The sequence below is a fragment of the Pinus tabuliformis genome, chromosome 4_2, assembly GCF_031772625.1.
Source record: "Pinus tabuliformis cultivar Carrire ecotype Pingquan chromosome 4_2, CPIR1, whole genome shotgun sequence".
NCBI classification, from domain to species: Eukaryota; Viridiplantae; Streptophyta; class Pinopsida; order Pinales; family Pinaceae; genus Pinus; species Pinus tabuliformis.
The window spans coordinates 678,286,141-678,358,229 of NC_142304.1; positions in this window are offsets into that span (position 1 = coordinate 678,286,141).

Below are 72,089 nucleotides of genomic sequence, written 5' to 3' on the forward strand. Positions count from 1 at the left end.
TTTCCCATAGACCAGCTCATAGGGTGTGAATCCAGTGGTGGTCTTCCGAGTGGTATTATATGGCCAAGTGGCCTCAACTATTCTATTTGCCCAATCTTTCCTACTATGGCTAACCACTTTGGTCAAGATGCTCTCTAGTGCTCTGTTGGTCACCTCCACTTTCCCATTAGCTTGTGGGTGATAGGGAGGTGAGCTCCTATGCTTGATCTTGTGCTGGCTAAGCAAGTCTTCAATCATGTTGGTGGTGAACTGGCTGCCTTGATCAGTGACTAGTTCTCTAAGGTAACCAAATTTGTAAAATACATTCTCCCTTAAGAACCTAGCCACCTTCTCCTCTGTTGCTGCCTTAATGGTCTTGGTTTCAGCCCACTCAGTAAGATAGTTAGCACACATAATGATATACTAATTTTTCTTGGAAGGAGGGTCAATAGGTCTAATGAAGTCCATGCCCCGCTTCTAAAATTGCTCCAAAGTCACTTGAGGTTGCACAGGCATTTCATCTCTTGAATTGGGCTCTCTAATCCTTTGGCACCGATCACACTGACTAGTATATATTTTCACATCCTGATGAAGAGTGGGCTAATAATACCTAGCTTGTAACACTTCAAATGTTGTCCTCTTTGCTGCCAAGTGACCTCCACAAGGCCCATCATGATAGGTCAAAAGGATTTCAAAGACTTCTTCCGCCTTGACACATCTTCTCATAATTTTATCTAGGCCAAGTTTGAAGAGGTTGCCCCCAATCCAAGTGAACAAGGTGATCTTCCTAACAATATTGCTTTTCTCTTTGGAGGATAGATTCGGTGGGAACTGTGCTTATGTTAGCAAACCATGGAGAGAGAACTGAAATGGCGAATAAGTGATCATTTGGTAACTGATTATCAACTATTCCTGCTTCACCTATAGGAAAAGTTAATCTGGACAAAAAATTTGCAACAACATTTTCCTTGCCAAGTTTATCAACAATAGTTAGATCAAAATTTTGTAATAAAAGTAACTGTCTAATAATATGGGAATTCACATCACTTTTATTCATTAAATATTTGATTGCAACATGGTCAATATGTACAAATGTTTGATAATATGTAATATAATGCCTAAATTTGTTCAATGAATGCACAACAGATAGGAGCCTCTTTTTCGGTCACTATGTAGTTCAGTTCGGCCTTTAACAAATTCTTACTAATAAAGTAAATGGCATAAGGAAATTTCTCATCTATCTAGCCTAGCACTACTCCTATGGCTTTATGTGGGGCATCAACATGAATGTGAAAATGAAGGGCCCAATTTGGGCCTCAGAGAATTGGTGCACTAGTTAACTTGTCCTTCAGGGTGTCCAGGGCCTCTTGACATCTTTTTTACCAAACAAACACAGAATCTTTGGCCAATAACCCAAATAAAGGAGAAGCCAAGTTGTTGAAGTCTTTTATAAACCTTCGGTAGTATCCAGCTAACCCTAGGAAACTTCTGACATCTCTCTACTTTTGTGGAGGTGGGACCCTTTGGATGATAGCTATTTTGTTTGGGTCCACCTACGTTCTTTGCTAAGATATTGAATGACCTAGCATAGTCCCTGCAGTCATCAAGAATTCACATTTCTCGGGACTAAGAGGCAGGTTCATCTCAATGAATTTGTGCAAAAACTTACCTAAGTTGGACAAAGCCTCCTCGAAATCACCCCCATAAGGTGTGAAATCATCCATATAGATTTCTACCACATCATGGACTAACTCAGCAAAGATACTCAGGAATTCTCTATGAAAAGTGGTAGGAGCATTGCATAGGCCAAATGGAAGGACCCTATAGGCGAAAATACCCCAAGGAAAAGTGAAGGTGGTTTTATCCTAGTCTTCTCGGCTGATCTAGATTTGATTGTACCCACTAAATCCATCTACGAAAGAGAAAAACTTTTTCCCTGACAGACCATCTAGCATTTGGTCGATGTAACGTAGAGGGAAATGGTCCTTATTTGTGGCTTTGTTTAACTCCTTGTAATTGACACAAATCCTCCACTTACCATTTTTCTTTGGAACCAACGCCAAAGGAGAGACCCACTCACTATCTGAGATATGGTAAATGAATCCTACATCTAGCAGTTTTTGTAGTTCTTCTTTGACTATATCTTTAAGAGTTGGATTCATTCTCCTTTGGGGCTGCTGGAATAGATTGCAACCTTCCTTGATATAAATATGGTGGGTACACACCAAGGGGTACACTCCCTTCATTTCTCGGTAACTCCAAGTAAAGGCATCCAAGTGTTCCTTTAGCATGTTGCACAACGTTTCTTCTTGGAGAACCAAAACAGATGGATTGATTTTCAAAGTTCTCTCGGGACCGAATTCTATGGTTTTGAAATGGATAGGTTTGGAATCGGCTAAGCATAGATCCACTTTATGGTTGTTTTGGGTTTCCTTGTTGGGTAGCAGAGGGTTCACGTAACAGTTTTGGAGCTCAAAGCTCGCAATTTTGGGAAAGGTGTGGTAAAGACTTCGCGAAGTGTGTGGAGCGTGAATTGTAAATAAGTCGAGTCAAAGGGTTGTCTGCCCAAGAAATAATATAGAATAATAGGAAGTAAGTTGGCTTGCCCATGGTCTGTGGACCACAGGAATGTATAAATAGAGCAAGACTCTATGGGTAGAAGGTAGCTTTTTGGTATATACTTTTGGATCTAGAATGTAATGGGTTTTTTAGGAACAAATTCTTGAAGCATCTGTAAGTCCGAGTCAGGGTGTTGGTAGGTAGATAGAGGCTTTGAAGCTGTGTGCGCAGAGGCCTAATAGAGTCTACAGCTATGTGTGTGGACCCCTATAGCTAAATGCGCAGGGCGGATCTGGATGTATTGGTGAAGGATTTGAATAAAGATAAGTTGATTCTGAATTTCTTTGTTAAATCTAAATTATTGCAAATCTGGCTAATGTATGGTTGACATAATTGTTTGATCTATGCACATATGCTTATGTTATATGCAAATCCATATATTTTCTTGGTGTGCGAATTGGTTATTTCTATTAAATGTTTGCTTAAAGACCATAAAAAGTAGATCTAATCTATAACCACACATTAATAAGTATTAAGGATTTTCTGGGTCTGGATCTACGTGGAGCAGAGTGGTGCAAAGCCCCAAAATGGTGTGTGAACCTTCCAGACCACATCAAGACATCCCAAGGGTGCAGAAACCTGGTTCCAGCACCCTCCCCTGCTACCTCGGGTGAGACCTCAGTCCGCGCTCCGTGGGCTATTTCCGAAAGGGCCGGTAGCTACGGGATTTGTTTGGCTAAATAACTCTTCCGAACCTGGGTCAGGCCCATATAAGCCAACAAATGGTTTCGTTGCTAGGACCAGGATCTGCCTAAGGGATGTCTGATGTCATAACATTGGAACCCCACAAAGAAAGAGCTTGAAGGTTGGCTGGATCAAAAGCTTCACAAGTTTGTGGTTCAGGAAAACAGAAACCCACGGATATCGAAGGAGGGGTGGTTGGGTCATTACATGTACACAGATATCCATGAAATCTTCTTCGTAACCTTCCCGACAGAGTTGTACAAGTGGATCACGAGGTTAATCGACAGTGTGGGAAGGTGCAAAATAGATCAACCCATTGTGTGGAGTCTAGAATTGGTGCACAGGCTAGAAGCATCTGAAGATAAAATCACACGCGCAGTAGATCACTGGTTGGATCGGGTAATAGGAGGGTTTATCACTGAGTTCGCAATAGACACAACTGTGAGTTATAGTGAAGCATAAAGGTGCTTTCTCCAAGGACCACATGGTAAGTATATTAAATCATTGAATACTTGGATTAAGATGCTATTTTGTGAAAAATAGGTTATGCGCATTTATTTATGTCTAGTGTAACGTGGAGTGGAAGAGGCTAACAAGGAACCAAAGGATTAGAGAACAGTCCACTAATTTCTATGTCACAGGAAAGCGAGGAGGAGCTCGCGAGTTTCTCTCCAAGAAGCGTGGTCTAGTTTATTAAGCAGCACTTTCCATTGTTACCACCTCTGTATACACCATCACCTACTTCACTAATGTCAAATCCATCTTCACCCACTCCACCTCCACCTCCGCCACCACCGAACGTTGGGATGGCGAGCGGAGTTGCCGGTATTTAAAGGTGCAGGAAATGAGGAACCTGGTCAGTTTTGGTTTGTGGTAAGGGCTGTATGGGAAGCCCAAGCCATAATGGATGATAAGATAAAAAAAGGTTACCCTAGTGAGCGCGCTGCAGGACCGCGCGTTGACATGGTATATAAAGTACTCAAGGGAACATCCTAATGCAAGAATAACGGTGATCTAGGATGCCTTGGACAAAGGATTTGGCCGACCAAAATTAGAAACACAGATGGTCATTGGGTTCAAAGAGATAGCGATGCTACCAGGTGAAACCCCATGGGATCTGGATCAGAGATTAACGAGCGAAATCTGCAAGGCTAACATGACATTGACGGATGTGCAGCATTGCACATGGTTTGTGGCATCCTTGACACCACATCTAAGGATGGCGCTATCACAACAAAAGATCTCAACCCAAGCCGAAGCATTAGAAACTATGATGAGATTGCACGAAACCCCAATACAGGATCCAGGGTTGGGAGTTCAGCAAATCCACGCGCAACTACAAAACCTGAGCTTAGAAATGCAAAGCTTGAAGCAAGAAAGGGCGACCCGATTAGAGGCGCGTACAGAGGTAGGATGCATTAAATGAAAAAGTCAAGCACACGACAAAGACCATTGCCCCATCTTCGCGAACTATCTGGCGAGGGGGGGGGGATGCCACTAAAACAAGAGGTACAAGCAAGGTCAAGTGTGGCACCCGCACTCTGGTGCGTGATTTATCAAGTGGGAGGAAAGCATGCAACAGACAACTGCCACCTGTTGTAGAAGTATACCCAGACCCCACAACAGCTGTATTGCAACTTTTGTAGATCAGTGGGTCACGATGAGCAAACATGTCAGAGCTACGACTTAATGATGGAAAGGACCCCAGCTTATTGAGTGCAGACTAAAGTGTGAGGGTTCGACCCAGCTGTAGGGCCACGTAGGGGATTTCAAGGACATAGACGAGGAAGAGGAATGGGGCCTGGGCAAGGGCATGGATAGCGGATCTGTTATAACTATGGAGGGCCAGGACATTATGCTCATGATTGTACTAACCCGACGAGGATATCTTGCCCATACTGAGAGCAATTCAACCATGAAATGGTAGATTTCCCAATGTTAATTGCCCAGATGCGTGAAAAGGGAGTATTACAACCTACTCCAACCCAAAATGTCCAAATGATGAGGTCAGAACCACGCTAAGAAGACCCCAGCATAAATATGGTATTCAGGAGCGGTGCACCCACGGGAGGAGATGCACGGAACGAGTTTACCGAAGAGGTGAAGGGTCGTGATACCCCTGTAGGGGAACCCAAATTTGAAGTGGAACAAGGGACGAAGACGCCGAAGGAAGCTCCGAAGAGCTTCACGGAAGTCTCTACTCTAGGTAGGAGGGACCCAATTGAGCCGGGGATGGATCCCTCTATGCTTACTACCTTTTTAGAGACGTGTATGAAGCTGTTGCGCGACAGTACAACCGTTAAGGGACTATAAGAGCTTATCACTAAGTGCGCAAGGTCGGGCGAGCCACGCGTAGTCAGGAAACTGTGAAGACATGCTCTGCGTACTGGACGGGAGATGCATTTGACAGCGCAAATTGGTGAGGACCAGGTCATTATGGATTTAGGGTCGGATGCGAATGTGCTACCTAAGCAAAAATGGGAAAGCATGGGTAGGCCCGCACTGTAGTGGTCTCCTATTCAACTAAGGATGGCTAACTAGCAAAAGATCCTACCAATGGGCCGACTGAAAGGGGTGATAGTGGACATTGAAGGCATAAGTACGCAAACCAACTTCGAGGTAATAGAAATTGTGGATGACACTAATCCCTACCCTACATTGCTAGGAATTGATTAGGCCACAGACATGAATGGGATCATCAACTTGAAAAGACGGAAAATGACGTTCAAAAAAAAGTCACTGGGTGATGAGGACAATGACGATGAACTAGACTGCATATACCAGATAACAGCTAAGATCAGGGTTGGGTGAATCCATCAGCGGACAGAAGACTCTCATGGGAGCATGATAGTTCGTGCACATCAGATACAGATGAGGAGATGGAAAGATGGCAAAATAGATTGCAGGAAGTCACCACACTCAACTATTATATGATGAGTAGATCATTGCGGTGCGTAACCATTGAAGTAAGGCCATGGTCAGCAAACAACGGCGCAACCAGTGAGGGGTAGTGTGTCAACCCTAGCACCTTAATCATCACCCAAAAGCAGCATGGTGCATCGGACGAAGCGTCGCGCACGAGGGGAAGCTTAGAAGGAGAAGATGATTCCATGTACGGATTGGAGGATGTGCACACCGGAATAAGGCAGCCATCCATTTACAACAAAGGGCATGGCCATATGTTGTGTGACCATCACACCAACTGAATCTGCACATAGAAAGGGTCCACTGGGCCAATACAACCATACTCAGAGTAGTGTATGCTAAGGGAACTCTATCCACGGCCGAACGGGCCATTTTCCCCGCGGTCCGACCTACACCCGAAGACCTGCATGACAGAATTCAACAGTTATGGGAAGACGTTCAGTGCGGAAAAATGAGACTTCACGAGTTAGTGGAAACGGGGGCTAGACTATGAAAGAAAAGTGCGAAGCTAGATGAAGAAATTGATAAAATCAAATTAGAACTCATCCAAACGGATTGTTCATGAGAGCTATTAAAGGCACTAGACCTAGCCAACTCTCCTACACTATTAGGACAAGCCACAACCCTACTAGCATGGTTGTGCCTGCACCCTAGGGCACACGAAAACATAGACTGCGATACGCCATCAAACTCAAAGGAATGCGAATTGTGCTCACACCCTGGGCTAGTAAGGAAGCGGAAGGCTCGCACGATAGATGCGACCACCTGACTATGTGTAGAAGGCCCAATCTTAGCACTCCACATAGTTGGAAGAGGGCGTGGGAGTATAAAACAAGTTGCAGAAAAGCTGTGTAATGACGGTCAACTGCATAGGATGCACCCGTGTACCAGGGGCTACACTGCCGTGGGGAGGGGATGGAAGGTGACTGTTGCAGGTAATTTTCATGACAATATGTACCATTTAAGACACGGAGGAGCAGGCGGTAGGAAATTAAGGCATAAGGATAACTGCCAAATTCACATTAATGAGCCACGAGGGGGGTGAACGGCCGATTTTGAATTTGAAATCATATATATCAAGCAAGCAAAGGGGCATACCACAAAGTTTGATCTTGTGAAGAATTGGACACCCTGGGTTACGACCGAAAGGAGCAAGATGAATGACAAAATATTAAAGGAAAGCCCGTGGTTTCAGGCATTGCAAAAGGAATACCAAGAGTCATTCCTCAGGTCAATAAACCCTACCATAGAGAGTCCACAGAATCCCACACCGCAGGCAGCCAAACTCCCTAAATCACTGAGGATGCTGTGAACCAAAAAGGACCGCCAGATACCAGGACCAGTGAAGCAGTTTCCATAAAATCCGTGCTTTAGCAAGCTCACAATGGAAGAAAAGGGAAAAACTATTACCATTGAAAGTGACGAGGAGGATGAGGGATCCCTGAAATATGTCGAAGAAATAAACCCCGATGAGGAAACTATCCAGCCAATGCGTTGTCCCAAGTATGTTCCTCCAAATAAAGGGAAGGCTAAGGTCCCTACTAATCTAGATGACGTTGACAACATAATCACTACCCCATCTCTTTCGAAAGGGGTTTTGGTTGAAAGCACGGTGACTGGCTATATTACAACAATGAAATTTGAAGACTGGGACCTTGCAAATACAACAAAATTTCCCCATTTGGTGACTAGCGAATTGATGGAGCAGAGCACGGAAGGGACGGTTACGACACTTCAGCTAAAGGAATGGTTGTGAATGGTGGAAAACGCTAGGTTGCTCTGTCTCCTGTCCATTCCCCACTTTCTCCGCCCCCGTATTACAATCTTGGTCATCAGACAGTTGTTATATCTGGTGCATGATGGATACTTATGGCTTGGCAAACCCATCCAAATCACAGCTGAACTCATACATAGGATCTCACTGCTTCCCTGTGAAGGAAGAGGCCCGTAGGAAATTCTCGATAAGAGCGTCGATGTGACAATGATCAAAACCCTAAAAAAGAAATATATGTTGGAGAAAGGGCAGTGAGGGTACATTATTGATAGTATCTCGGATAGAGCAGTCTGCATTGCTACCCAGTTGCTCGCCGGGAAAGTGATGCAGAATGTCGTGGCACCGAGGTTCCAACAATCATCATTACGCTAGCTGAGGAATGTGGAGCTAGAGAATGGTTCAATTGGGCGCAGTTCCTTTGTGAATAATTCTTGACCAACTGTAGGGAGGTCCAAGAGGAGGGAAAGACCTTCCACTATGCGTGGTTGTTATTGTCCATTGCACTAGTTACCACTGACCTACCTGAATACAATTAGTTCCCCCCTTTGGACTAGGGTTGGCCAGAAGCCACCAAATTTGCGTCGCTCTGGTTGACCAAGGATGTTGAAAGAATCATGGGCATCAAGATTTTTTGGATATTGATGGAGGTATATTTTCAACGCTGGGTCACCCAGCAACCCCGGTTGTCCATAGAAATTTGGGCATGCAAGGACCCCGACCAAATGTGGACTACACTTCCTTTCCTTGCCATTAATGAAGCTATCGATGCAGTATTGGATACTTGGCCACCGGAATGGCGCAGACCCGATGCGGTGGGGCATGATGAGGCTGCCATCAAGAAACAAAAGGCTGAAGTGAAGCACGCTCCACAGAATAAGCGAAACGAATAGCACGTTGCAGAAGTTCGAGCGACCTGGGAAGCACAAACTTTGACAGCCAAACCACTAGTTGGAGCGGCTGCAATGGACGAAAGCCGTTAGAAGGTGCCCACAGAGACGACCATGGAGAGAGGGATGGAATGAACACCATCAACCACCACGGGTGAGCCCTTAAAACAGCTGGCACCAACAAAATGGATGAAGCCATGGAAGAAGGCCAAGGTGTCTAAATGGGATGGAGAACTAACCACCTTGACTGAGGGCGACCTAGGTGACATAGGGGACACTGTTCACAAAGCCACTCAGGATGCAATCGACGATGCCATGTTAGAGCAACAAATTGTGTTGGGGGAGCTCCACGCACAGCCGCAAGAACTTGGGACATGCGCAGCGCAGACAGGAACCACTGCTGCTCATGGGGTTATAGGTATGTTAGCCATTGAGAAGCTCCTGAAGGCCCAGCTGGCTCATACTATCGCGATTCTAGCAGGAGCATTGATAATAGAAAATGAGGAAGACAGAGCTGTGGTAGGATGGCTTATGGGGCTAGGACTCATTTTGGCTGCCCTCCCATGCGAAAGCTTGTATCAGCTCTAGGACAACGCCACAATAGAGCTCCGCGCCAAGGAGAGGCGCGCGGAACAGGTACTCAGCAAACAGAGAATTAATATAGAATAGTTGAGCCTCCAATAGGATGAAGCCATCACACAGAGTCAATAAGTGGAGCAACTAGTAGGGGAAGCATGTTCACATGCCCCTGAGCTGGAGATTGCGGTTGATTTACCTATTGGCATACGAATCCACAAGCTGGCTAGTGGGTTCTGTGAAGCAAAGGAGGAGGCTGCAAAGATTCAATTGGAGCTCAGTTTGCATATTGTAGAGCTGAAGCTGTAGGGACAATCTTTGACGCTAGCAGAGGTCACCGAGTAGTGCAAAAGCATTATTAGCTCCAGCCGAGAAAAGATCACACATTCCATGAAGGAATGCATTGACTTGTTGACTCAGTCGCTTATTATGCTCACTTCACTCCAGGAAGATCCTACCCTACAGTGACTGGAAACCGAGGCAAGAGAGCTCTAGCAAGCCTATGATAATATTAGACGGACTACGTAGACAGCTGTGGTTACGCAATGCTTGGCCAAGATGAAGGAGGCCCAGGCTCTGAAAATCCAAGCTGATGCTGCCCACCAGAAAGAAGCAGTGATTAAAGAACGTCTCCAGCCATGGATTAATGAGGCATTCGTGGTTTCCACTGCCATTGAGCACAAGGTGGCACACATGCAGGCAGAATATGCACATAACATAGAAGCTATGGTAGAGACTGATGTGTCGGGGACACGCGTTGAATGAGTACAACAGATTGCGGATGAGTTTGCTGCAAGTACCAGCGAAGCACATAAATTGCTGGTTGACCTTTGCGCAAAGATTGTCACACCAACTCAGTGACTCGGGATGAGTCATGATGATTGTGTTGGGGGACTGTTGGGTATCAGAGGGCCCGCGTAATAGTTTTGGGGCTCAAAGCCCGCGATTTTGGGAAAGGTATGGTAAAGACTTCGTGAAGTGTGCAGAGCACGAATTGTAAATAAGTCGAGTCAAAGGGTTGTCTGCCTAAGAAATAATATAGAATAATAAGAAGTAAGTCGGCTTGCCCATGATCCGTGGACCATAGGAATGTATAAATAGAGTGAGGCTCTATGGGTAGAAGGTAGCATTTTGGTATGTATTTTTGGATCTGGAATGTAATGGGTTTTTGAGGAACTTGAAGTGCTTATAAGTTCGAGTCAAGGTGTTGGTAGGTAGATAGAGGCTCTGCAGCTGTGTGTGCAGAGGCCTAGTAGAGTCTGTAGCTGTGTGCGCAGACCCCTGTAGCTGAGTGTGCAGGGTGGATCTGGATGTATTGGTGAAGGATTTGAATAAAGATAAGTTGATTCTAAATTTCTTTGTTAAATCTGAATTATTGCGGATCTGGCTAATTTATGGTTGACATAACTGTTTTATCTATGCACGTATGCTTATGTTATATGCAAATCTATATCTCTTTTGGGTGCGTGAACTGGTTATTTCTGTTAAATATTTGCTTAAAGACCATAAAAAGTAGATTTAATCTATAATCGCACATTAATAAGTATTAAGGATTTTCTGGGTCCGGATCTACACGAAGGAGAATGGCGTGAAGCCCCAGAATGGTGTGCGAACCTTCTAGGCCACATCAAGACATACCAAGGGTGTAGAAACCTAGTTCCAATGCCCTCCCCTACTACCTTGGGTGAGACCTCAGTCCACACTCCACAGGCTGTTTCCAAAAGGGCCAGTAGCTACAGGATTTGTTTGGCTAAATAACTCTTCCGAACCTAGGTCAGGCCCATATAATCCAACATTACTTTACTACTTCCTCTAAGGACGATGTACTAGGGGTTGGACTTTGGAGTATGTGTTCAATAAAATCATCTTCATCCTGTTGTCCCCCTCCCATGGTTGTTTCTAAGGTATAGAGTTAGGGGGGATAAAATTCATCTTCCTCCCCCTCTTCCAGCCACAAAGGTAAGTCATGTTCTAGAGATGGTTGAGCAGAAGGGTATATGACTAATTGCTTGGACATATGCCCATTCTTGATGGTCATCTTTCTAGCTCTGTAGTTAATGTAAGCATCGACAGTGGCTAACGAGAGCCTCCCAAGGATGAGAGGGTAACCAATAAGCTTAGCCTTAGGTTGGAGAACTAGGAAATCTATAGGGTGTTCACAAGAATCAATGGAGACCATCACATCCTCCACAATCCCATCAGGGGTCACTATGGAGCAGTTTATAAGTTGCAGAACTGTTGTGGTCTTCCTCAACGAACCTTGGAGGTTGAGTTTGAGCATAGTGTCCTTGTTCATCACATTAATGGCAGCCCCAAGATTGATCAAAGTGTGTGGGATAATGGTGCCATTGATGTGCACATCTACTGCAGGGCTTCCAGGGTCCAAATACTTTGGATAGATTACATGTCCCGACATTAAGTCAGATAGTTGTCCAATGAAATTAATGGTAGGGGCATCTCTTTTTCGCCTCCCTAGATTCTTGAAGCACTTCTCCTTAATCAACTTGTTATAAATAGGTACATCATTGATAGCTTGGAGAAGTGGAATTTTGACACCTAGGTTTTTCAATTCTCCCAGAAGTTCAGTCTCTTTTGGGGTATGCTGGGGTGGTTGGGTTAATCTCTCAGGAAAGGGTGGTGGATTTACTTTAAGCATTCATTCCTCTCTTTCTTCCTCAACCTCCCTAGTTGGCGGTAGAGGTTGGTTGTCTGGGAGTACTCTCCCAGATCTCAAGTTGATTTCCTAAATCTACACAACATAAGCTAGATATGATGTCTCTCCATTGTATACTTGTTGTGCCTGTCTATTGTTCGAGTTTGGATTTGGTTGGGCAAGCATATGGCGTTGTTTAGGGGTCCTAGGACATTGTTGTATTGGGGCCTCCACCGCTGGGGCGGTGCATTCCACTAAACCAGGTTCATAGGTTTGCCATATGACAACAAACTCAATAAGAAAGTGTAAGGGTCTTCTATGGTCAGGCCATGGAAATGAGGATGGGCAGAAGGGCTTATATTTTCATCTTAGTATCCCCATTGGTCTCCTTGATGGGGAAGGAATCCTCAACTCTTTCTCTATTTCCCCTATCATTTCTGTTTTTCAGCCACAGGTTCAGCAGGAATGGGTTCTCCTTCTTCTTCTTCCCCTGTAGGTTCTTCAAATATGTTTGTTTCTCACCTAAGGGTTCCTCCAGTTCACAGCCACCAAAGAAGAGGGAAGGTTTGTTGTTGGAAGCAGTGGGGGTATTTGGAAAAAATTTCCCTAAGTTATCCCTATTCCTATGAGGCATGAAAAGAAATGTTCTTCTTTGGTTTTTTTATTTTTTCAAACTTTGAAAGGGATTGGAGAATTGAAATTGCAGACTGAATGAAAAAGACGGACTAAATGAAAAGATTAAATACTTGATTGAAATCTAACTTGCAGAATGGAAAGGAAAGCAAATAATGCAGAATGAAAAGGAAGCAAACTAAATTACTTTTGCAAAAATGAAACTAAGAGCGGAATATTAGAAATAAGAAATAGAAGAAAGAAAGAAGTAACCACATAATACTTAGACACCTCCCTGGAAATGGCACCAAAAAGTGATGAGCTCTAGTATTGCAGTAAGAATCTAGCAACTCCTGTAGCTACCAGCTTTACTTTATCAACCCAGGGTTCGTACAAACATGGAGGTGGCATTGCTGTATACACAATTACAAGTGATGGTTTTGCTTTTTTCACTATTCAGCTAGTGAGAGACCAATAGGGTTTTCAACCATGCTTCTATGGATTTAGAATAATTTTGATTGTTAATGAAAGAAAGAGAGATCTACTCTAGGAGAAAGCTTATCTACTACAAATAAGGAAAATGACTGAAATCCTATTCTAAAAACACACCCTTCTCTAACTAACTGCTGAGAAAGTATGCTTTACAAAAATCCCAAACCAACATATATGAAATGCTACTATCTAAAGCATGGAAGTTCAAGACATCAAACATCACTACTGTGCATGTAAAGGATTGCAATAAATTTGTTTTGTTCTTTTTATTCTTTTTCTAGAAATTCAAGTGTAAACCATAATCTCTTTTGGTGTTGTGGTGAGTGGTTTAGCAATGACTGTGGATGGTTGGGAGATTAGGGAGATGATTGGAAGGTTTGGGAGACCCTTGGGTGACCCGGTGTGGCTTCTTAGATGTTTTCCCTCAATTCAGCCTCAAAAGAGGCCCTATAGGAAAACCTACAGTATGTACTAGAAACCTACAGGATTCCATGTATTTCTACAGGATACAGCCGAGAGAAAAAAGATGGCTTTTAGAGGTGACGGAAGGCTTAGGGAAGGTGGTGGATGGGTGGAATGGAGTGAGAAAATGCCCAGGATCACTCAGAACTCAATACCCAGGTTAGAAGATGATTGGATTCGCTCAACATGCTTGGAGGAATTTCTATGTAAAATGATGAGATTGGTGAAGATCTTGGTGAAAGAAAGGGATGATTATGAATGGATGAAGTTGGGAGGTGGTTGCCTGATATGAGATCCCTTTAGATTTCTAAAGCACCTACTCTACATCAAAAATTTATAATTGCCACAAAGTCATGTAAAGAAGAAGAATTCGAACAAGCTAGTAAATCAGAACTTAATGAGCTAGATGTCTACTTCATGCATGAAGAAAATTGCTGAACAAAATGGAATCATGGATGATATCTACTGAAATATTGAAGATGGAAGAGATGAAAACTAAATCCTACACTTGCAAAAATGATCAAATGGTATTTTAAGTACAGTAAACTCTAAACCTTATGAAGAAATGGAAATATGTCCTTTTGGGGCTGCTTAAGGGTCTTTTCCTCAAATCATGATCCCTGAGGAAAGAGCTGAGGCAAAGACACCCACTGATAGCTTTTTGGCACTCCTTTTATCTATTCTACCCTGATAAATGAAGTAAAGCACAAATGGAATCAAACTAATAAACAACTAATCAAATCCACAATACTTGTAATGAAATACTTCTAGAGACAACTTAACCATGAACCTATGAAACTAAGCTAAACATACAAATAAAAGAAGAGGAGCCTTTGTTGCTAGGGTTGGTCCCTAACCCAAGATCTTCAGCCCTTTGAGTCAAATTAGTGTTGGATCAAGAAAAAGCTCATTTTCATTATCAAAACAGAAAATTACATCAATGTCTTCCACAAGTTTGGAGCTCAAAAATAACTACTGTTTTTTCAACAAAAATAATGAGGCTCTAGGCCTCTCTACTTATACAACTGAAGTCTCCAATGAATTCCTTAAATCTAGGGAGGCTCAGCTCCCAAACTTGATATGAACTAACTCTTTGTCGATCATTTTCTCAGCTGCCTTTTGATCTTCATGACTTGGCTGCTTGCACTCCGAGCTGGTGTGATTAATGGAGGAATATTCGGGTGGGGAAGGAGTAAATGAGGAGGATTTACCTACTACAATCACTCTCCCTCATCCCATTCAAGTTTAAAACCTTGGTCTTTCCAAACTTCCTTTATTTTATTCTTACAAACCTGCATTCAGTGCACATTAGTCCACTAGGTATAATATCTCACTTTAACTCATCTCATTAAACAAAATATAATCAAAACATGTAATAAGTTGTGAGAAGAGCTAATTTGACTAAGCTAGGAGGTGAGTTAAGGCCCACATAATTACCCAATGATGAGGCTCATCACTTACCCAAAAACAGTGCCAACTCTAGAGACATTCTTAAGAATTGGGTAAAGGAGCTGGCTAGATTCAGGATGACACCCAACCAGATCTACAAGACAAAGATATTGCGAAAGGGGTATCAATACTTGGTGATATTTTCATGTCAACTGTATGGCGAAGAAAGCACGAAAACCTTTCCACAGAGTTGGTTGATCACGCGAGACCAACTGGCCAGAGAAGGAAAACCATGTAACTGGTTCGGCATGTTGGCTCACCAGCTGAAGGATTAGGTAACAAATGCTCGACAATTTCCCGGAGGTATGCAAGCAGATATCTACATGTCCACCTACATCTTATATGCAATCTATGCCCAACAGGAGTTCCTAACCATGGAGTGGGCATGGTCACTAGCAGTGACTGCTGTGAACACGTATTGCAGGTTGTTGTCCGAATGCAGCTTCAAAGGAGTTATCACATGGCTGTCTGATCATTTTGTCACCCCAGTTTACAAGATGATAATCGAGCAGGATCCACCCTGCATGTCGAGGGCAACAATGGACACACTGATAGACATTGTTGATTTTTATGCCTCACCATCCCACACCTTCGTACGAATGTTCAACGCGGAGAAGCCTCCACACGTTCTACTGAAATTTTCCTTGGACATACTCATCATGTAGGAAGTAGCATATCACGTCTCAGTAGGATCAATAGCTAGACTCCATCAGAAGAAGAAGGCACCTTGGCCCACTCTTCCATTCTGGATTAGGTTATATGATATCAAGAGTTTCAAAAAAGTGGATGTCGAAGTAGAACAGATGAGGAAGTATCCATTCGACATTTGATGTTACAATCCATATGATCCACATTGTATTGTGAAAGATCACTGCATGAGAGTACAGTTCAATTAGATCCATGAGGCATTTCATTGGGCCGAGGAGAACCCATGGAGATATTGCTACAGTTTCTCCAGACCCAATGAAAAATTCGGCTTTGTTGTGGAGTGGTTAGCGAAGAAACATGAACCAGAATCCTGAAGAGCACCAGAACCAGTAGTAGTAGTAGCAGAGGCAAGCATACCAATGCCTAACAAGGGCAAGAGGAAGATTGTTGATCACATGGAGGAAGAACAAAGCTGCAAGTTCCAAACATATCCACTGGTAGAGAAAGCAGTTATGGCTATAGAGGCAAAGAGGAAATAGCACGACAAGAAAATCGCACAACGGTAGAAGGAGAAGAGAAGAATGGAGGAAATAGAGAGGGAGCTGCATGAGTTGAAGGAGAAACTCTAGAAGGAAAAAGATCTGCGCAAACAAGAGAGGGAATCACAACAACACCAAGTACAACAAGGGGCACAACATGTGCAAACATATGAAAAAGTGCCTGTACTGGTAATGGATTCATCAGAATAGCTGGCATCAGGCAGACAAGGTGAACCATCGCGGGAGAGGGACTTCGCTCGTGAGGTAGATAAAACACTTCAACAGTTCGATACGGATATGGAGCAACGGGAATTGGAACAGGACATCAACCTTATGCCTCACCATGAAGAGGTCGACTTAGCCACATCACTGCATCCAGAAGATGATAAAGTCTCAAGTGACCAAGGAGGCACTGAGATCCTTGGAGATCAGCAGGAAGGAGAGATGCACAACAACTCATTCGACAAGTCTCAACATAGAGTTGTGCAGTATTGTAGAGTGTCGACTCCAAATGATCATACATATCCTGTGCAAGTTGAGGAACGAGTCATCGTGTCTGATGTGCACAAACATCCAATAGCCTTGGTTGATGAAACCAGAGTATGTGCCAAAGCCACTAGCTCAAGTGTTCGCTTTCTGATAGCTGAGAATGAGAAAATGGCTAAGGAACTACAGAGAGCCAAGCAAGGAGGAGAGTTGGTAAAAGCGGCCACCCGAGCTGAACTGAAGAAGGCAATACTAGATGAGTTATTGTCCCTTGACGTAGTTATGCGAGCATTGTACTCCAAGTTTGGGACCGTGCATAAGGTAGTCGTCCATCTCAATGGATGGCAGTAGCGATGTGCTAGAAGAGCACGTATCCTGATGATCTTGCATGTTGTTTTTGATCACATGCAAACATGGACGATGAGATACAAGGGAGCCTCGTTTCACTTGCCTAGGATGATGTAGGCCAATGCGGTCAAGCTAAAGGCACATATCTAGAGTCAGATCCGGAACTATGAAGAGCTATTCTACTTTATCACTAGTATACAAGCTTTCCATGCATGTGTGTTCAAGAGTATGGATGTTGTGGTGTGCGCACATGTGATCCCATCTATTAGGACTCTCACCCAGGTAAAGACAAAGGCACAGGTCCTACTAGAGCTTGACTCGTACTTCGACGATTTGATGTGCATTGCCACTAGCCTAGACTTACCCATCAATGTAGACATCACGCACAAATATGTTGCTAGTCGAACCCCATTGAAGACAATGATGCACATGCTTACAGATGAGTTGGAAAGAGGAGCCCGAGCAGTGTACCCAGATGCTATGGAGGCAAGAGTCAGGTTCCAAAAATATGTCACCTTGAAGCACACGAACACCATCACGAACTACCGATCTTGGCATTAGCACATTACCATTGATTAGCGCGAGGATGTTGAGGAGTTGGACTCCCATGGTTGTCTAAGTCATAGTGATATCTATCATGGCTTGCTCAAGCTATTTCTCTCACATGGGTACATGTGCATTGTAATGTAATGTCTTGTCAAGTGTAAATCAAGTTGTGATAATTGGATTTAATAGTCATAGAGTAAATGAAGAGTCATGAGGGTAGTTGAACTGTCACAAAGGGGAATGTCAAGGGCCACCCCACCCTATGCTACAAATAGTCCCTCATAGCTCATTGTATGGGATTTTGGTCAACCAAGCTTCTGATAAGACTATCTTGGAAAGAGCTTGAACAGTATTGTAACGAACCTTGGCTTCTCCACTGCGCATTGTTAGTACATCTCTTTGGAGGAGCAGGCAATTGTGGCTATAATATTCTACTGTCAGAACTAGTGGTTGGACATGGATGTTTTGTATGATTGTAACTTACACTTCTTAATCAAGGCCCAACACATTTCATGCATATGTTGTATTTTATTATATGCTATTTGGTTTACTCTAAATGATATATGTATCTGTTTACTTACACATGCATGTATAGCTATCTGCGTATGTATATATGAATCTTTCTGAAATGTGTTGTTGGTTTAACCATCACTTTGGATCACTAGCTAACTTTCCTTCCATGTTGTGATGCATCTTTTCTCGTGTGTTACCTTCTTAACTATGTGCTATCGTAGGTTTCTATGGGGCGCTTTCATCTCACCCCCGTGTGTTAGAACCTCTCATGCACCTTCCTTGGCTCACTACAACTGTCACAACCTTGCCACCAACAGAGTTATCTTACTTGTCTCTGTGCGAAATCGCGGTCAAGGCATTACTATACAACCCACTAGTGGGACTTCTACACAAAACGGTCTAAGGTCTAATTGGGACTTCTTGCTGGGGAGCTCCCCTGACATGTTGGCGGGTCTAGTACCCTCAACATTTCTGGTGCTAGAAGGACTGCCAGATGACAAGTTGTGTCCTCTCATCCTATTTTTAACCTTCGCATGTCTATCATGGATTCTTGCACTCCTCTCCCTCAACGATGTTTTTTGAATCATGAAGAGGTCACCATCATGAGGGAGTTCTTGAATCACTTTCCACTTACATGTATGATGGTGAAGGAAAAGTGGCCTGGCTTGAGTTCTTACATGAATTTCTTTCCATGCTTCATGAGGAAGATGGATGTTCTGATGAAAAGGCCAATATGTTGCTTGCATACACACTTCGCAAATCTCCACATCAGTGGCTGTGCAACCTACCGGCTGACAACGTGCACTCACTTGAGCACTTCTATGATCTCACTAAAGACACTTTCCATCATTTTGATCTAGACCATCTTGACCAAACATTATTACAACAATGAAAGGCTCCGCATGAATTGACTATGGATTTTTGGCAGTGCTTCCATGACTTGCAGTTTCAAGCTCCAAAGAGCCAGATGAAACTTTTCTATCTTTGGGACCAGTTAGAGTATTGCACTAATAAGTCTTCTTGTCCCAAGAGGAAGTTTGAAATCATGCCTCGCTCTGTATTCTTCAGTGATGGAGTTGTGCAATCCCAGATGGATGTGGTCACTATCACAAGTGATTGTTTGCCATCCCCTAATCAAATAGCTCCACCACTACAGAGTGATGTTGAGGATCATGCTCACACACCTATTCAGCTATCACATCCTCCCAACATCACTTCGCTTAATTTTTGAATAGATTTGATTGTAAGTCCATCAAGTTGTCATATGCATTTTTTTCCACAACCTCTGTCTTCACACTCGATTGCTCCTTCAGATGATACTATCTTGTGTTCTTCCATTTCGGACTCTACACTTGTTGTGAATGAGAAACAAGCCACTAAAGGAGTTGGTGTTGCACAACTGGCATATGCTTTCATTCATGAAGAGTATGAATGGGAGGTTAAGCATCAATGATTTTGCATGTGTATTTCCGACCACGGATGCACGCATTGTTGATCACTCGTAGGAAACACCGGATGTCATTCCATCATTCGACAATGGAGAGGATAATATATTCATTGAAAATTCACTTGATCTTTCATCTTCCTTTTCTGGAAACACAGAGGATGAATTTGTTTGCTTCTCATCTACCCCTTTGTTTCATTCATCAGATCATGAGGATGCTGATGAAATCATAGATTTTTATGATCATGGCTGTCATGATCCATTTACTCCCATATTCGATCACTATCATAATATTATCACAGTCAATTTTTTGAAGCGATCGATCTATGATGATCTATCTAATGATGAAGTTGAAACACCCAAGTGATCCAAAATGGATCTTGGATAGAATTCTAAGTCTAAAGTTTTCCTCACAAACGAAAATGAAAGTCTAGGGTTGTTATAGCTCCAAATCTCACTCTTGAGGTTTGTGATGCTGCACTTATGGCCTATAGCAACCCCTCCTTCTAGACCTGGTCCAAATTTTTTTTAAAAGGTGTTTTATTCCCTATACACGACATCGCCCTGAGCTAAATGCATGTGTACGCGGGTCTGTGTATACCCAACCCGTGTATATGTCTTAAAACACTTAAAAAAAATAAATCTCCTTAATTTCGAGTGGAGATCACGGGTTTCACCTATTGATTACTTGTTAGTTCCCGTGGCCCAACTGTTCCCAACGAATTCCTAACTAAAAAACTACTTTGGGAGAAGTATAAAAGGCTTCAATGGGAAGGCCTAAGAGAGAAGAGAGAAGAGAGAGAAAGATTACTATGCTGAGATTTCCTTGACCAGGTTTAAAGATCCTAGTGCCTCCTACACTTCCCCCATTTACAGGAAACCCTTGTTTCCTTGTGTGATGATGTCCATCTACTACTTGAGATATCATGGAGTAAGTCATGGAAGGAGTTTGTTAAAGGCTTGAGACTGGATGAATCCAGAGGACGGTTCCACTTGGAGCCTACGAAAGGACGAATCAGGTGAAATTATTCCTTTCTATACTTTATTTGTCTATAATAAAAGAAACACATGTCTTTGTTCCTGATATAAATCCTCTTCATGTTTATGATATTCATGTTATGATTCATATATGAATGGTTGTTTAATATGAAGATGGTTTCTTTATGATGTTTAGTCCATATACTGTTGTACTTTCTTGAATTGATTGTTTTGCAGGTTGAAAGAGAAAAAGGAACTCCAAGAAGGGTTTGGACCCTGGAAGGATCTTCTCAAATCTAGGAATTCAAGTACGCCCCTTATCGTAGAGATTTCTTATATTAGCATTATCGTTGTATGGAATGTGTTTTTCTCTGTATAGACAACCTCTGATCTGCTAGGGTATCAACCCAAGACCCTAGAGGAATTTATCCCTTAACAGAATTGGTGACTCCACTAGGGACAACAGTAGTTTTGTTCCTAGTTTGGGTTTATTCAAGCCAATCAGGGCTCAGTTGTCTGTCTACTTGCTGTTGCTGTGTAGTATGTTCTTGTAGGAACTTGAATTGTAAGTTTGATCAGTTTTTTCCAGACTGTTTTTTGTTTTTTCTTGAAATCTTTTATATACGCCTTTTTTCTATTTACAGAAGCATATATACGCATCTTTCCTTAAGTAAACCTGTGTATATGCATGTTTCCTTAATATTACTCGCATACACACGCAGTTGTGCACAAACACAATCGCATATATCTTAAAATTTCCAAGATATTTCAAATCTTTTTGTTTCTAGAGTTCTGTCTGCTGATCTGATTCAGTCTTGAACAGTTACTTTTCTGTGTAAGTTTTTAGTTTTACAACAAGCATCTGATTTCAAATTCTCTCTGATTGTGAAAAGGTTGGTCTTGTTTGTTTTTCTTGCAAACGTCATCGTTTTTGCTTAAACACGCAAGATTTCTTGTTAGGAATCTTGGTTGCTCTATGTCTTCAGGGCAGGAAGGTTAATTTCAATCTTTGTGTCAAGTTTTCTTTTGGTAACTCTTTGGTTTGGATGTTTAAACTATATCTTTATGACCATCTTCTTTTCTTGCTTTCCAAAAGTTGTTGGTTCACACTTTCTTGAAAGTTGTCTTTTCAACCTTTTGGTCTTTATTGCCAAGCTCGTGTCGCTGCATTTTGATTCTTAAGAGAATTTCAAAACACTTTTTTCTTGAGTTCTCACTTGTTTTGTGTTGAAAACTCGCAAACTATCTCATTTCCTATTCTTCGATCATAAAGTTTCAGTCTTGTCTAGAGCACTTTTGAAAAGTCCTTTTTTTTTGCTTTTGAAGGAAACTTCTTGAGACTTTGTTTTGCTTTCTTGAACTTTGTTTTGATTTAGTTTTCCTTTTTATGAGTGAAAGTGCATTTTTGTTTGTTTTGAAACTTGCTTTTAGTGCTTAGATGAAATAAGCAACAACAACTTATATTCCATCTAAACATTTTAAGTGGCAAATTAAAAATTGATAAACAAGTAACTTTCATTTCTTGATTTAAGAGTAGTTTTGAGTTTTGCATCAGCATGTACTTGTTGCATTAGGATAAATTTGTGCATCTTTGTAGGTATCCATAGTTTTGTTAACTTTTGTGAGTGTGAAGCTTGAGTAAAAGAAAAGAAAAGGAGAATTTGTTGCTTTATTTGAAGTTCCTCTGAACCTAGTAGAAATTTCTTTCATCGAAAAACAAAAATAAGTGCATTTTCATGTAGTTTGGTTTTTATTAATTTCTTTTGCATCAAAACACCACTATTTTCACTTCCGCTTATCCCTTGACTTAAAGAAGAGCCCATTTAAAAACAAGCGCTAATTAAAATATACTAGAACTTTTTATTATTGTCAAGTTAGACACACCAACAAGTTTTAGGATAGTTTAGGGCCTTGGATTAGGCGAGTGGAGAGATAACTCTCCAAGGCCACTTAAACTGTCAAACATAGGATTCTGAATAGCGAGTGAAAATCCAATAGCATTAGGAAGACTAGGAAAGCTCTGGATCTGGGAGTTAAGCATGAGGGTCTGTGAAGACAGGGAAGAGAGATACCCCCTCTCCTACTTGTTTGATATTACCTCACAACTCTTCCGCCTGGCTTCTGATACAAGTTTGTAACCTTAGTTGCTACTCCTAGGGATCTACACAGGTGGCTGCGGAGGGGAATCTCGTGGCACTTGAGGTCGACATTGTATCACTCTCAACAGTACTACTGGAGGGCACCCTTGCGAAGCTTGGGCGCTTGCATCAGCACAGGTTGTTGTTAGGAGGTCAACGTAACTTCCTCTATTACCTTCCTCTATTACAATACATTGGGACTTCGACGCATAGACTGTCAAATCCAGGTCACATTACGCACTTACCATCGATGACCACTACCGGAAGCATAGATTCTACCACAAGTGCTACAACTATGCAAACTCCAACATCAATACAAGGGGGAGGAACTATTTCCATCCCCTCTGCTTCTTTTATTGGATCTTTTGCTAGCACATCTTTAGTTGGGTCTACCTCCATTCCTTCTACAAGTGGAAATTCCCAAACCAATGCTTTTAGTTCTAGATTCTTCCCATTTGGCACCCATTCACAGGGTATTCCGTCAGTTCCGTTTAGTGCCTCCACATCCATGATGGGTGGTTCGCTTCATTTCATGGTTTTCCTTTTGGAAGTGGTCATATACCACATTCCAACCTAACAATAGGATCTATGCCTTTTTCTTCTATAGGACAAAGCAACAATCCTTTGCAAGGTTGTACTAACCCTGTGCTTAGTGGCATAGGAACTGGGAATCCGTTTTTCAGCCAACAAGGGAATGGGCTGTACTCCATAGTTAGTTCATTTAGAAGTATTCCTTCCTTAGCTTCTACTTGGAATCCTTATCAGGGGCTATCAACTCCTTATAATCCTTTAGGAGGAAGCTTCACTGATTATGGAGGTTTTGCGGCTGGAGTTGGTCAAACTCCAAGTTTTTGCTGGATCACAAGGTTTACCTTTTGGTTTAGCTAGTTCTGCTGGTTACTTCGGGCAGCCTGGTGCCTTCCAAAATCCAGGCCAATCTTTTCAAAACTTTGGGAGCTCCGCCCAGTCAAGGTGGAATCCCCAGGGTCCTCCTAGGCTTCCATTTATGGCAACTTTGAACTTGCCAAATCTCACAAAATTAACAAATGATCCAATCAAATACAGTCTGGCCTGGCCTCTGGTCCCAACCAAACTCCCTTTAGACATTCCAAAATTCGAAGGGAAGGGCGGTGAAGACCTAGGCGACCATGTAACCACATTCCATTTGTGGTGCTCATCAAAATCCCTTATTGATGACTCGATTAGGTTGAGACTTTTTCAACGCACCTTGACTGGTAATGCGGCCAAGTGGTATATAGAGTTTCCAGGGGGCAGTTTTACATCTTTCACCGACTTAGCTAATATTTTCGTAAATCATTTCCAGTTGCTTGTCCATTATGACACCAGAACTGAACTTCTGGCCACTTTTCGTCATGACACGGAAACTCACATTTCTAACCATATTCACGAATGAAGACGGAGAAAGAGGCTCACTAAAGCCGAAATCCCTCTATAGTACCATCTCAAATGGTTTTTGAAACCGTTACAACCTGAAATCTCTAAGGATGTTTCCATGTCCAGAGTCTATTCTGAGGAGCAAGCTATTTTTAGGGCCCAACATTTAGAATTGATTTACTCTCAGTCTGGGATCCTACAAAAGATCTTGCTAGATGCTCCTGGGTCTAAGGTTGATATAGCTAAGTCAAAGCTAGGTCCCCATGTGGATGGTATCATTGGATTGGTAGACACAAATGTGGTGAACTTGTTGAGCCAATTTCAGCAATTGTCTCTACAAACTACTACTAACAACTAGGTCACATCGTCTAACCCTTCATCTTCCCAACCCTCTTTGATTAATGCCGTCCAATCTGATAACCCCAAATGAAATCAAAATTCTAGTGGGAAAAAGAAAGGATGAGGTAAGAAAAAGAATCAAGATGGGAAGGTTGATGCAAATAAATCCGGCAATAATGCTGGTGGTGGTAGGAATGAGTCTAGAAAGAAAGTCAAGTTTCCATGCAAGTTGTGTAGTGGAGACCATTTAACTCATCTCTGCCCAAAGATTCAGGACACTCAGCACTTGTTAGGGTAGCAAGGGGCTTCTAGTTCTCAAGCTGTGTTGACCAACCCTTTCCCCAAGGGCAGCAATTGCTTGCTAGCGCGAGTTCAAATCCAAGTACCTCCGCAGGGGGCAACCAGGAAGGGGAGAAATCATCAAATGTTTTCATGATGGGTTCTAATGTCCATGTAGCCACTCGATCACGTGATTATGGTGAAGCCAACTTCCAAGGAAGAAACTACTCCCGGAAATACCGACCTTCATATTGAGCGACCCCCTGTTGAGACTATACCATGGATACCAAAAGGTTCCACTAAACACGCGACTATTAATCCTAACACTAGGGCCACCCAGAACTACTCCATTATTGAGGATCTGGCTCAGATTCCATGTGCCATGTTCGCTTTAGAGGTTCTCCAGTCATGTCCGGCTCAACGAAGTGCTTTACTCTCGGTAATTGGGGTAGTTGATCCAACCAACTCTTTAGTGCTCACTTTCAACATGTTAAATGTCAAAAATCGACTCCCTCATCATATGGCTTTTCAAATAAAGTCTACATACCAGAAAATTAACATTTTTCGTACTGTTATGATGAAGGATCTTCCACATGCGTCATGTCAATGTCTTGCTGGAATGCCATTGGATCTCCTTCGGTTGTTCCTTCACCTACCCTCCTGACTACATTTGATGGAAATTCTCACAAGCCGCATGGGATTATCCCGGCCTTCCCAATATGTGTTGTGGGGAAGGTCGTCAATATTGAAGCAGAATTCATTGATGCTAACCTAGACTATAATCTCCTCTTAGGAAGGAACTAGGTATACGAAATGGGCGCCGTCATTTCGACTCTATTTCGTGCCATTTGCTTTCCTCATGAAGGGAAAATCATTAATGTTGATCAATTGGATTATTGTCTAGTTGATCCTCAAGAAACTTCTGACTGTCTTGTTCCTTTAGTGGATAACCCTCATCTACCTACTAAGAATCTAGGAGTTGGGATGTACTTATCATTGATGGGTACCTTTGATTTTCCCTTTCCTATCGCTAGAATCAATGTCGTTTCATCATCTAAGGAGTCTTCTCGAAAAGAGTTCTTCTGAACTCATTATTTTTCAGACCCTTGGACCTTGCCTTCACCTACAACCACATTAGTTGAAGGACAAGTAAATGGAATGGAATTTCCTATGTCTGCAGCTGAAATTATATATCAGTCTATCGTTAACTCTTAAGACGACCACTCTACTCCTTTTTTTGAGGAGGAGCTAGATGGTGATGTGGCCCCAGCCTGGACCCTTGATTCTACCTCCACTTTGGACTACTTAGATACGGTTTTACCCTCTGAAGAAGCAATCCTTGAAGTAATGATGGGAGTAGATCGACCTTGGTAAGACTTACACCATCATTCATATTTTCTTCCTCCATTGCAGGAAGTGGAATCTAGGTTCTCCGAGCTCTTTACTAGTGATGTTTGTACCATATCAAACCCTTTGGCTCCAGCACACTTTCGTGCCGAAGGTAATGTTTCGATGATTTCAAAAATGATATCTATAAACATCTCTAGGGATCCTAACGTAATTGAGAATCTCTTCATCGGAATCGAATGTTCCCCTGAAGAAATTCAAATTTACACTGACCTTTTCAAAAAATTTCGAGATGTATTTGCTTGGTCTTATGAAGAAATGCCATGCATTGATCCTTCTATAGTTCAACATGAGATCAAGAGGTAGGAAAATGCCAAGCTGGTTCGTCAAAGGCTTCGACCGGTTAATCCTAGGAAAGCAGTAGCCGTCAATGCCGAAGTAGAGAAGCTGCTCAAGGCAGGTTTTATATACCCTGTTCCTCTTACCAATTGGGTTTCTAATCTAGTCCCTGTAGATAAAAAGCAAGGAACAATCCGAGTATGCATCGACTTTAGGGACTTAAATAAGGCTTGTCTAAAAGATAATTACCCCACTCCATTCATCGATCAGATTATTGACGAGTGTGCGGGTAATGAGATTTTTTCCTTCATGGATGGTTTTTCCCGTTATAATCAAATTTCTATCCGTCCTGAAGATCAACATAAGACGGCTTTTTTATGTCCCTAGGGTACCTTTGCATACAGAAAGATGCCTTTTGGTCTTAAAAATGTTGGAGCTACTTTCCAGCCGGCCATGTCATATGCTTTCCACGACATTAAACATATCATCGAAGCATACTTGGATGATCTCGCTGCTCGTTCTCAAAAGAGAACTGATCACCCTAGTCATCTTCGATTGGTTTTTGAGTAATGTCGTTTTTATAAAATCCGGTTGAACCCCAACAAGTGCATTTTTGTGGTTACTTCTGGTCGGTTATTAGGGTTCATTGTGTCAAATGAAGGGATTAGGGTTGATCCCTTCAAGGTAGAGGCAATAAGCCAGTTGCCTCCCCCGTCCTCAATTTGGCAACTTCAAAGTCTTCAAGGGAAGGCTAATTTCTTAAGACGGTTTATAGCGAATTATGCCAAGATCACTAAAGAGTTCATGCGTTTGCTAATGAAAGGAGTCCCATTCATTTGGGACGACTTTGCGCAGTGGTCGTTCGATGCTTTGAAAAACGCATTAGTTTCTTCCTGCTTTTGAGTCCACCGAATTATGGTAGGGACTTCCTTTTGTATCTCGTTGCAGCAAAATCAACCATTGGTATGGTTCTAGTTCAAGAAGACGATGCTCTCACAGAGCATGTGATTTATTATTTGAGCCAAGGCTTGATAGGTCTGAACTTCGCTATTCTCCTGTTGAGAAGTTAGCCTTGGCAGCTATTCATGCTGTCCAACGGCTCCATTATTATATCTTGCTACGCAAAACTTTTGTCTTAGCAGCGGTCAATCCATTTCAGTTTGTCCTCAGTAGGCGAGTGATTGGGGGCAAATATAATCGATGGATAGTCATTCTACAAGAATTTGATCTCAAGTTCTTGTCTGCCAAGTCTAAGAAATCTATGGTTTTTGCCGAGCTAATTTCCGAGCTGCCTTGTGGAGAGGATACTATTTATGAGGAAATTTTTCCTAACGAACATTTATTCCTCATCTCTTCACTCGACCCTTGGTATGGAGACATCATTGTCTATCTCCAAACTTTGAAGTTTCCCTCTACTTTCTCTAAGGATGAACGTCGAAAATTACATCACCTGGCTAAAAACTATGTTATCAGTGGTGATACATTATATCATCGAGGGGTTGATTCAATCCTTCGATGTTGTTTAACCTTAGAGGAAGTAGAGTCGGTGCTAAATGACTGCCACAGTGGAGCTTGTGGTGGTAATCTATCAGGGCTTGCTATAGCTCAGCGTATCTTGCGTGCTCGCTATTTTTGGCCTTCGCTCTTCAAAGATTGTGTTGAAGCAGTCAAACATTGTCACCCGTGCCAAGTTTATACTCGGAAGATGCGCACATATCCAGCTCCTCTTTTTCCTGTTGTCACTGTTGGTCCCTTTACTAAGTGGGGTATTGATTTTACAACTTGTAATCCGCCTTCAACAGTGAATCACAAGTATATTACCGTGGCCATAGACTACTTCACGGAGTGGGCTGAGGCCATGCCCACTTATTAAAGTGATAGTGAAACAGTGGCATTTTTCCTTTTTAATCAAATTATCTCAAGGTTTGTTATCTCGAGAGAGATTGTCACTGACCATGGCAGTCATTTCTAGAATCAACTAATGTCTGAATTGGCTCTCAAATTGGGTTTCCGGTAGGAACATTTGTCTCCTTATTATCCTCAGGCCAATGGACAGGTCGAGGTAGTAAACAAAACTCTTAAGATGATCCTGCAGAGGACAATTGACAAAAATCGATCCAATTGGCATCTTATGTTGTATCTGTCTCTTTGGGCACACCGAACCTCCGTCAAGACTGCTACAGGTTTTACTCCTTTTCAGTTAGTTTATGGACTGGAATCTATCTTTCCTATTGAATGTGAAATTCCATCCCTTAAGTTAGCGGTTGAGCTCCTTCCAGAGACTTCTAGTCTCGAAGAGCGTCTCCTTCACTTGGAACATCTCGATGAGTAGCGTCGAGATGCAATCATAGTAAATGAGGCTCATAAGAAAAGGGTTAAAACTCAGTATGATAAAATTGTTTGTCCTCGAGTCTTTTCTGAAGGTGACCTCATCTTGGTCTATGATCAAGATAAGGACACATTGGGGGTAGGAAAATTCAAGCCTGTGTGGTACAGTCCCTTCATAATTAAATGAGTTTTAAGAAAAGGGCCGTATGAGTTAATCAATTTGAAGGAAACAAGTTGGCGGAGCCCCAAAACGGGCTCTACCTCAAGAAGTACTTTGCTTAAGTAGTAGCTAGGAAATGGCTTCTTTATACATTGTGTATATTTGTGCATATCTCATTGAGAGTTTTTTGATATCAACACTTTTTGATCTGTTGTGGTAGGTGTTGATGGATGACTTGGTCTATTTTGGATTCGCCAATGGTGCTAGTCGGCACACTCGGAACCTCGCTTCTGTAGCTTGGGTACTCTACTATCCAACTAGTCAGTTGATGGTGTCAAGGGGAGTATGCATTGGTCCTGATTCAAATAATATGGCTGAGTATACTATCGTCATTAATTTACTATCCGAGGCAATTTGTCACGAAATCGACTCATTGGTAGTTTATCTTGATTCACAATTGATAGTGTCACAATTAAATAACATTTATCGGGTAAGGGATCCATGTTTATATCGCCAGTATTTAAGGGTGAGGTTGTTGCAAAGATCATTCACTTATATTAATTATTTTCACATTCCAAGATCTCATAATTGGTTAGCTTATTCTATTGCTAATCAAGCATTAGACTGGCACATCAATCATTCATCACAATAAAATTAAGCATCAAAAAGTCGAACTGTATATATATATATATATATATATATATATATATATATATATATATATATATATATATATATATATATCATAAAACATCTCTGGTGAACATATGTCTATCCAAAAATAGTATACAAAATTGGGACTCAAATTCCCATAATCATGTCTAGTGCATCTAATGCCCCGGCTTAGGATGAGCGGCTAACTAGGCAACTAATGCATTGCCCACGTGCCTAAAAGTGTGGACCTAGTCTCGTGGCATGCTAACCACATGACATTGCATATCTTCAGGTAGATCCTTTATGGCTGCCATCGGTACACCGTGAGTGAGTCTCACTAAGTGCCATTGAACCGTATGAAGTAGTTGCTCTGTGTCTGCAGCTGCCTCTTCGGCCCCTCAGCTGTGACGTCTGTGCCATGGGAAATCATCTGGTTGTACAGGCCTAATATCTGGAACATGATCATCATATTAGTCATTTGAATCCTATTAAAAATATTTTTCGAAAGTTCATTATTATATTTGAAAAAAAAAAAAAAATCATAAAACACTTACCAATGTCGCCCCATGCTACGATCGGTGATAATGCTAGATCGGGATCTCCTCGGAAATCCAACCCAGCATAAGGGTAGTCATATATGGCAATGACCTACTACTCCCACCAAGAGAAGAAGTCATCATCAAATGTAGTCCGTGGGATGTCCTCACCTCCTAGACGTTTCATTAGGTTAGCCCACCTGCCCATGCGTGGATCTTATGGGGTGCTGATGGAAACCGGTACTCTAGGACGAAATGCAGGGACCCTCTCAAAAAAGAAAGAACACAAGATAGTCCCATATCCAAAAATTTTGGTCTGCCCTCTCTTGATGGAAGTGAGCTGGCTTTTCAAGCTAACTAGAAGAGGAGTACACGAGTCAAACATATCATTGAGACGATCGACCACCACACTCATGGCTAGCCATGATGCCTGGTGCAGAGAAGCTGATCCGTTCACTCTAGCTATTGTGAACAGGATTATCCTCAAAGATAGACTCTCCACATGTGTGATGGAAATTTGACTGCCAACCTTCTGTGGATGTCCCGGGAAATAAATATGTACGTAGTCCTCGATCAAGAGACTGCTTCATGTCCTGCCCCGGGAATGTACTACCTCTCCCCTTCGGGAAAGGCCTGTGATGAAATAAATATCTTCCACTTCTATCCTAAGTGGCATCTGGTCAATCATAAATGCATCCTCCTCGATACTCCAGTAATCAATGAGCATCTCAAGTAGATGTGTGTTTGCTTTCATATTTGGCAGTTTGAAGAATTTTAGCAAACCGCATACCTGTAAGACATCCAAAGCATTGGGATCGTTCATGACCTCATCATCCACTGCGGTATGCTCTCTTTCTCGCCAAGTGATTGGAATATTGAAAGAAAAATGAATTTAAACCATTACTTTATTTGTTTGGAATGTTCGCACCATATACGCGGGTCCATTAACACACATTCACGTGTAGGGCCTGCATGTACATGGGTTTCATATTTCCAACCCGCGTATACGCCGCGGTGAAATTTTTTGCAAAAAATTCAACGGTAAAACATAAATAAAAAATTCTAAAACTAGGCACAATCAATTGCAAGACAAGAATAAGAGTTACCTGGGGATTTTGGAAGAATCTGAACGGTTGAATTTGGCGTATGGAAAGCTTTCTCCTTTTGCTCCACTTCTCTACTCTCAAACTCAAATGGTGAAAATGGTGAGTCCAAAAGCTCTTTTATAGGCTTTGAAAATGCAAAAAATTTCAAAACTTGATTTTGTTTGGTCTCATGTAACTTTTAACTTGGGAGCTTGGAATCTCGAGAATGGTTTGACTTTCAGGACATTTTGGACATTTTTTCGACAGTTTCGAGACGGTTCCATGACTGCTAACCCATCATGGCAGGTATCATTTTCTCACTGGCATATAGGTTAGGGAAGCCATTTTTCCATTGCATTATACATACTAGCTTCCATTTGTCGATACATTTGCCATAGGATCAATCCCATCATGTTATGGTTCGTAAACCACTTTCACTCGCCGATTCTTTATATCATGACGCGATGGTAGAAGCCATCCTTTACATGGGCATCATAGTTAGCACCTCATTGACATTTTTTGCCCATGCTGCTCTAATTTGAGTAGGCTCGGGAGTCCTCTGTAGTCCCACCATGACTTATGTGATGAAGACTCATTCCTCTTTGCTTCTTCGCTTCGTTCTGACCTTATACCCTAGAGGCTCCTTTCTATTGAGTTGTACTGCTGCATTGCATTTTGACCATTTGCACCTTTTGGCCTTGACCTGGCTTCACTTGGACTCATGTTTAAGCCAACTTTTGACCATGACAACTGCAAAATCAAACTTGCATACCTTTGACTTCTGCAACTTGACACACCTTGACCCATGGAAGGAACACACCTTTGAGTGTCTTTGGCCAGTTTTCGCCTACCTGCATTGAGCATAGGAATGTTCCAATCCCAGGAACTAGATCATCTGTTCACCGACACTCGTTCTTTCCACTGTATTATAGCATTCTTTTATTTTTTTTCCAGCTTAAATAAAAAGACAAAAAATTATATATTCCAAAAAAGAGCTAGAACGGGACAATATTTACACTTATTGTTGGAAGCTAGAGTCAGTCATGTCACCCTTGAACAAAGCACTCAAAACAAAGTCTCCTCCATTTGGGCGGGATTTAGTTTGACTTTGGTATGCCTTAACCTTGTTATTGAGTCAATTCTCCCCTGATTGGTTATCTCTTCCAATCATATGGAGGGTTCGTTCATGCCTCCTGCATGAAGAACTTATACAAAGTCATCATATGCTACCACATAGTCATATTGAGTCGTGCTTTTGTTCAAGGGAAGTTAGCCTGAGTCGACCTCTCTGCGGTGTCTCTTGACTCATTTTTCAGCCGGCCATCCCTGGTTTTTAGTATCATGTCTATCATCACATCAGTTATATTGGTCCTTTACTCGTGCCGGTTTGAGAAGGTCTCCATTGACTTCTTGCTGGTGGGTGTTTTCCTTATCGACGATGACATCTTGCTCTAAGGACAGACCTCGAGCTGCACCCTGGCCCTATTTTCATTATTGATAGGTCACCTTGTGCTTAGCATCGATCAGTATCATGGGTCTTTGACTGAGTGGTTTCCCTTGTGTTCGACATCATCTTACATTATCACACATTGGGATTCCTGCAATACCTTGGTTTCCATTTGACCCTATTGGTGGATACCTCGCCTCTATGTTAGCTTTCATTATTGGTTGGTTCAAAGGGTTTCTACTGTCCGCCAGCCACATCTTGTGTACACTGGAAACATACTTCGGTCGGGTTACTACATCTTTTTCATCTGATTCCTTCCACATTATTGGCCTACAGGTTACACTCGTGCTAGATTGAAGAAGGATGCCTTAATGCCTTCCTTCTAGCAGATCTTTCCCTATCGACTTCGACTCATTTCTCTAGGGAAAAGATCTAGAGTCCATTTATCAGTACCTTGGGGTTTGCAGTCATTAGTGGCAAATCCTTCGTTATCGATAGTGGAAAACCATCATTGTCTCCTGATTGATAGATTCTTACAGGTGTTCAACTCCAGCTCATCTATTCACACTTGTTAGATTGTACTGGGTACCTTGACGCTCATTATTATTATCGGTGAGTGGTCTCGCATTTGTTAACGGTATACATCAATGACTGGTAATCAAATGATTTCTCACATGGTCGACTTTAGATAATTTATTCCCATGCTGTAGAAATGTACCACGGTGGTCGGTGAAGACCTCAAGTTGTATCATCATTCATTGGTTCACTTGACAGTTGCTCCTATTGCTGCTAGTTGATACCACTCCACCTTGTATGTTGCAGTCATTCATGGCGACATTTTATATGTTGTCACCTAAGTTTGCAGTGTAGTACCATCTTATTCCATCATGTTCAGTTGGTGCTTTTTGGGATCAGTCTTTGATATCAGTGATCTGCTTCATCCTTCAGCGTCATTGACAGTCTTATATGTGATATTCAGACATGTACTTGTTCGATCATGATCAAATGATCCATTATGTATTTTCCAATCATTTATACTTGTATACTTAGTGGATCCACTTGTACTTGATATGCAGACATGTTGTACTTTTCTTGAGCATGGGTATGTCCGCCTCAGACAATGTTTCATTATGATCTCCTTTTGTGGCTTGGCAGGCTGAACTCTGGTGAAGTCCTTCTCAGTTTTCGACAGATTTCCTTTCCATGAACTTGCTTAATGCATTTCGGCCATCATGTACCCCATTTGACCTCATATATTAGGGGGCATCTGTTATAGCTCCAAATCTCACTCTTGAAGTTTGTGATGCTGCACTTATGGCTAGGGCAACCCCTCCTTCCAGACCTGGTCCAAAAATTTAAAAAACAATGTTTTATTCCCTATACGCGACATTGCTCTGAGCTAAACGCGTGTGTACATGGATCTGTGTATACCCAACCCGCGTATATGTCTTAAAACACTTAAAAAAAATAAATCTCTTTAATTTCGGGTAGAGATCACGGGTTTCACCTGTTAGTGCCCGTGGCCCAACTGTTCCCATTGAATTCCCAACTAAAAAACTACTTTGGGAGAAGTATAAAAGGCTTCAATGGGAAGGCCTAAGAGAGAAGAGAGAAGAGAGATAAAGATTACTATGCTGAGATTTCCCAGACCAAGTCTAAAGATCCTAGTGCCTCTTGCACTTCCCCCATTTATAGGAAACCCTTGTTTCCTTGTGTGATGATGTCCATCTACTACTTGAGATATCATGGAGTAAGTCATGGAAGGAGTTTGTTAAAGGCTTGAGACTAGACGAATCCAGAGGGCGGTTCTGCTTGGAGCCAGGGAAAGGATGAATCAGGTGAAATTATTCCTTTCTGTACTTTATTTGTCTATAATAAAAGAAACACATGTCTTTGTTCCTAATATAAATCTTCTTCATGTTTATGATATTCATGTTATGATTCATATATGAATGGTTGTTTAATTACATAACTAACTACCTTTCAATGTAATATGAAGATGGTTTCTTTATGATGTTTAGTCCATATACTGTTGTACTTTCTTGAATTGATTGTTTTGCAGGTTGAAGGAGCAAAAGGAACTCCAAGAATGGTTTGGACCCTAGAAGGATCTTCTCAAATGTAGGACCTCAGGTATGCCCCTTATCATAGAGTTTGCTTATATTAGCATTATGGCTGTATGGAATGTGTGTTTCTCTGTATAGACAACCTCTGATATGCTAGGGTATCAACCCAAGACCCTAGGGGAATTTATCCCTTAACAAGGGATACTTCTGGAAATAGTCCCATTGCGTATATCCTTTCATTTTGAATCTACTGCAATTTGAATGGGCTAAAATGGACTTCAGATGAAGAAGTTATCGCAGAAAGAAGATTGCCTTTGTCCTTTGGAAAAGGAGGCATTTCTTATGAAAATGGACTAAGGCCTTCTTGAAGGAAAAATTGCATCACAAAAGGCTAAAATGATGGACTTAAGCCAAAGGCATGAAGGATTTGCAATGAGCGATATGTGATTAAAGCAATCGGTGATATCGCCGATCGTCGATCGGGCGATCAGAGGAGCAGAACCCAGACCCCTACGCCATTGCGATTAGCGATTGCGATATCGGCAATCGAGGCGATGGGTGATCGAAGGAGCAGAGACATAGACCCCCCCACTAATGTGATATGTGAGGTGCGATATTGGTGATCAACATATTGGTGGATCGGTGGTCAGCACAGTCAAAGGGAAGACCCATGGGGCCATTGCGATTGCGATGTGCGATATAGCGATGGGGCCGATAGCGATATGCCGATATTGGCGATCAGTGATCCCCGATATAAAGGGCCATTGATAGTGTGACATGTGATAAGAGATAAGGATTGGACCCAATGGGTTTATAGACCCGATTTCATAAGTTTTGAAATCCAGGAATGCGGGATTTCTTTGTATTTCCTGTGTATTGAGGCTTTGACCTCCCGCCTAACAGATTACGATATTGCGATGGATGGTATACCCGATAGGATTTTAAGCGTGATCCTATAATATTTGAGTCTGGGAAAATTCTCAATCATGTGTTTTCATGAGTTTTTCATGAGTTTTTCATGTGTATTTCTGTTATGTGTCTATTTCGGGAATTATGCAGGAAAAAGGCCACCTGTGTATTTCCCACTATAAAAACGGCTCCCGTTCTCCTTGCCACGTTGTAAGAGGGTGTTTGTAATAGGAATGCATTACAAAACACATACAACTAGATGGGTAGACATAGAACCACAGAGCCATAGACCCAGAGGGGCCAGATGCAGAGCCACAGGGAGCAGAGGAAGTTGTAGAGCCACAAAGGGATGATTATACATAGAGAAGCGGGCAAGAAGTCGCAGAGCTGGAAGGATGCCTCAAAAAAGCTAGAGATCTCAATTGATGAGGTAGCAGCTATTGTAAAGTAGCTGAGGGAGTTTTTGGGAGTCGCTTGGAGGTCGAGCGAAAAACCAGAGAGTTGAAAGTTGCTGAAAAGGGTCACTGGAAGGTTGCCGAAGAGTTTCTTGGAGGTCAAGTGAATTACAGAGGCACACAGAGGCCGAGAGAGAGATCAGAGAAGCCAGAGCTAGAGCTGAGAGCCAGACCCAGAGCTAAAGCTAGAGCCATGAGCCAGAGCCAAGAGCGAGACCCAAAGCTAAGAGCCAGACCTAGAAAGCTAGAGAGCTTCAAAGCCAGGGATAAGATGGTGTTCTAAGCCCATTGTATTCTGTGTAAACTAGTGTAGTTGAGTGTGGATATTGTAAAAGGACTTTTCCATAATCCCAGAGAGCCTAGTTGAGTTGACTAGAGCTCAAGGAGACATAGAGTTTTGGTTGAACTCCATATTATATTGTTGTTCTGTGTTTGTTTTATTGCTGCATTATTTACTGCCACATGTATTTACATATCAGCATAAACAACCAAATTTAAAGCACTGAAAAGTTAAAAATAAACACAAGCATACACCTATTTCAAGCATTATTAATTCTGCAATTGGTTAATCATAATATCTTGGGAATATTTAAGCTTTGGAAGTGGGAGAGGTTCTTTTAAGCTTGACAAGAAGCCTTTAGTGCCCCATTTTCATATCAAGGGGTATCAAAGCCTAATATTGGTTAACCCCACCTTCAAGAAGGTGATATCAAAGCTGGTTATACCAGAGCAAATGGTATCATGGAGCAGAATGCTTGATTGATAGAGCAAAGATTGTTGAATAAGCTCTTTATTAATCTTGTTTGAATTTATTTTGTTCATTGGCATAATGACTACTTCTACAAGTGAGTCCTCAAATTCTGCTTTCTTCACAAGATTCTTTGATGAAGACCAGAAGCAAGACTTGTTCACCATGATGGATATGGTGAGAGAAATGTATGAGGATGGAAGGAAGAGCAACATACTTAGAGAGAAGTTGAATTTCATGGAGGAAGAGAAGCAGTTGCTTTCTGACAAATTCCAAGAAATAGAGAGGCAACTTCATATCGCAAATATGAATCTGAAAAGGATGCATGAGTTGAAGACATAGCTCTTTATTGCCAAAGAAGCCTTAGTCAAGTATCAGCTTGAAGAATAGGTAAATAGTTCTTGTTTGTCTTCGAATTCCTCTAAGAATGATTATGTTGGTTCTTTTGAAAAACATACCAAAGGCATAGGTTCCAAGCTAATGCCCAAGATGGGCTATGAAGTAAAAGGCTTGGGTAAACATGCACAAGGTATTGTTGAACCAATAATGGTTGAGGAAAGGCCTAAGTATTTGGGTCTTGGCTATGGACAGTCTTATGGAGAAAGTTCCAAAGCTGCCGTGAAGGCCATTGAAACAGTTCCAAGAAGGAGCTTGATTTCAGGTCTTCTACCTCAAGACTGTGAAGATTGTATTCGTGGAGAATGCAATAGCTTGAGACATCATTTGCAAGATGTAGGTTTTCATAAGCATACACTTGAACCAGAGAGTTGTGGAAACTCTGAAAACCTTGAAGAGGTTGATGATGTTCCAAAGGGAGCTACTTCTTCATTCAATTCACCTCCTCATGAAGGAAATAAAGGTGAAAGAGAAAGGTATAAATCTGGTTCTTATCATGTTCCTTTTGATTATGTTCAGCATGGTAAATTTCCATGTAAACATTAGAAAATAATTGCATGTTCCTTTTGTGGTTTGGAAAACCATAATGTTTCTAGATGTTGGAAGAGGCTAGCCACATGCAGGATACTTTTGAAGGAAAGGAAGCAAGAAGCCGAAGGTCCATTGGAAAAGGCAAATCATGTTGTCAAGAGGATGCACATGTGTTGCACTTACTACCATAAGCAAGGACATCTGGCTGAAAAGTGTTGGACTTTGAATCCAACAATGTTTCCACAAAAGTTGAAGAAACTGGAAAGAGAATATGGCGAAAATGGAAAGGAAGTTTCCATGGATGATGTGTTTCAGGATGATTCACATGTTGATGCTGATGTGCAGACAAAGGAAAGATCTTTGAAATGGATTGGTAAGAAATGGTTAGAGTTCTTATCCAATTAAAGCTTGCATGTCTTTTGATTTGATGCATCTATTTGCATTTCTTTGTTGATCGAATGCAAGTTGCAGGATTTTACCAAGAAGGTGAATGGAAAGTTGAGTAGGAGACTCACTTTATTGCTGTAACATTATATGTTCATTTCAGCTTCGAAAGTACAGTGTGCTTAAGCAAAATTTGAAGGATCAAATGCATGCATAAGCTTGATGTGCATGAACACAGGGATGTTGATGTTGTCCTTGTATTTGAACATGTATTTGTAATTAACTTGAAGGGTTGATTGACTTGGCATGCATTTAATGTAATACTGACTTGGGAAAAGTTGATTTGGTCTCCAAGATGGAGATGATGATGAAGTGTTTCATCTTTGAAAAAGAGTCCTTGAGATATTTTCCACATGCTTGACTTGAAGGGTAATTTGTTGTAAAGGCATGTTTTGTGGTCTTGGTATGTAGTCCGTCATTTGTATGCAGATGTAAGACATGGAGGTGTTCACAAGATGTGAAAATATGTTTCTTTTGTTGAAGCAAGAGTTTAGGCCATCCAATTGTTGTCTGTATTTTTGTTGTTGTTAATAGTTGTTATTGGCAGCTTCTCAAACAGGTACAAATGAAAATTTTGTGAAGTAGATGTAACTTCACATTTGTTTGAGCCACCTTGGATCAATGATCAAGGCATAAAAGTTCAAACTACCTTCTGTGACCATTTTAGCATGAGTTTTGCATGAAGTCAAGGAGGAAAACAGTTCTTCCCAAGAGGACGAAAACATCTAGGAAGGAGAGTGGTCAAAGGCTTTGGTTCAGAGGCACTATGCAGAGGCAAGTGTATGGAGGTTGAAAGAAGAGGGTGTTGTTAATCTCATTTACTGTTCAGATCAGTATGTCAGTCTTTTGGAGACCAAAAGTTCTTTTAGTGGGAATGCATGATCCAAAATGGATCTTGGATAGACTTCTAAGTCTAAAGTGTTCCTCATAGAGGAAAATGAAAGTCTAGGGCTTCTCCTGGAAATAGTCCCATTGTGTAGATCCTTTTATTCTGAATCTACTGTAATTTGAATGGGCTGAAATGGACTTCGAACGAAGAAGTTATCGCAAAAAGAAGATTTCCTTTGTCCTTTGGAAAAGGAGGCATTTCTTATAAAAATGGACTTAAGGCCTTCTTAAAGGAAAAATCACATCACAAAAGGCTCAAAGGGTGGACTTAACCTAAAGGAATGAAGGATTTGCGATGATCGATTTGCGATTAAAGCGATCGGCAATCGAGCGATCAGAGAAGCAGAACCCAGACCCCTGTGCCAATGTGATTAGTGATTGTGATATCGATGATTGGGGTGATCGGCGATCGGAGGAGTAGGGACATAGACCCGCCCCCCCCACTGATCCAAATGGATCCTAGAAAACCCTCTAAGTCTTCAAACATTCAAAACTATCGCAAAAGAAGAACTTGTTAAAAAGTCGGATTACACTATTGGGAGGCAAAAACATGGAGAAAGTAGTGAAAACAGGCTTATCGGAGGCTTACAACAACTTTGTATCGGAGCCGTCAAATCTAGCTGATCAACGGTCCAGATCTGGTTGGAAAATCAGAATCGGCGATGGCAGGTGGAGGATATCGGAGCACACCATATGGAACTTGCGATATTGATCAGCGGAGTCAACAAGGACCATCGATCAAGTGTGCAAATTGACGGACCAAGTTGCATCACAGTATCGCTCTTGATAAATACAAAGGAGTGCTTACAATAGGCCAGGGTATGTGTGATATGCAATTACAATGAATCGCATCGCAATATCGTGTCAGCACATTACAATGGAGCAGGGCCGATATACATATGTCTTGCGAAAGCTGGACCTGATGGAGTTATAAACGATATTCTATATATTTTGAAATCTGGAAAGCGGCAATTTCCTTTGTATTTCGTATTTCTGCCAAATGAATGATTACAAAGGAAATGCGCCTGAGGTGATATTATGGACCCGATGTAACTTATAGATGTGATATTATAACATTTCAAGTCTGATATGAGCAGGATTTCATATTTTAATGTCTTTTAAATATAAAAGGGAAATCATGATACAAGCGAGATTTCGGGCGGGCCAAAGGTGGTAAGTGGTTTGGGTTGGGCTTCGCCCGATCCCATACATTGGCTACCACGTGTCTAGGCTAAGGAGAGAGAAAACCACCCTTATCAGGAAGTTAACCCCTATACGAAAGAGCTGCCCGGAATGAACCACAGTCGTTGGAACTAGTCCTCCCAGATCAACAGTGGATATGCAATGTCGATATACAGGCAAACCCGATAGAAGTTATAAGGTAGATTTGATAACATTTCAAATCTGATAAATGGAAGTTTGGCGATTTTTCATAGTTTTTAATGTCTTTCTCTGTGAACACAGAGAACGTTGTTTGTAGGGATTTCAGAGGCTCAACGACCCATTTCATTACAGAACAGGTGGCCACCATCCCTGAAAGCGTTTAGCAATGTTTGCTAACGCTCAGAGGGGGATCTAAGTGGACAAAGGTCGGGAAGCCAAAGAGCATGAGAAGAGGAAACAAATAGGGAGCATCGATTGGCTTTAAAGCCACAGATTGACAGAAAACCGAGTAGGCAGTGTTGAGACAAAGCAAAGACAGAGAGAGAGAGAGTGATAGAGAGAGTTTGTGTACTCAGAGAGGCTTGAGGGGTTCAAGCGAAATTCTTGTTGTTGTATTTGTTGTGTGTTGAGACTCAAATTGAGCTCATATTTTTGTAAAACCCTATTTTTGAAGACATAATAGAGAGGTCACCACTGAAGGCTAGCCCAAGAGATGTAGCCTAGGAGCATTGGGTGAACTCCTTATTAAACTTGTGTTTACGTGTGTTGTCTATTATGTTCTTTAACTGCTTCATTGTCTATGTATTTCGTAATCTTATCGATCCATTGCACAAAGTAACATAGGCATATTCATGCACATGAGTCTATAATACCTTAATAATTGTCTAAGATCTCATTATTAGATCAAATGGTATTAGAGATTTAGGTTTTCTAAGGTTAGACAAGCTTGTGCTGGATTATTGAATGCTAACTAGGTCAAAGCTCAAATTAGGAGAAGGAGAACTGGTTGTGATTAACCCGGAAATAGGAAGAGTCTATCCTAGGAGGAAAATGGCAGAAGAAATTCCCTTGGAATAAGATTCTCAGTTCATGGATAGTTTCATGACTATGAGAGCCATGGTAGAAGAGATGTATCGAGAATTTAAGAAAGGTCAAGGTGAAAATACTTCAAAATCCAAACAAGACAAAGAAACAGAGGAACCTCTTCTAGATGGCCATTCAGAAGGCAAAGGGAAAGGGAAAGAGCCTTCTCTATCAACACCTCCTTCTAGCCCTTTGATTAAATTAGATGATATGATGGGGAATTAAATGCAGAAAAGCTAGATAACTGGATTAGACATATTGATGTAAATTACAGGCTGTAGAACATCGATTCAAAAAGGAGAAAGATTCAGTTGGCCAACCTTCAACTTGTAGGAACTACCCTAGTGTGGTGGGAAGGCAGGACACAAGCTGATTTGAAGAAGCATGGTAAATTTCTTTCTACCTGGGGTGAATTTGTTTCTTCCATTAAAAACCAATTCTATCCATTAGCTTATATGCATCAAGCAATGATGAGTTGGAAAACTCTCCACCAATTAAAGGGGCAAAGTGTACAAAGCTATACCTAGGAATTTAGAAACATATTTTTAATCCTAGGCATTTCTCTAGACTCACCTGAAACTTTGTTGAAGTATATAGGTGGTCTACATAGCTATTTGAGGCACACAATTCTCATGTTTAACTCTACTAGCATAAATGAGGTATCAGTCCAAGCTACACATCTAGAGGCTAGAGGCAATAATGTGAACCCAGAGATAGGGGGATCATCAAAACCCACTGCAAGCAAGAACAAGGAAAAGAGGAAGTAGAAATGGAAAGAGAGGAAGGCAAACACTGTACAGAAAGACAAACCTTCATGCACTCACTGCAAGAAGGATGGGCATGACGATGAAAATTGTTGGTCTTTGCATCTGGAGCTGATACTCAAGAAGTTTGGTGGTAAGAAGAAGAAGACTGCTGCTGCTATTCAGAAATATTTGGGGTCAGACTTAGGTGATGAAACAACAGTCACATCCACAGGTATAAAAGGTAAAAATTCTGAAGCATCTACTAGTAATTCTGCACAATGTAATGATAATGAAGAAAATGAGAAGAAAAGACATGAGCTTTTTCATATCAAAGTTATTTCCAAGCATCAAAAGATTGATAATTTATTTGATAGTGGATCACAAGTAAACTTGATTTCTGAAACAATTGTAAAGAAGTTGGGCTTACTAACATCACCTCACAAGAAGCCATATCCATTAGGTTAGGTATGTGATAAACGAAGCTACATGTGACTAGACAATGTAAACTTGGGTTTGCTATTAGGTCAACTTTTGTAGATGAGGGTGAGTTAGATATAGTTCCCCTAGATATAAGTGGTATTGTTTTATGAAGTACTTACTTGTATGATAGAAAAGCTATTTTCTATAGAACTGAAAATAAGTATCAACTCACAAAAGATGGAATAGAATATATTGTAAGATCTCATAAGCTCAAAAATAACTACACTCTCATAAACTCAAGGCAGATGAAAATAATTGTAAATTCATGCAAACAACTTTTACTAATGGTTGTAAAGGAAAAGACCCTTGATAAAACCAATGTATTTGAAGGCTGTGATGCTAAACAAAAAGCTGATTTAGAAAAATTTGTTTCAGAATATGATATCCTATTTCAAGAACCTAAAGCTCTGCCACCCAAAAGGGAAAGAGTACATGATATTCATTTGCAGCAAGATGCTCCATTGCCTAACATCGGAATGTATAGGTTATTCACTTTAGAGAATACAAAGATCAAGAAGAAGGTATAGGCATTATTCGATAAAGGGTTCATATGACCAAGCACATCACCATGCGGATCTCCAATCATGTTGGTGAGAAAGAAAGATGGTTCATGGAGGATGTGCATTGATTACAAAGCACTGAATAAAATAATGATCAAGAATCGTTATCCTCTTCCTCACATTGATGATCTATTAGATCAGTTGAAAGAAGCTGTTTACTTTTCCAAGTTGGACTTGCATAGTGGCTACCATCAGGTCAAAGTAGTAGAACAAGATGCATGGAAGACTACTTTCAAGACAAAGCAAGGGCTGTATGAATGGCTAGTTATGCCTTTTGGCTTAACTAATGCTCCTACCACTTTCATGAGAGTTATGAATGATGTACTCCAACATTTTATTGATGATTTTGTAATTGTATATTTAGATGACATTCTTCTTTTCAGTAAAACATGGGAAGAACATTTGAAGCATGTAAAGCAGACTCTAGATGTTTTGAAAAAAGAAAATATCTATGTTAAATTATCAAAATGTGGAATTGGAAAAACATCTTTGAATTATTTGGGTCATATTGTAGGAGGTGGTGAATTGAAGATAGATCCCTCTAAGGTTTAAGTCATTGTGAACTGGCCTAAACCCAAATCTTCTACAAAACTTAGGAGCTTCCTAGGAGCAACACAATATTGGAGAAAGTTTATTGCTAACTTTTCCTTGATTGTAGCTCCCTTAAATGTTTTGACAGGGTTGAACAAGGTGTTTCAGTGGGGAGGAAAATAGCAGAAAGCCTTAGAAACCTTGAAAGAAAATATTAGTACAACACAAGTATTAGCATTGCCAGATCTTCATAGACCATTTGAGATTGAAACAGATGCCAGTGACTGTGCCATGGGAGCAGTGTTGATGCAACATGGTAAACCAATATGTTATCATTCTAAGACATTTAATTGTACAGTAGTTAATTATCCCACATATGATAAAGAATTGTATTCATTAGTACATAGTGTGAAAAAGTGGAAACATTACCTAATGGGAAAAGAAAATTGCACTCACAAACTAAATTGCAGCAATCAAGACACTATAGGTGGATGGGCTTTCTACAACAATTTCATCTTGTCATCAGATATAAGAAAGGCATACACAATAAGGTTGTAGATATGTTATGCAAACCAATTATAAATGCATCTACTATACTTAAGCATAATTCAGTATTGCATGAAAGCTACGTTGACCAATATGTTCAAGATGTGGATTTTAAAGATGTATATGCAACTTTAAGTCATGGCAAACAAGTAGAAGAATTGGATTACCATGTTAAGGACCAACTCTTGTATCATTTGGGAAAGTTATGAATTCCTCAAACTGAAAGAGTTAACATAATCTGAGAAACACATACTTCTCTAATATCAAGTCATTTTGGTGTAAGTAAAATAGTTGCGGAGCTGCAAAGATTCTGTTAATGGCCAAGAATGCATGAAACAATATCTAGATAGATTAAATGGTCTACCATGTGATGAGCGCCATAAATTGGTAATTATATGGGCTCATTTTCCCTCCTAACTTAGCTTAATCCACCATCCTCATTAGTTTATTGCATTTTTTTTTTTATATTTATGCTAATAGAGTGAGTTGAGTTGGTCATTATGCCATGGAGTCTAATGTGTGTTTAATGCAGATTTTTGGTCAATTTTGGAGACAAAGTCAATGATTTAATGGACATTTAGCAACAAATATTCAAAGAAGACAAGGAAGAGGATTTATAGGAGGGTATCCCCCTCATTTATGACTCCCCACTTTGAATTCTCCATCATGCAGCTTGGAGCACAAGCAGCCACATCAATGCACCAAAGAGGCAGCCGAGCAAGTGGAGGATAACTTTTGTTGATCCAGGTGGATGTTGGTGGCCACCCACCAACCCATTTGGACCCCCACAACTGTCTCTTTCAGTCTTTTCAGTTTCCTAAATTGTAGCACAATTTACTATTTTTAGCAGTTTTTCGGGTCCTGAACTTCTGGAGCCGTTTTGAGGCCCTAAACGACGTTTTTTTGGGAATCTGGGGCAACATGAGTCCATGGACTGATGTTGCCTCCCAAAGTGGTAGTACTCGGATAGATCTTTCTAACGAGCTATCATACGCGTCAAACGGAGATTGTATGCCAAAGTTACGACCCCGGGAAATTGATGTACCAATTTACCCAAACGGGGCCCACAATTTGGCGTTTCATCTTCTAGGGTTAGGTTTCGGGATGTGAAGGGTTTTCCATTGTTTCTCAACAATAAATAGGCCTTCGAGCCTCATTGTAACTCAGTTGGGAACAGTCCAGAGGCATGTAGCCGCACATCTCTTCTCAGAGATAAGCTACCATCGCCCTAGCTGGTTTCTTTCCATTTCTGGTTGTAAGCATATTTCAGTATTTTACAGTAATGAAATGAAGTATTATTTCCGCTGCATCTTTGTGTTTATGGTTATTGCATCTCTGTATTTATGGTTATCTCTGTAATCTATTGCGTTCCTGTCTAAATCCGGATCAGTGGTATCAGAGCGGTCTGCTTTTTCTCTGTTTTTCTTTGCATGTCCCCAACGAGGTCGGGATATAAGGAGTTAGGGCTTGAACTGGTCGAACCTTTGCAAGACCAGCCTCGTAAATCCCGACGGCCTCCCATGGCGGATGAGAAGAAAGACGAGGGGGCAGGAGATCCTATCAAAATCTTGCTCGAAGAAGCGCTCGAGCGGCAAAGGAACGCGATGATGGATAGCTTTGCGCAGATCCTTCAGCGGCTTCCCAGAGGCGACGCATCGGCTTCCAACAGCGACTCTGGAAACACCACGCCATTTAAGGTACAAGTGAATTTTGAAATCCCCATATTCGAGGGTAAAATAGACGCAGATGCCGTAGATAAATGGTTAAAACTGCTAGATGGGTATTTTTCTGTTCATGAATTTTCAAGTCGGGAAAAGATTGTTTTTGCTCTTCTCAAAGCAGCCCCCCACGTCAAGGACTGGTGGGAAACCTACTGCGAGCAGAAGGATGAAAGTACAGGCTCACTGTTTTCAGCCGCACCCACTTGGAATGACTTCCGGGATGCCATCAAGGAGCAGTACTACCCTATCGGAAGCTATGAGGACAAATACATCAAATGGACCACACTGCGGCAGGGACGAGACCAAGATGTGCCGGAGTTCACAAACATTTTTCATACCCTTCGCACACAGTTGGGTATCAAAGATTCTGAGCTGCATCTGGTACTCAAATACCGCGGCTGCCTGCACAGATACATCCAGGAAGAGATGGTGTTCTTGAACATCTCCTCACTCGGCACAGCATACCGATACGCTGTCAAAATCGAGCAAAAGTTCAAACAGAAGAAGCGAGACTTTGGATCTGCAAATCCGAAGCCCAAAGGACAAAGCCAAGGCGGGGTGACCCAAGACAACCCGTCGAAGCCACAAGAAAAGAACAACACCATGAAGCCGAAGAAGGACACAGGGAAGTGGTGTGAGTTCCACAAGAGTCCCACTCATAACACAAGTGAGTGCCGAACCAAGCAGTCGCTGGTGGCCGAGTTGAAGGCTTCCGAATCAGATGCATGTTCCGATCCTCAGCCAGAACCCGACAAGGGGAATGGCAAAGGGAAGCAGATCATTGATACGGATCCCAGTGCCACTATTGCCACCGCCAAGATCAAGAAAAATGAGCCCGAAGATCCAGAGGAGGGGGAGCGTCTTTTCCACTCACAGATGTGGGTGAAGGGTTCACCGCTGCGATTCATTGTCGACAGTGGTAGCCAAAAGAACCTCGTTTCAGCAGAAGTCGTGAAGCGGTTGGGCCTACCGACTACACCACACCCACAGCCGTACAGTATCGGGTGGCTTCATGAAGGACGAGATCTCAAAGTTCGCCAGCAGTGCCGCCTTCCCTATAGTATCAAACCCTTCACAGACGAGGTATTGTGTGATGTTACACCTCTGGATGTTTGTGATGTACTATTAGGCCAGCCATACTTATGGAGGCGACATGCTGTGTATGAGTCAAGGCCTCGTGCTGTCATTATTTCTTTGAATAATTCATTATACAGGATACCAGAGGTAGCCCCACCTACTGCCACATCCTTGATCACTACCAAGAAAGGCAGCAAGCTCATATCACAGACCAGGAAATTCATCTGTCTGGTTCACTCCCAAAATAAGGGGAAGATCGTTGCTACATCCATGACCCCTACAAAGGGTTCCTCCATGCAGCAGCAGCAGCAAAGGGATACGGTCATGACAAAACATAGGAACAACTTCTCCTCACCCACATGGGTACCACACAAGTTTCAGGTGGGCAACAAAGTATGGTTGCATCGACAGAAAGAACGCCTTACCAGAACCCATCAGAAGCTCAGACTACTCCGACATGGTCCTTACAGCAGTACCAAGGCTACGGGAAACAATGCTTTGAAGCACAACATTCCTCCATTCCTTCGCTTGCACCGAGTATTCAATGTGGACCATCGTCAACCATGCTTCCCACCATCACTGGACACATCAGAGATTGCAGAACAACTCACCAGAGAACCAACTCAGCAGAAGCTTCCTCATCTCAGGGAGGAACTCAACGCAATGGGGACCATTGCTTCCTAAGGGGGGAGGAATGATCCAGGTGGATGTTGGTGGCCACCCACCAACCCATTTGGACCCCCACAACTGTCTCTTTCAGTCTTTTCAGTTTCCTAAATTGTAGCACAATTTACTATTTTTAGCAGTTTTTCGGGTCCTGAACTTCCGGAGCCGTTTTGAGGCCCTAAACGACGTTTTTTTGGGAATCTGGGGCAACATGAGTCCATGGACTGATGTTGCCTCCCAAAGTGGTAGTACTCGGATAGATCTTTCTAACGAGCTATCATACGCGTCAAACGGAGATTGTATGCCAAAGTTACGACCCCGGGAAATTGATGTACCAATTTACCCAAACGGGGCCCACAATTTGGCGTTTCATCTTCTAGGGTTAGGTTTCGGGATGTGAAGGGTTTTCCATTGTTTCTCAACAATAAATAGGCCTTCGAGCCTCATTGTAACTCAGTTGGGAACAGTTCAGAGGCATGTAGCCGCACATCTCTTCTCAGAGATAAGCTACCATCGCCCTAGCTGGTTTCTTTCCATTTCTGGTTGTAAGCATATTTCAGTATTTTACAGTAATGAAATGAAGTATTATTTCCGCTGCATCTTTGTGTTTATGGTTATTGCATCTCTGTATTTATGGTTATCTCTGTAATCTATTGCGTTCCTGTCTAAATCCGGATCATTTGTTTATCTCAGGTTTTGGGAGCCAAGCCTCCTTGATTTTAGGGAAGCTGTTGGGAGCTTCAATTGTATAAGTAGAGAGACCTAAGGCCTCATTAGGTTGTTGGAAGCTAGTCAAATTTTCGATTTTTTGTTGCATCTTTGATCTGCTCAACTTCAAGCTTACTTTTGTTGACAGTTTCATGTAATCCTATTATTATTTTGATAATGAAGATGAGATCTTATTCGTGCTAGCACAGAGTTACCTTAGAGGGTTGAAGCTCTCGGGTTAGGACCTAATCCAAGCAGCCAAGTTCATCTTGTTTTGTATTTATATGCTTTGTTTTAGTTTATGAATTAGTTGTTGTTAGATAGATTTATGTCTTAGTTAAGAATAGGTTGCCTTTGGTGATTTAAAAGGGTTTTTCCATTTTAGTTTGTTGTAGAAGGTTGAACAGTGATAGGAAAAAGATACTAAAATTCCATCAACAGAGCCTTGGCCTCCTTTCCTCCCTCTGGGACCATGAACTGAGGCCAAGACCCTCTTGCTGCCACAAAAAACACATATTTGCCTTTTCCATACGATTTCTAGTGTTGCAGTTTGTTAGAAGGTTAACGCTTTGTTGTAGATCTATTTCGACATGCTCATTTCTGTCTTTGCAATAAATTTCCTTCCATGTTTCCTTTCCATGTAGCATTTTTCAGCATTTACTTTCCTAGATCAAAATTTAGATTAGCTTGATGCAAAGTTTTGTTTTTTTGTTATGTAGCTAGTTTCCTTGCTTGCTTAATCTCATGATATGAGTTTCAGTTCTCTTGCAGCAATCGTCTTCTCACAATAAGTCAGCCAATCATCCATCACCATTTATCTTTTATCTATGTTCCACAGGTCACCCAAAGTCCCTCACAAATTTTCCTTAGCTTTCTGCACTTTTCTCATGAACTTTCCTTTCTTTCCTTGAACAAGTCCAACCATATTTCTCTTTCCTTATCCTTCTTGATGAACCCTAAACACCTTAACACATCACCCTAGATTTAAACTACCCTTTCCACCCACTTTCCCACCTTCAAAACCTCCAAAACTGCTCTTGGCATCCTCTTGTAGACCTCCTATAGACCTCCTGTAGATCCCTTGCAGCCTCTTGTAGATTTTCCTGTAGGTGTCTTTTTGAAGTCCGATAGTAGGAAAAGCCTCCAAAAGGCCACCTGGGACATCCTAAGACCCATCCACACCTTCCTACACCTCTTCAAACTACAAATTTTCCCTCCATCGCCATCTAATCACTGCCACATTCACAAACCAATAAATTACATGCATGACAATTTCACCTAAAAATACATAAAAATCCAAAAATATGTTTTTTCCTCATTTCCTTCTAAAAATAGCTTGAGTAAATGTTGTTTACTTCCTAGTTTAAGTAATGGAATTCATTTCATGGTTTCTTATGTCTCTTTCTACAAAATTAGGATTAGTTGATTAATTAGGGTTTGCTAGGTTTACCTAACATTTCAATCTTCTTCTCCTTTGTGCAAATAGAGTAGCCTCTGTAGAGTAAGCTTTCCTTTCTTTCATCACATATAGAGCTTCTTTTGGAATCCATAGAAGTTTTCTTGAGCTCCTAGTGATCTCACACCAGCTGACCAAGTGATAGCCTGAAGTAAGAACTAGTACTTGTGCATACAGCACCGTCATTTCCAAGTTTGTTACGAACTACTGGGTTGATAAAAGTAAAGTAGGAAGCCCAGGAGTTGTAGCATTATTGCTGCAATACTAGTTCTCACCACTTTTTGGCACTGTTGCCAAGGAAGCGTTAAAGTATTTTGTGATTACTGCTTTTCTTCTATTTTCTACTGAAACATTCTGCTAAGTAGTTTATTTCAGCAAAAGTAGAGTAGTTGTTCCTTTCAGTTTCTGCATTTCCTTTTCAATTTTTGCAATTTCCATTTCATCAAAAGTAGAGTAGTTATTTTCTTGCTTTCCTTTCAATTCTGCAATTTCCATTTCAGCAAAAGTAGATTAGTCATTTCCCTGCTTTCCTTTCAATTCCGCAATTTCCATTTCAACAAAAGTATATTAGTCATTTCCTTGCTTTCCTTTCTGCATCTCATTTTCTTTCTTTTTCAGTTTTGCAATTTCATTTCAGCAAGTTCATTTCAGTTAGTTGCAATTTGTTTTTTCAATTAATTTCAGTTTTGCAGGTACAAGCAGAAAAAAGAAAAAATCAACCAAAAGATTTCTTTTCATGCCTCGTAGGAATAGAGATAATTCAGGAAAATTCTTGTCCAACACCCCCACGACATCACATATCCACCCTTCTCTCTTCTTCGGTGGCAGTGATCAGGAAGAACCTTTAGGTGAACAACCAGATATATTTGAAGAACCTATAGGGGAAGAAGAAGAAGAAAACATACCTCCTGAGACAATGGCTGAAAACAGAAATGCTAGGGGGAATGGAGAAAGAGTAGAGGGTACCTTTCCCATTCGAGAGACCAATGGGGACACTAAAATGAAGAACATAAGCCCTTCAGTCCTACCTCACTTCCATGGATTGACTGTAGAAGATCTTGACACATTTTTGTTTGAGTTTGTTGTTATCTATCGAACCTATGACTATGAAAAATATGAGCAAAAGTTGAAACTATTTCCTTCTACTCTCAAGGATGCAGCATTGCGCTGGTTCATGGGATTACCTGGCAATAGCATCACAACTTGGGCTCAGATGCAGCAGGCCTTTAATAACAAATATCGAGACTACTGTAGGTCGAAAGACACCAAGGAAGAAATCTTCTGAATGACAATGGGAAGTGATGAATTTTTGGAAGATTATGAAGAGAGGTTCCAACTCAGTTATAAAAGGACCAGGTGCACACTTGACCCAGAATATTTGAAGTTGGTCCTGCTCAGGGGAATTCCAGAAGACCTTCTAGACACCCTCCATCTACTGGCTAGAGGAGACATCTACCAACTACCTTATGAAGACATAAAGACTACTTTTAGAAACCATTCTAGGGTAGCCAGAAAGAGAGGTAAGGGGAGTCAACCCATAGCCAGTACCTCGTCATACAGTTCAACCTTCAAAGGTGAACTTGAAAACATGTTGGAAGACTTCAAGAGTGAGATGTTGTAGACTCTTGCCATGCAAATGGATACCTTGCATATCAAAATGAAACAAGAGGAAGTAGAGAGAGCTTTGGCCATTTTCTATCCTAGGTGCACTAGAAGGCATCCTAGGAACGAATGTCCATTGAACTCTATAGAGGTTTGTTCAGACTATGAAGAAGATCATTCTACAGATAATTACCATTCCTTGCCTGAACTTAAAGCTATATACCAGGGGAGCAAAGGAGCCACTGAACCACTCTATTTCATGAACTGAAGGAGACCACATGGACCTAGACCATACCAGCAGGGGATGCAAGGGACATCTCAGGCATACTACAACCCCAACCAAGCCACTTCCATACCATCGTGGGGCCCTCCTGCTTATCCTTCCGGGTCCACACCTCCTCCTTGGTCCTATCCATCTCAATATCACGCCCAACCAGCTGCTCATGCATTTCAAACCTATGCTCAGCCACAACCTCAGTGGAATGCATATCATCAAGGGTGGAGGCCCCAATACAACTCTCCTCCTGCTCTGTTGCCTCCACCACCTGCTCAACCATAACCATTGCCTCTTGCTCCACCAAGGCAACCCCAAATGTCTACCCAGCCGAATCTGAACCTGAACAACAGACAGGCCTAACAAGTATATAGTGGGGAACCATCATGCCCCACTTATGTTGTGGAGATTTAGGAGATTAACCTACGATTTGGGAAGGTTCTCCCAAATAGCCAGCCTCCCCCTCAGGAGGTTGAGGAAGATAAAGAGGAAAGTGAACTGAAAGCAATTCCACCCTTTCCTGAGAGACTATCCGAGACAACACAGCCCACCCCAAAAGAAACTGAACTTCTAGGAGAATTAAAACAATTATGTGTAAATATACCACTTCTCCAAGCCATAAAGGTTGTGCCTATATACAATAAGATGATCAAAGAGAAGTGCTTTAAGCATCTAGACAGGCGCAAGAGATATGCCCCAACCATCAATGTCATAGGACAACTGTCCGACCTGATGTTGGGGAAGGTAATTTGTCTGAAATCTCTAGACCCTGGAAGCCCAGTAGTTGATGTCCACATCAATGGCACCATGATCCCACATACCTTGATTGATCTGGGAGTTGCCATTAATGTGATGAAAAAGGACACCATGCTCAAACTCAACCTCCAGGGCTCCTTGAGGAAGACCACGACAATACTACAACTAGAAGACCGCTCCAGTGATGGTCTCCATTGATTCTTGGGAGTACCCTGCTGATTTCTTAGTTTTCTGGTCGAAGGCAAAGCTCACTGGCTATCATCTCATTCTACGAAGACTCTGGTTGGCCACTACCAATGCTTACATCAGTTGTCGGGCTAGGAACATGACCATCAAGAATGGGCATATGTCCAAGGAGCTAATCCTATACCCTCCTGCCCAACCCTTGCTAGAACGTGATGTACCTCTCTGGTTGGAAGAGGAGGATGAGGATGAAGTCTATTTTGCACCACTGTGTGCAGTAGAAACTGTCATGGGGGGGAAACCACAAAATGAGGATGATATCATTGAAAATTTAATTCAGAATCCACCCCCCAGTATTTTGCCATTAGAAGATCTAATGAAAGAAACCCAATACAATCCCTTAATTGGTCTCTGTGTGGCCAACCCAACCTCTCTCCTTGTTAAGAATATATAGTTCGGCCCAGAAAGAACCTTAAAAATCAACTCATCCCTATCCACTTCCCAGGAGAAGGAACTGTGCAGCTTATTGAGAAAATATTTAAATGTCTTCACTTGGAGTTATAAGGAGATGAAGGAGTGCACCCTTTAGTATGTACTCATCATATATACATTAAGGAATATTGCAAACCAGTCAGGCAACCTTAAAGGAGGATGAATCCAGCCCTTAAAGACATTGTTAAGGAAGAATTGCAAAAATTACTTGATGCAGGATTCGTCTACCCCATCTTTGACAGTGAATGGGTCTCTCCTTTGGTGCTAGTGCCAAAGAAAAATGGCAAGTGGAGAATTTGTGTCGATTATTAGGAACTAAACAAGGCCACTAAAAAGGACCATTTTCCTTTTCCTTTCATAGATCAAGTGTTAGATGGTTTGGTGGGGAAAAAGTTTTTCTTCTTCCTAGATGGGTTTAGCAAGTACAATCAGATTCAAGTCAGCCTGGAAGACCAAGATAAGACCAATTTCACTTGTCCTTGGGGTACCCTTGCATATCGAGTCCTTCCTTTTGGTTTGTGCAATGCTCCAGCCACTTTCCAGAGAGTAGTATTGAGTATATTTTCTGAACTGATTCATGATGCAGTGAAAATATATAGGGATGATTTTACTCCTTATGGTTGTAACTTTCAAGAAGCTTTATCTAACCTAGGAAAAGTTTGTGACAAGTGTATTGAAATGAACCTGTCCCTCAGTCTAGAAAAATGTGAATTTTTGATGACTGAAGGGACCGTGCTAGGTCATGCAATATCTCAACAAGGATTGCAGGTGGACCCCAACAAAGTTGCCATCATCCAAAGGGTCCCACCTCCTCAAAAGGTGAGATATTTCCAAAGTTTCCTAGGCTTAGCGGGATATTACAGAAGATTCATTAAAGATTTCAGTAAGTTAGCCTCTCCGTTGTTTGGTCTTTTGGGAAAAGATGTCGAGTTCATATGCATGAAAACCTGTTAAGAAGCCCTAGATACCTTGAAAGGAAAACTTGTGACTGCCCCAATTTTGAGAGGCCCAAACTGGGCCCTACATTTCCACAATCACGTAGTTGCCTTGAACAGAGAAATAGGAGTAGCCTTGGGACAAATTGATGAAAATTTACCTTATGCCATATACTTTATAAGTAAAAATTTGTCAAAGGAATAGTTAAACTACACAGTAACCGAGAAGGAACTCCTAGTTGTAGTGCATTCCTTAAATAAATTCAAACATTACATCACAGGCTATCAAACCTTTGTTCACACTGATCATGTTGCAATTAGGTATTTAATGAATAAACTAGATGTAAATGCTCGCATCATTAGATGGTTTCTTTTACTGCAGCAATTTGATTTAACCATTGTTGATAAGCCTGGTAAATAAAATGTTGTTGCTGACTTTTTTTCTAGAGTAAATTTGCCTATAAGTGAAGAAGGAATGGTGGATGATCAAATTCCAGATGAACACCTATTTTCTATCTCAGTACTCTCTCCATGGTTTGCTGATAGCAAATTACTTGGTTTCAACACAGTTCCCACCTCACCTGTCCTCAAACGAGAAGAGCAAGATCGTGAGGAAAAGCACCCCTTTCACCTGGATTGGGAAAAATATCTTCAAATTTGGCCCAGATCAGATCTTGAGAAGATGTGTCAGGGAGGAGGAAGTTTTTGACATTCTCCTGACCTGTCATGATGGGCCTTATGGAGGTCATTTTGCAGCAAAAAGGACTGCCTTCAAAATATTGCAGGAAGGCTACTATTGGCCCACTCTTCATCAAGATGTGAAGAGATATACCAGCCAATTTGATCGGTGCCAAAGGATGAGATGCCCATGCAACCTCAAGTGACCTTTAAGCCATTTGAGAAGTGGGGCATCGACTTTGTGGGTCCTATCAACCCTCATTCAAAACAGAGGCAATACATCCTTGTGTGCACTAATTATCTGACAAAATGGGAAGAGACAAATGCAATCATGGTAGCAACAGAGGAAAAAGTAGCTGAGTTTTTAAGAGAAAACATATTCTTTAAGTTTGGGTATCCAAGAGAACTAGTTACAGATCAAGGCAGTCAGTTCACTTCCAATTTGATTGAAGACCTGCTCACACATCATAAAATTAAGCACAAGACTTCCACCCCTTACCATCAACAAGCCAATGGGCAGGTGGTAGTCACTAATAGAGCTTTGGAAGGAATTCTGACCAAGGTAGTGAGTAGCAACATAAAAGATTGGGTGGATAGATTAGTTGGGGCCACCTGGGATTACAACACAACATGGAAGACCACCACAGGGTTCACACCCTATGAATTGGCCTATGGGAAGAAGGCTTTGTTGTCAATAGAATTTGAATGCAATACACTAAAGATGGAAGCTTAGTTGGACCTAGACCTCAGCAATGCATAGAGGGAAACACTACTCCAACTCAATGGATTGGATGAACAAAGATTGCAGGCCCTTCTCCACACAGAGGTAGTTCAACTTCAAAGGAAAATATGGCATGACAAAAATATCAAGGAGAAGCAATTCCAAGAGGGAGATTGGGCACTACTCTATGACTCAAGGTATAAAGACTTCAAAGGCAAGCCGAGGACAAGATGGCTGGGACCCTACGCTATGGAAAAATGTAATGCCAATGGTTTAGTTCTGATCATATCCATTGATGAGGAAGCCATCCCCATGCTTGTCAATGGACATAGGTTGAAAATTTACAAGAAGCCCCTCTCCAAGCGAGAGTTCATTGAAGATATGAATAAGACAGTGTTGGTAGTGGAGCAGGTCTTAGCCTCCACTCCACCCACTCACTAAAGAAGTAGAAAAAATAAAAAATAATGACTCAAGTGAAAACCTCCATGAGGCGCTTGAGTCCCATCATTGGGTTGAAAAGCTCTTTTGAGGCAGCCCGGTGATGACAAAAACAAAACCAAAAAAAGAGAAAGAATAAGATCCCTCGATGAAAACCTCCCTTGGAGGAGTCCAGGGTAGGCAATTGGGGTGAAAACCTCCTTGAGGCGCCCTAGTTGTCTTTCAAAAAAAAAAACAGAAAGAAGGAAAAGGAAATTGACTTTTAATGTACATTGGAGGTTACAGGTGGACCACAGGAGCAAGAGAAGATTCCACTGAGCCTATTTCATATCCCCCACACTCTTCTCCATCATTTCTGACCTTCATTCCACCTCTCTGTGTTTTTTTCCGAAGACTGTGTATCCTACAGGAGGCCCTGTGTGTTCTACAGGAGGCTCCTATAGAAATCATAGAGAGCCAGAAATGGTCTCAAAAAGTAGTTTAAGGGGTTGAGCGATTTCATGAAGAGCATGTAGGCCTTCCTACAGCTATCCGCCCTCTTGGCCATCCATCCCTCTTGGCCATCCATCCCACACCTACACCACCTCACAAAAATAGATGGAGAAGCACCTCCAAATCTCACCTACATCTTACCAAGTACCTGTCCATCTTCATCAGCATCTCCAGCATCATCCTTCCAGCTCCCAGCACAAAAATCAGCTAAATTTTTTTAAGGGAGAAGCAGCTACAGGAGCTCCTATAAGATTTCCTGTAGCAACTAATCCCCTTAAAATCAAGCCACAGCAGCAAAAGAAGTGCGACCAGGGGATTGAAGAGGATGTCTGAAGCCAGATCCAACCAGAGGGTACCTGCACAAAGAAAACAAGCCACACATCAGGGAGCAGAAGCATACAACAGAGGAGATACAGGCATGCAGTAACTAAAATATGAGCATGTAGCAACAAAGGAACCAAAATGCACCACAACACGAACATTCAACTTGCAGGTAAGTGTCTAACCCTCTCCTTTGTTGCATCTGTGTAATTCAAAAGTATGCATAAGCAAATGAGATGGTTAGGGTTGAACAAGAAAAGGTGGTTAGTTAACTGGCCACCCTTATCTAGTTGACTGAGCTCATCTAGAGATAACACCACACGTGTGCCTAGTCAACTCACAGAAAAATCCAAAGGACAGGTAGTGGAGGGTATACAAACTCTGATGCAATGATGGGAAGTGCTTGCAGGGAATAGTCATGAGGAGTCATGATGACAAGGCAGTGGGGACCAATGGTCCAAATTTGGCAATACACCTTTTTGCCGGCTCACCCCATCACCGGAAATATCTCAAAGAAGACATAAGTACTCCTCCTTGAAACTCCTTCACCACCTTTTCTTCCATTTCATCCTCGTCCACTTAGCTGCAGCAAGCTATATACCACCTCCATAGCCTCCAAACCATCATTCTCTATCATTTTCAGCTATCCTTCTGCTATCAGCATTCTACGGGAGCAGTAACAGGCTCTATAGGAGCACCTACAGCTAGTTCTACAAGAGGGGCAATAAGCAATTTTTAAGGAGAAAACGCGGGATTTTTGCTTGATTTATGGCCTGAGGAGGTAGGTTCTGTGCATACCCACCTTGATTATTAATATGTGCAAGGAATGATATAGTTTTAAGGAGGAATTGAGCTTGTAAGAGAAGAGGAATTCCATAAAAAAAATTCTACCTATTTCCTTAAAAAGAACACAGTTTTTCTCTGTTTTCCTGTTCCTTCAAAATTCTTGTCTCCATCTCTATTTTGGGTGTTCGAAGGGGGTATAAGCAAAATGACAAGGGGATTCATGACGAAGGAGCCCACAAATTCAGCTAGGATCCATGAGTATCCCGAAGTAGTAGCCATTTTTACCAAAGCAAATTGGATGCCATTCTTTGAAAAATTCCAAGGGTTTGATGAAGAAGTGGCTCAGGAGTTTGCCCTTTTTTTAGTCCCTCACTCAAGGACCCATGCCACTATTACTTTGAGAGGTCTCTCCATGGAAATCACCCCAGAATTTATTAGTAGGGTTACTAGCCTTCCCCTTGGATTACGTTGGAGCAAAGATGAAAAGCCAATTGGGCAATCTGCCAAGAAAAACTTCTTCCAACCAAATGAACATCCTACAGAAGACCAAAATGGCATTAGAAGAACAAGCATACCTTACCCTTGGGATGAGGTTAGTTACCAAATTATCAAGCATGTTTCCTATGAAGGAAGGTATAGCATAGTTTATGGCTACCATTTCAAACTCCTCCATGAGCTAAGATATGGCATGGACACTCCAACACCCCAGAAACTCAGCATTCCCTATTTTCTCCTACAGTCCCTTACAGACTCTGGCATTAAGTTAAAGGAAGGAGGTCTAGATCAGTTGGCTCACCATGGGTTGATTAAACTATTAGTGGAAGAAGGCCTCCATACCTTCACAATCCCCATAGCATGGGAAATCTTTAGAAACATGACAGAAGAAGATGATACAAAGGCCCTCACATGTGATCACAATCCTTCTGATAGTGAGGGGAAAGAGCAACAAGGCGAAGAAGGGGAGGAAACTGAGGAACAAATAGAGGAGGAAGACACCAAAATAGAGAAGGATGAAAGTAAACTAGAGGAGGAAAAAACCAAAACAGAGCAAGAGGAAACAAAACCAATAGAGACAAAGAAAACAAAAGGAGAGGAAAAAGGGGTAGAAAAGACAGAAGTGTCTCCTGAGACCCTAGAAAGAGAGGCAGCAGCTACCCTCATTGCCCTCAGCACCCCAATGAAACCAAAACAAAAGAGGAAGAGGCAAACATCAATATTTTAGTGCTTAGAAAAGCACAAGGATAAAAACAGGACAACCACAACAATCTTCAACAGTTCCTATTGTAATTGAAGATTCACCCACTATCAAAGGGGAAGAATCTCCCTCTAAAACCCCCATCACATATGAAAGAGGAAGTCCCAGATCTTCCACTTGGAAGGAAAGAGTGCAACTACAGGACTCAAAAACAACTCTACAGGAGGCACAGACTGTTCTACAGGAGACCCTAACTAAGCTACAGGAGACCAAAAAACTTGAGAAAAGGGTAGAAGAACAGCCAAAGGGGAAGGAGGAAACAACAGAGACTCAAGAACCTGACCCCCAGCCTAGTTTGGGCTCTTACTACAATCTTCTTGAGGGGGGGAAATCATTCCACAGAAATTTGCAGTCCCACTTTTCTTTGAGTTGGAAAAAGAAAGAATAAGGAGCCATAGATGGATGCAAATCGCCAAATCCAAGGGGGTAGAGGATATTGGCCACATGGAGAACAAGCTTAGAGAAATGGGTAGGGAGTTAAGTGTTGTAAGACATAAAGAGGCAATCAAAAGAACTCACCTAGAAATAGAAAATGAGTTGCTAAGTAGATAGCTGCAAGAAAAGGAGACACAATTGAAATGCATGGCCAGCTGGTGTATGGAGGCACTACAGAGAAAAACTCCAGCAAAATCATATGGAGTATACCTCAAAGACCAATGGATGTAGTTTTAGATCAAGACTTTGGCACAGATAGGCATAATGCCTTTCCAAGATTATAGACAGTTTACAGACCTATGTGACCAAAGTTCAGTAAAAGACAAGGAAAAGATAGCAGAGTTCTATTTGCATAACATGGCCCGCACCGATATGAACATATGGGACCCCAATCCTAGGCTAGGGTACTTGCAACTAATGGCCATGGCATCATGGATGAATCATGAGGAGGAATGGGCAACAAAAATCAAAAATTTGATGGAAAAAGAGCAAAATGAACCCTTAATGATCAGAGCTAAGCCATCAGACCCCATGGCTCTCATCAGCACACACCAGCTACTTGCAAATAATCCTCAAAGTGCCCCTAAGTATATCAATGGTTAGGCTCAAGCCATTGCACATTTTGAGGACATGGAGAGATTACTTGGGGAAGACTGTATTCATGCTTGTATGAGGAGGTGGAACACTCTCCCACATAGTCTGCAAATAAAGGAGTAACACACCAAAACAAGGATGAAAGAAGCATTAAGGAGAGTGCCACTCTAAAAGAGCTCTATGCAGACTTTGAAGGCCAATTGGATTGGCCTCAAGTTGAGTCCCCCACTGCTGCTAGGCCTGCTAGAAGGTAGAAAAGAGGAAGCAGAACAATAGCAGTGGGAAGAGATGGACAGAAAGGCAGGATTCCATGACAAAGAAGAGGACCTCATATTAGAAGCATGGGATGTCAGGGAGGCCATCAGGGGCATCAAAGATGAGGATATGTATTGAGTTGCTCAAAGGATGAGCAACACCTTCAGTAGGGGGGTGATGATGAGCCCCATAAATGGGTAATTATATGGGCTCATTTTCCCTCCTAACTTAGCTTAATCCACCATTCTCATTAGTTTATTGCATGTTTTTCAATTATATTTATGCTAATAGAGTGAGTTGGGTTGGTCATTATGCCATGGAGTCTAATGTGTGTTTAATGCAGATTTTTGGTCAATTTTGAAGACAAAGTCAAAGATTTAATGGAATTTTGGTAGCAAATATTTGAAGAAGACAAGGGAGAGGATTTATAGGAGGGTATCCCCCTCATTTATGACTCCCCACTTCAAATACTCCATCATGCAACTCATAGCACAAGCGGCCACATCAATGCACCAAAGAGGCAACCGAGCAAGTGGAGGATAACTTCTGTTTATCTCAAGTTTTGGGAGCCAAGCATCCCTGATTTTAGGGAAGCTGTTGAGAGCTTCAGTTGTATAAGTAGAGAGGCCTAGGGCCTCATTAGGTTGTTGTAAGTTAGTCAAATTTTCGAATTTTTGTTGCAGCTTTGCTCTGCTCAACTTCGAGCTTCCTTTTGTTGACAGTTTCATGTAATCCTATTATTATCTTGATAATGAGGATGAGATCTTGTTAGAGCTAGCACTGAGTTACCTCAGAGGGATGAAGCTCTTGGGTTAGGGCCCAATCCAAGCAATCAAGCTCCTCTTGTTTTGTATTTATATGCTTTGTTTCAGTTTATGAATTAGTTGTTGTTAGATAGATTTCTGTCTTAGTTAAGAATATGATGCTTTTGGTGATTTAAAAGGTTGTTTCCATTTCAGTTTGTTGTAGTAGGTTGAACAGTGATAGGAAAAAGATACAAAAAGGCCATCAATGGAGCCTTGGCCTCCTTTCCTCCCTCTGGGACCATGAACTGAGGCCAAGACCCTCTCGCAGCCACAAAAAACATAGATTTGCCTTTTCCACGGGATTTCTAGTGTTGTAGTTTGTTAGAAGGTTAATGCTTTGCTGTAGATCTATTTCACCATGATCATTTCTATCTTTGCAATAAATTTCCTTCCATGCTTCCTTTCCATGTATAATTTTTCAGCATTTACTTTCCTAGATCAGAATTTAGATTAGCTTGATGCAAAGTTCTGTTTTTTTATGTAGCTAGTTTCCTTACTTTCTTAATCTCATGATGTGAGTTTCAGTTCTCTTGCAGCAATCCTCTTCTCACAATAAGTCAGTCAATCAGCCATCACCATTTCTCTTTGATCTATGTTCCACAGGTCACCCAAAGTCCCTCACAAATCTATCTTAGTTTTCTGCACTTTTCTCATGAACTTTCCTTTCTTTCCTTGATCAAGTCCAACCATCTTTCTCTTTCCTAATCCTTGTTGATGAACCCTAGACACCTTAATACATCACCCTAGCCTTCAGCTACCCTTTCCACCCACTTGTCCACCTTCAAAACCTCCAAAACTACTCTCATCATCCTCCTATAGACCTCCTATAGACCTCCTGTAGATCCCCTGCAGCCTCCTATAAATTTTCCTGTAGGTTTCTTTTTGAAGTCCGATTGTAGGAAAATCCTCTAGAAGGCCAGTTGGGACCTCCTAGGACCCATCCACACCTTCCTACACCTCTGCAAACTCCAAAGTCACCTTCCAACGCCACCTAATCACTGCCACATTCATAAACAAATAAATTACATGCATGACAATTTCACATAAAAATCTAAAAAGATGTTTTTTCCTCATTTCCTTCTAGAAATAGCTTGAGTAGATGTTGTTTACTTCCTAGATTAAGTAATGGCATTCATTTCATGGTTTTTTTCTCTCTTTCTTCAAAAGTAGGATTAGTTGGTTAATTAGGGTTTTCTAGGTTTACCTTACATTTCAGTCTTCTTCTCCTTTCTGAAAGTAGAGCAACCTCTGTAGAGTAAGCTTTCCTTTCTTTCATCACATATATAGATTCTTCTAGAATCCATAGAAGTTGGCTTAAGCTCCTAGTGATCTTGCGCCAGCTGACCAAGTGATAGCCTACAGTAAGAACTAGTACTTGTGCATGCAACACCATTTCTTCCAAGTTTGTTATGAACTATCGGGTTGATAAAAGTAAAGTAGGAAGCCCAGGAGTTGCAACATTATTGCTGCAATACTAGTGCTCACCACCATGTGTGCTAGAAGCAAGCCCAACAATAGAAAACTAGGCTTATACACTCCACTTCCAGTTCCTTCTCATCCTTGGGAAAGTGTTTCCATGGACTTTGTTGGGTGATTGCCAAATTCTAGAAAAGTTCATGACTATTTATATGTTATTGTGGACAGTTTCAGCAAAATGTGTATTTTAATACCTTGTAAAAAGCATATTACAACTAAACAAATAGCAAAGTTGTTCTTTCAACATGTATGGGTTCATTTTGGGTTACCCACTTCTATTGTATCTAATCGAGACTCCCTATTTGTTGGGAAGTTTTGATCAAGTCTATGGGAGTTAATGGACACCAAATTGAAGAAGATCACAACATTTCATCCACAAACAGATGGCTAAATAGAAGTGGTCAACAGGATAGTGATCCAGTTGCTGAGGGGCTACTGCAACAAGCATCCCAAGCTTTGGGATGAACATTTATGTTATGTGCAACATGCTTACAACCGTGCTAAACACTCTTCTACACAAAGATCTCCTTTTGAGACTTATTTTGGTTTTATACCAAGGTCTCCCTTGGATTTTGTCTTTAGTAAAGACGTAGTAGTTGATGGACAAAATGACGTGGATAAAGCAACCAAGTTCATTGAGCATATCCAAGAAATTCACCAGGTAGTGCAGGAACAACTGGAAAGAAGCCAGGTCAAGTACAAGGCAAGGCATGATAAGCATCGAATTGAGCATAGCTTCCAAGTTGGTGATCAAGTCTTGCTGTACATTAGCAAAGACAAAATCCAAGGTGAAGGTAAGAAGCTGAAGCCAATGAGGTATGGGCCTTTCAAGATACTTGAGAAAATTGGTGAGAATGCTTTTCGCCTTGCTTTGCCAGCTTACATGCACATATATTTGGTAGTTAATGCAGAGAACTCGAGAATATTTGAACCTTCATTGATTGAAAATCCTGAAGAGAAAAGTCAGCTGCCTTCTAGTGATGATCTATTGCCTGAATATCTCAATGAGTTGTAGGAAGATGCAATTCTAGACAGGAAGGTGAGAACTACGCGTAGAGGGGATGTTGAGTACCTCAGAATTGGACTCAAAGGTTCAAAACCAAGTAGTGCAAGATGGATGGAAATCAGGCAAGTGAGGAAGTTGTATCCTCACTTGATTGATGCTTAAAAGCCAACTTTTGGTGGTCCAAATGCCTTTTCAGTTGGAAGCCGTGATCCAAATGGATCTTAGAAAACCATCTAAGTCTTCAAACATTCAAAACTATAGAAAAATAAGAACTTGTTAAAAAGTCTAATTACACTATTGGGAGGCAAAAACATGGAGAAAGTAGTGAAAATAGGCTTATTGGAGGCTTACAACAAATTTGTATCGGAGCCATCGGATCTAGCCGATCAACAGTACAAATCCGATCGGCAAATCGCAATTGGCGGTGGCAAGCAGTGGATATCGGAGCACACCATATGGAACTTCTGATAGCAATCAGCGGAGTCAATGAGGACCATTGATCAAGCACATAGATTGATGACCCAAGTTGCATTGCAGTATCACTATCGGCAAATACAAAGGAGCGCTTATAATGGCCCAGGGTATGTGCGATATGCGATTGCAATCAATCGCATCGCAATATCACTTCGGCACATTACAATGGAGCAAGGCTGATATACATATGGCTTGCGACAACCAAACCCGATGGAGTTATAGACGATATTCTATATATTTTGAAATCCAGAAAGCGGCAATTTCCTTTGTATTTCGCATTTCTGCCAAATGAATGGATTACAAAGGAAATGTGCCCGAGGCGATATTATGGACCCGATGGAACTTATAGATGCGATATTATAACATTTCAAGTCCAATATGAGTGGGATTTCATATTTTAATGTATTTTAAATATAAAAGGGAAATCATGATACAAGTAGGATTTCGAGTGAGCCAAAGGCAGTAAGTGGTTTGGGCCGTGCTTCACCCGATCCCATACATTGGCTACCACATGTCCAAGCTAAGGAGAAAGAAAACCACCCTTATCGGGTGGCTAACCCCTAGATGAAAGAGCCACCCGAAATGAACCACAGCTGTTGGATCTGGATCTCCCAGATCAACGGTGGAGATGCAATGTCGATATACAGGTGGACCCGATAGGAGTTATAACGCAGAATTGATAACATTTCAAATCCGATAAACAAAAGTTTGGCGATTTTTCACAGTTTTTAATGTATTTCTTTGTGAACACAGAGAATGTTGCTTCCGGGGATTTCAAAGGCTTGATGACCCATTCCATTACAGAACGTGTGGCCACCATCCTTGAAAGCATTTAGCAATGATTGCTAACGCTTAGAGGGGGATCTCAGCGGACAGAGGTTGGGAAGCCATAGAGCCCGAGAAGAGGAAACGAATAGGCAATGCGAATTGGATTTAAAGCCATATATTGATAGAAAACATAGTAGGCAGTGCTGAGACAAAGCAAAGACAAAGACATAGAGTGATAGAGAGAGTCTGTGTACTCACAGAGGCTTGAGGGGTTCAAGAAAAACTCTTGCTGTTGTATCTGTTGTGTGTTGAGACTCAAATTGAGCTCATAATTTTGTAAAAATCTATTTTTGAAGACATAATAGAGAGGTCATCATTAAAGGCTAGACCAAGAGACATAGCCCAGGAGTGTTGGGTGAACTCCTTATTAAACTTGGTGTGTTTATGTGTGTTTTCTATTATGTTCTTTCACTGCTTCATTTTCTATGTATTTCGCAATCTTATCGATCCATTGCACAAAGTAAAATAGGCATAGCCATGCACATGAGTCTGTAATACCTTAATAATTATCTAAGATCTCATTATTAGATCACCTGTCGATGCGATACGTGAGGTGCGATATCGGTGGTCGGCACGGTTAAAGGGAAGACTCTCGAGGCTGTTACGATTGCAATGTGCAATATAGCGACGGGGCCGATAGCGATACGCCGATATTGGTGATCAGCAATCGACAATTGGTAATCCCTAATATAAAGGGCCATTGATAGCGCAACATGCAATAAGCGATAAGGACCAGACCCGATCGGTTTATAGACCTGATTTCATAAGTTTTGAAATCCAGTAATGCGGGATTTCTATGTATTTCCTGTGTATTGAGGCTTTGACCTCCCACCTAAGAGATTGCGATATTGCGATGGATGGTAGACCCCATAGGATTTTAAGTGCGATCCTATAATATTTGAAGTCTAGGAAAACACTCAATCATGTTTTTTCATGAGTTTTGCTTGTGTATTTTCGTTATGTGTCTATTTCAGGAATTATGCAAGAAAATGGCCGCTTGTGTATTTCCCACTGTAAAAACGGCTCCTATTCTCCTTGTCACGCTATAAGTAGGCATTTGTAATAGGATTGCATTACAAAACGCGCAGAACCAGATGGCCAAATGCAAAACCACAGAGCCAGAGGGGCCAAACGCAGAGCCAGAGGGAGTAGAGGAAACCACAGAGCCACAAAGGGATGATTATACAGAAATAAATGGATAGGAAGTCGTAGAGCCAGAGGGATGCCTCAAGAAAGCCAGGGAGTTCAATTGATGAGATAGCAGCTAGTGCAGAGCAGCTGAGGGAGTTTTTGGGAGTCACTTGGAGGTCGAGCAAAAAACCAGAGAGCTGAAAGTTGTTGAAAAGGGTCGCTGGAAGGTTGCCAAAGAGTCACTTGGAGGTTAAGTGAATTACAAAGGCATGCAGAGGCTAAGAAAGAGCTCAGAGAAGCCAAAGCCAGAGCCGAGAGCTAGAGCAAGAGCAAGAGCCAGAGCAAGATCCAGAGCCACAAGCCAGAGCCAACAGCCAAAGCCAGAGCCAGAGCCAAAGCTGAGAGCCAAAGCCAGAGCTAGAGCTAGAAAGCGGAGAGCTTTAGAGCCAGGGATAAGATGGTTTTCTAATCCCATTGTGTTCTATGTGAACCAGTGGAGTTGAGCGTGGAGCTTGTAAAAGGACTTTTCGATAATCCCAGATAGCTTAGTTGAGTTGACTAGAGCTCAAGGAGACGTAGCCCAAGATTTTTTGGTGAACTCCATATTATATTATTGTTCTATGTGCTTGTTTTATTGCTGCATTATTTACTACCACATGTATTTACATATCAGCATAAACAATCAAATTTAAAGCGTTGAACATTTAAAAATAAACACAAGCATACACCTATTTCAAGCATTATTAATTCCGCAATTGGTTAATCATAATATCTCAGGAATATTTAAGCTTTGGAAGTGGGAGAGGTTCTTGTAAGCTTGAAAAGAAGCCTTTAGTGCCCCATTTTCAAATCACCAAGACTTTCGTGGCACTTTATCCTCAGCTGATGGTTATTCCAGACCCTCGCTATCCTAAGGTTAGTTTCACTTCCGATCAGGAAATTGTTCAATCACCCAAGGCTCCGCATCACTCATCTATATGCATTGAAGATCAATCTCATACATATACGATGCTTCCTCCACTCGAACTGCACGATCCTATCGTTCATGCATTGGAGGAATCTTACATTGCAAGCACATGTGCATGACGGAAGTTGTCTTTGTTTCTTACATTTTCTTGCATGTCACAGTCAAGAATGTGTGTATGCTTTACAGCTGCATGTGGTGTCACACAACACCATGATAAGTCCATGGACTTCTTGTCATGCACTTCCACTTGCTTATGTCCTGTGGGAACTTTCAAACATGAAGTGTGGTTGTATTCATTTTTATATCTTTCTTGCTTGTTGGTCTGCACAACTGGGTTTCTCATGGACCAAGCCTTCACCAACATGGGTCAACCAATGCACTAGTGGCTGCATTGGAACCATCACTTCACGTGAGCAAGCCCCTACACCGTTAGTTTAGGAGTAGGAGTAGTGTTTGCTTTCAGTCTGTTTTCTTGCATGCTTGTTTGCTTACTTCTTTTGTTTGTTTGGTTGTTTGCTTTCTTGTTTGCTTACTAGCTTTACTTTCACTTTTTCTTCTGCTCTTGCTTTGCTTTGTTGTTTGTTAGTTTGCTTATTTTGTTCATAGGTTTGTTTCACATGAAACCATGTATGACTCTTAAAATGAGCTGGGTAAAGTACAAAAGGCTTTGTGCAACTATCACTACTTGGTTATCTATCATCCTACCTTTGTATGAAGAACTTGTTACTTTTAGTCCATGATACGTCGAAGGAAAATACGTACTATTCGAAGTGAACCTTGGTGAAAACACAACACTTGCGCGCTAACTAGTGTCACCTACTCTAGTCAGTTGTTTTTGGGTTAACCCTTGTCAACTCAGTCAAGTAGAGTAAGGTGAGGGGGAAAACCTTAACAGGCATGTCAGAGGTATAATAAACTACTTCTCTACTGGAACAGTCTCTTCTGCTCTCAATAAGTCAAGATCCATCTTCCGCCTCAGAAATTAATAAGTGTTATGCACAGTTACAAAAATAAAAATAAAATGAAAAAGTGAACAAAAGTTTGAAAAAATGAAAATGACTAAGATGAAATAAGAGAAAGCCTTCCTACACAGAGAGGTGATTCAAGTAACTCTGCCAGGGTACTAACCAGGCTCGCTGGTAGTGGAGGCATGCTTGTGTTCCTATTTGACACCATCAGGGTACTGTCCTGACCTACTGGCAGCGGAGCAACACCAGAGATGAAACGAAGACTCTGATGACTATATTGCTTGTGCACCAATATACACCTCAACCCCAATCGAAACAACTGTGTTGTCTTGGCTTAGAATGTGTGTCAATCAACCGAGAGCATGGAAGATGCTATATCTTACAATCAAGTTAGTGTGAAGCCAAGATGAACAAGAACTGAACAATACTTTCGTAGGTGTTAGACTTTCTTTTCACGAACAAGGCCCATTTAGAGAGCTAGAGTTCCACCAATATGTCACCAAGTGTTGTAGCACTACAACACCCTCCAAAATTTTGCCTTATCTTCATTTTGGAGCCTCCCTAACAACCTTTCACAGCACCTTGTATTGCTTCATCAAGTACACAACCTTCAGTGTTTTTCTTGCACAAAAATAGCCTATCAATCAAAGCTTGATGCATTCCCCTCATAGGCTGATCACCTGGACTTGGTCCAGCTTCACGCTGAGCGGCTCCCCTAAGAAATTGCACAATTATGGAGGGCAACCAGCCTTCCCTCCAGAAATTGCTCAATTTTGTCTGGCAGCTTGCTGGACTCCAGAATTACGCAATCCTACCAGTTAGGCTTCACCTAGAAAACTGCGCAACCCTTCCCAGTAGGCCTACTTAGCCTAGGAATTGTGCAATCCTAGGTAATAGTCAGCTACTCTTCCTAGAAATTGTGCAAATATCCTGGGTAGCCACCCCAGCTCTCATCTAGAAATGCGCATTTTCTCCCAGCAGTTGAGCAGCCTCAAGCATGAGCAATTGGGTTGACAAGTTCCACCTCAGACCAAGGAAACTTGACTTGCGTGCATGAATTTATTTTTCCTGGAATAGAAAAAGGCAACATGAAGAAAGCATCCCATGTTTAAAGGAGATATTTTTAGCAGCCAGAGGTTACATGTAAATCGTTTTAGAACCTTTCCTCCAAGTGCCGCTCTTTCCTAGATTTGTGGCATGTGCATCATGAGCTCAAAATTATGTATTCGACACATCAGAGCTCATTCTTTGATATCGATCTTGGAGCTCTGACATCACACAGCACATCTAGGACTCTTCGACGCATCTGGCTCAGTTATTCACGGGTAAGAGGTCTCAACTTGTCTTTTTCAACATTTTTGTCGCTTTTTATGTTTTTGCTTGTATGAGTGTTGTTTTTTTTATTTCTTTGAATGCTTGTTGTCGTTTACATGCATACTAGCTTGTACTAGCACCGTTTAAATTTTTGTTGCTATCTCACTGTTGTCGTATGCATGAAACTGTTTTTCACGAACAATCGTCAATTCAGCGACTCACTTCACCCACATGCATGTTGTTGTGTTTTCTGAGTCCTTCACTCAATGTTTGCATGCATGATCAATCACTTATGCTTTCACTTAGTGTTTTCAAGAATTCACTTTCACATTTTCTTTCAGTTGCCCATCGACAAGTCTGGCCATCCTTTACCCGAACTCTGCCTCACCAAGATAGCATTGCACAATCCAGGGAAGGAATGCTATATCTTCCTCTCGAGAAACGTGCATTTATGCACAAGAACTATCCTCCAAGACTAATTTGTGCATTTCTTAGGGACAGTGGGTGATGGCTAGAAAATTGTGAAATGCAGTCCCTAAGCCTACAGTCATTGCCAGCTTTAATTGCGCATTGCGTAATCCCAACAGTCATTAGTCAACCTGGATTTCGCATTGTGAAATTCCAGTAGCCAGTCTTGCCTCCAGGATAGCCCAAACTACCTTTTTCGTAGTTCTAGTAGCCAGTCACTCAGCCTCCCAGAAGAAATTGTGCAATGTTTGCCTATCATTCTGCAGGTGTGTGTTATGTCATTCTTGAAGTTGCTTTGGTTTCTACTGATGGATTTCTTGCCATTCATGTTGCTTTGTCTCTAGATCTTTTAGGTGTTCATCTACCTCTTAGCAATACAGGATCAATGGCCTCCAAGAGAGCAAGATCAAAGGACACTGACGGAAGTGGAACTGGAGCAGCAGTTGAGTAGGTGTCCGCATGTCTACCGATCTATCAAGATACCAAGTTTTTTATAGACAAGGACATCAAGCTGAAATGGAAAAAGGTCAATAAATCATTTGCAGGAAATTTCAGGGAACACCACAAAGACCGCCAAGTGTATGTGAACATTCGCAAGTCTGGCTTGTAACAGATTTTATGCAGATACCCTATGTTCCCATGCGCGGACATGATACACTGGATCATCTCGCACACTAATCCCGAGATGATTACTTTGAGCAGTTTCAGTGGGAAAAATATTGCAACCTTCTAGGCACAGGATTATGATGAGATGTATTAGATGTCAGAGCCCGTGACTATCATGGAGACTCCATTCAGCTTACCCAGCAATAGTGGCAACACTAGAGACATTCTTAAGAACTGGGTAAAGGAGACGGCTAGATTTAGGATGACACCCAAATAGATCTACAAGATGAAGATATTGTGAAAGGCACATCAATACTTGGTCATATTTTCATGTCTACTGTATGGCCAAGAAATCATAGAAACCTTCCCACAGATTTGGGTGTTCGTGCTGGACAACTGGCCAGAGAAGAAAAACCATGTAACTGGTCTATCATATTGGCTCACCAGCTGAAGGAACAAGTAATGAAAGCTCGAGAGTTTCCCGAAGGTATGTAAATGGATATCTACATGTTCGCCTACATCTTAGATGTAATCTATGTGTGACAGGAGTTCCCAGACTTAGAGTGGGAATGACCACCAGCGAAGACTACTGTGAACACATATTTCAAGTTGTTTTCTGAATGTAGCTTCAAAGGAGTTATCACACGGTTGTGTGATATTTTTTTCACCCCAAATCACAAGATGATATTCGAATAGGATCCACCCTACATGTGGAGGGCAACAATGGAGGCACTGATAGACATTGTTGATTGGTATGCCTCACTGTCCAACACCTTCATACAGATGTTCAGCATGGAGAAGCCTTTGCATGTTCTACCAAAGTTTGCCTTGGACATACTCGTCATGCAGGAAGTAGCATATCACATCTTGGCAGGATTGACAGCTAGACTGCACCAGAAGAAGAAGGAACCTTGGCCCACTCTCCCATTTCTTATTGGGTTATATGAGACCTGAAGTTTCAAGCAAGCGGATGTCAAAGCAGAATAGATAAGGAAGTATCCATTCGAACTTTGAATTTATAATACGTATGATCCACATTATATTATGAAAGATCATTGCACGAGAGTATAGTTCAACTGGATCCACAGGGCATTTCATTGGGTCGAGGAGGACCCATGGAGATATTGCTATCGTTTCTCCAGACCCAATGAATAGGTCAGCTTTGTTGTGGAGTGGTTAGTGAAGCAACATGAAGCAGTATCCCAGAGAGCACCAGCACCACAAGCAGTAGCAATAGAGGCAAGCATACTAGTGCACGACAAGGGCAAGACAAAGATTTTTTATCACATGGAGGAAGAAAAAATTTGCAAGTTCTAAGTAGATCCACTGGTAGGAAAGCAGTTATGGCTATAGAGGTAAAGAGGCAACAACATGATAATAGAATTGTGCAAAGGTAGAAGGAGAAGAGAAGAATGGAGGAAACAAAGAGGGAGTTGCATGCGCTGAAGGAGACACTCCGGAAGGAACAAGAGCTACACAAACAGGAGAGGGAAGCGCAACAACAAAAGGTACATCATGGGGCGCAACATGTGCAAACAGATGAAACAACACCCATACTAGTAGTGGATTCATCAGAATAGCTGGCATTAGGCAGACGAGGTGAACCATCATAGGAGCAGGACTTCGCTCATGAGATAGAGCAAGAACTTCATCAGTTGGATACAGATATGGATCAATGGGAATTGGAACATGACATCGACCTTATGCCTCACCACGAAGAGGTCGATTTACCTGCTTCACCACATCTAGAAGATGAGCAAGTCTCAAGTGACCAAGGAGGCACTGAGATCCTTTGAGATTAGTCGGAAGGAGAGATGCACAACATCTCATTCAATGAGTATCAACATAGAGTTATGTAGTCTCATAGAGTGTTGACTTCAGATGATCATACATCTCCTACACAAGTTGAGGAATGAGTGATTGTGTCTGACATACGCAAACATCCAGCAGCCTTGGCCGATGTAACCAAAGTATATGTCGAAGCCACTAGCT